Source organism: Schistocerca nitens, chromosome 7 (assembly GCF_023898315.1).
Source record: "Schistocerca nitens isolate TAMUIC-IGC-003100 chromosome 7, iqSchNite1.1, whole genome shotgun sequence".
Taxonomy (NCBI): Eukaryota; Metazoa; Arthropoda; class Insecta; order Orthoptera; family Acrididae; genus Schistocerca; species Schistocerca nitens.
In genome coordinates, this window is record NC_064620.1 from 221,502,998 (window position 1) to 221,575,086 (window position 72,089).

General features: G+C 41.1%; 1 protein-coding gene and 1 pseudogene across 1 annotated transcript; one reads left to right on the forward strand and one right to left on the reverse strand.

Annotated features, from left to right (window-relative positions):
* Positions 1–8,829: 8,829 nt before the first annotated feature.
* On the reverse strand, positions 8,830–25,743 carry LOC126195126 (prostaglandin reductase 1-like). The gene is made up of 3 exons (XM_049933620.1): positions 25,543–25,743; positions 13,746–14,102; positions 8,830–9,528 (listed from the first exon to the last, which is right to left on the reverse strand). The coding sequence occupies exons 1-3, from the start codon at positions 25,741–25,743 to the stop codon at positions 9,076–9,078; spliced, it is 1,011 nt and encodes a 336-aa protein (XP_049789577.1). The 3' UTR covers positions 8,830–9,075.
* LOC126196334 (5S ribosomal RNA) lies at positions 25,106–25,223 on the forward strand (annotated as a pseudogene).
* Positions 25,744–72,089: the final 46,346 nt, after the last annotated feature.

The window sequence follows — 72,089 nt, forward strand, 5'->3', positions numbered from 1 at the left end:
GTGGTTTTTATTCTTTGTGAGTGTTCCATCATTTCCAGTGGTTTTGTTTTTCAAGTATCTCGCTCTGTGTGATTTTTGTACTGTGACCGACTTTTAACTTGTGTTTAACTCCTGTGATTTTAGGTGCACAACGAATTGCCAGCTGTGTTCTTTTAACTGCATGTCGACATTTTAACTATTCCCTCTTTGCATATCCCTGTACTAGTGTATATCTTAAATCCCATTGTCTCCATTTGCTGTTCTTTTTGTCATCCTTTTATCACCGCTTTTCTGTAAGCATTCCCCTTTCATGTATGTTCTAAAACCGTTTGGCTGAAGAGCGGTGGACTGTGCCACTGCCACCAGCCCTCGCCATTACAGTAAAGAAAAGAAGAATAAACAACTGCTGCAGTGTGCTATCATTTGGTGACACTGAAGTAAATTTCTAGTTGAGTGGCAAGGGCTAGCTGTGCACATAATTAAACGTGCACATTGTTTATAAAATCCGTATGTTTTTGCCCCCCCCCAAAGCCAATTACAATGCTTGAGTCACGCATATGCAAGAGCTCCTTAAAATCTGCACAACTGAGGATGTGTTCACGACCCCAATGTCAAGTTTCCCGGAGTCTAGGGGAGCAGTAGCGCAGTAGATCCGAGTGCCTTATTTTTTCAGCTTGTAGTATCTGCGTTATGTTTAACAGCATTCAAAGAAAAATAACCACTAAAGTCGCAAGGTGCCGAAAGTTGGGTGTTCACATGCTGTTGTGCTCTAGCACAGCAGCTGCCACTGAATGACATGACAAGATCCGCACTAAACTAATTCAATGGCCGTTACTTTTCAGATCCTGAAGCAAAGCCGCGTATCTGAGTACTTTGATTGGGCTAAGACTGCAAAGTTCAGTGTTCTTTAAATGTTTGTTGTTTCGCATCTGCCGATTTATTCTGTTTCTTTGATACTTCTTATTGATTGCAATATTCACTTCGCGAACAGTACATAGCACAATGATAGCATCAATTTCGATAAACAGAGTATTGAATTCTTCTGAAAGTGCATACAACTTCTCCTTGTTAATCTTCAGCATTATTCTGTTGTGAAAAATCCGTTATAGTAAAACGCTAACAGGGCCAACAAGTCAGTATACAATCAATAGATAGGCAACCTTAAATTCATGTCAGCACGAACTGAATTTAAGTTTCAGTTGCTGCAGCATCATTGTTTAATGTTTGTTTGATTTGACAGCGGCCTGTTGACTATTCTTACTGAGGTTCGTTATTGTTTCTGTGGATGGCCATTGTTGCTGGCATTATGAATAATTGCTGGTGCATTTTATAAATTATATTTAAATATTTATTGATCTTTGTTGATTTCTGACGAAACATAATCTTAAAATCATGTCCAAGAACAGAAAAAAAATCTATCTTGTTCATTAAAAATCTAGAAGAAAATGGGGAGGAAAGGCGCTTAAACATGTTGCAGAAGGGAAAAGATACAATACATGGTAATCACACGAAAAGATGCAATAAACTGCTTCTTTTGCTTCATTTCATGTCCCCAAAGTCATGTATTGCCTGTCTGTGTAAAAACGGCTACATTTTTTAAAAGGTGCTGCACCTTAAAATCCTTTCTTTGCTCATGATATTCAGACTGTCTGATATAGATTTAAAAACAAGTAAAATATTATTATAAACACATAATCGACGATATAGTGTCTGTAATTGTAAGTAATCAGTTTACTGAGACAGCCAGCAATCTTTTAAAACATTAAAATATTAAAATTCCAAGTAACAGTATATATTACAATAAATTAATAAAAACTATACTGAAGTAAGAGTTCTTTAGTGGTGTCAGCGTACAGAATGAATCCCCGCAGCAGTGACACAGAAGCAGTGGAACGGAAGCGGTGCAGCTAAGAAAAGGTCGTGTAGATTTGTCTGTCATTTAAGCAATTGGGCTGTGTATAATGTTATAGATATAGCTTTCTTCACCTGATTTACAGCAGTTGCCCATATAAGGTAACTTCCAATAGTTCATGCAGATTAAAATACCGTACATTGTAATAAGACATGGCGGAGCAGTGAAGTAAAATTCTGAGTAGTGTCAGTATAATTATTTCAAGCGGATGAACACTAGAAATAAATACATAGACAGTCTTTCGTTTCTTCCAAAGTATAGCATTCCAAACAGGCAGCACTGCCTAGCTCATAGCCGCATTAGCTCTGGGTAGCTGCGCCTGATATGCCTCAAGCTCAAGGACATTGCCTTCTGGGTGCCAGAGTTTAGCGCGAATTTCAGTTAGCGACAGCGTGATCTCTGCTGGAAAGAACTGCACTCTGGGCCAGGTTTTGGTGTGGTACAGACACTGATTTGCCATTTCATCACGCTTTATTACTTACTTCACTGATGTGATTACAAGCTGTTGGCTTTAAACCGTGTCATCGTGAGTGTTTCGCCAACGTTACTTGCAGAATTATTTTAGAATCATATTTCTCACAGCGTAATTTATCATGTAACATTTTGTTTAAGTACTAATGGACAATGGTATTCCTTTGTGTTAGATTTGGAAGCAACGGCTCATGGAGGTAAAGATATCCAGTTGTGCCTCTCATATTCGTGAGCCCTGATGCAAATCAGACCTTCTCTCTGATAAACGTTCACAGGTAGTGTTGACCATGAAACATTTTTGCTACTGTGCTACAATTATGAATTTGTCGTTTTTATGTAGCATTTGTCGGCTGCCTGTCATGTTTCCAAACTACTTTAACATTTAATTGACTTTACAAGAAGTTTCAGAATTTGTCTTTTCACTTTATTAAAATTGCATTTTTGTGAACATCAAACAATGTTGCTTCACTTATTCACGACCAGTACTGGTTTCTTCGTGCCTCTTTGTCTCATTGAACGGATCTTTTGCTACAAGGAACGCACTGGCTTTATACTGACACGCACTCGGTTTTATCCTTGCAATATTTTCAAATCTCTTATATGTAATGCTGTTGCACTTCGTCACTGAATGCAGTTCCACTGGAAGCCACAGCTCACATCAGTCGTCTACGTAATTTTTTCAGTAATTGTAGGAGTCTAAAAATTTATTTTCTTGTATATTTAGGTTCAGATCGTACAAACTGCAAAGACATTGCAACTGCAAGGGTCTTCATCTATAAAATGAGAGTCACTACATGAAACATTAATTTTTATGCAGAAATTCACGCTAAGTTAAATGTGTCAGTTTCGTTCAAAAGCACACATATAAAAGCCACATTGCGCTTGTGAAAGTTCAATGATCTGTCGATAAAGCATTCCAAGTAAGATAGAATTATCAGAGGGTTACACCTAAAAATGGCCAAAAATCAGTTTCAAAGTTGTTCCCAAATTTCTATTGAGGACTATCGTAATGTTTAAAAGACAGAAGTTAGCTTTCAAATTGCTACCACTGAAGCAAATATATCTGTGTCTTGTGTTCTCTGTCAAGACCAACACGGCTTCCGAATCATTTCTGAAGAAGAACATGAGATTCACTTTCTGCTGTTGCAGTTCCTGTCGCCGAAACATATCATTCCGGTAGCCACATGAATGAAAGCCGGGCATGGGTCAGTGCCTTCGCTAACTGAATATGGCGATAAAGAGCATGAAAGATGCCACCTGTTAAATAGAGGAAGACGAGGGGGTGACCGGCAGTGACCTCACGTTGAGGAGTACTCACATCATGGCTACGTTTCCTGGCAGGTTACTAGGCGGCCACAAATTGAGCATTATATAACAGCAACTTGGCGTCTGTGATGTTCCAGCAATTTGTACGCCGTCTCCACCCCTGCAGTGGACGAACATTTGAGTACAGCCACAGAGGAAAGTTGCTAGCAGAACAACTTCTCGGGCTGTAGGTACGACTTTGTTGCCATTACAATGAGGACTGCGCCACACTGCCACTCTACGCCACATCACATCACGCCAACCATTATGTTAAGTATTTATTCTTGCAGTTGCTTAATATATCTTTATGAAAACAGCTGGCAGCGGCATGTAAAACAAACTAATGAGAATAGCGTTCTGCGGTTGAAGTGTAAGAAAACTAACTCTCAGACTAACGAAAAAGAAACGCAGAAAGTGTAGGTATTGAATCATTTGGTCATACTACAGAATAGACTATTATTTTTGGCGAGGAAAAGAAACTAAAAATTAATAAGCATTGTGTAGTACAGCTGTCAACTACTGTATATAGCATACAATTGAAGCAGCCATCGCCAGTTGACCCTTCACTTGCCTAAAAAAATCCGAGATGGTTGAGGTGGAAAACTGAAAAAGTCAAGATGACGGTGACAGATATTTTAAAAGTGCAAGATTGGGGTAGCAGGAAATTTAAAAATCTACGACAGTGGCAGGAAATTTAAAAACCCAGCCGGCCGCGGTGGCCGTGCGGTTCTAGGCGTTGCAGTCCGGAACCGCGGGACTGCTACGGTCGCAGGTTCGAATCCTGCCTCGGGCATGAATGTGTGTGATGTCCTTAGGTTAGTTAGGTTTAAGTAGGTCTAAGTTCTAGGGTACCGATGACCTAAGATGTTAAGTCCCATAGAGCTCAGAGCCATCTGAACCATTTTTTTTTAAAAATCCAACATGGCAGTGGCAGGAAATTTAAACCGTGGAAGACGGTGTTGGCAGGAATTAAAAAAAAAAAAGTCCAAGTTAGGGTAACTAGCCAAGCTGTGCTAGTGGCTATTATGGTACCATATTCAAAAGTATTAGAATTATCTGTATTAATCAAAATTTTTCGTGTCAAATACTGTATTTATTAACTCACATATGCAAGAAACAAAGCTTAAAAAAAGTATTCCCAGTATTACAATATTTTTCAAAATTCACTAAAAATTGTTTGTGGCAAATACTATACTGTTGAACGAGTAAATTTCATTTCGTACTCCCTCATCAGTAAACTTCATCTCTCTCTCTCTCTCTCTGTTTTATACTCTACATCAATAAATTTCATTTCTCTCTCTGTCTCTCTCCTCTCTCTCTGCCACTCACCCCCCCCCCTTTCCCTCTCACTCTATCTGTATATCTCTCTCTGTATTATATTTCAATAAAAACGTTTACGTAACATTTTATTTCTGTCCTTGTCGCTGGTTACTTGAATGAGGCTCATTAATATTATGCGCTACGGAGGGGAATGGGGGAAAAACAAAACGAAAAATTTTACGTACAAATTTTATTATAAAAGTCCAAAAAAAGTTAGATTTTACATTTTCATACATACACTAAAATCTATGACAAGCCACACTTACTGTTTTTACATTTTCAGATGGTAGTGACTCGAAGGTAAGGGAATCACATCAATTACATTTTCACGCATACATTAAAGTCACAAATCACATCACATTTTACAGGCAGTAAGGACCCCACGCTAAAGTATTCACACGTTTCGCGTCATTTACATTGTACGCATATTAAAATCAGTTGCAAAACGCACTATGCACGTCAGCAGGTGCTACCAACTCGTGAGCAGGACTTTTAGCCACTGATTTCATAGTAATTAGGCTTACATATTAGGGCGAATAAATCAGATCAAATCAATGACGTACGTGGAATAAAATAACCTTCTCCAGCAAAATTAGCAACGATCACAGAAACTTCAGTTATGAGCAACTCAGTTCGAACTCTTGCCACATAACATTATCAGCGCCACGTACAGAGGGAAACAAGTTGGTTCAGCATCACTAAACCTCTAAAAATACGCTTTTGTGTGGCATCACTAAACCTCTAAAAATACGCTTTTGTGTGGGGGTATCTAATGAGGTTGAGAAAATTGAATAGAAATCTACCTGACAAAACTTAGCAAGCTGCACTGGATTAAAGTCATCTACGGAAGGTATATCATGTGTGGCCTAAGGGAGAGCAACACGGCCGTGGTCGTTGTGTTTTACATTAATAACTAACAGGAAACTATTGATTGCAATATGAGGACTTTAACAGACGAACAATTGACTTGCTATTTCTGCAGTCAGATCTACTTTGATTTTGCGGTATAGAGCTGGGACATCAAGCAAAATATAATTATATCAGTGAACATAAACATTTACTTGTGAGAAGGGACTTTTGTTTTAATAGAGTTCCCAGTTTATGCTCTGATGGATTCTGGAAATTCTTTGAACCACACTGAGCAGATAATATGCGGACTATGGTGTGCTAATTTTCATAAGTGCTCTTTGCCTGAAATTACAATGGTTATTTCGTGTGCTATAGTTGTGTTTCATAGCATTCTGGTATGTCATCCTGGTGTGTGTATATATTCTTCATTCATATTAACTCCGCTTGTATGAAGAGATAATGTTTGGGCTCAACACTCAGCGTTACTGTTAAGTCGAAAATTACGAGCCCTGCCCACTATGAGATGGAATGCCTCCCAATGGGTTTGCGGACACGTTACACGGCATGGAAAGTATGTTAGCGGATTAGGGAAGAATGTGGAATTATTGTAGCATAGGCTTGCTCACAGTGTAAAGCAGGATAAGCCGCGATCTGTGGCAGATCTCGCGACAGAGTACAGTGCTGCCGCAGACTCAGAGGTTTCTGAGCACACTCTTCAATGCACATTCTTGAACTTGAGACTCAGCAGAAAACCACTCATACGAGTTCCTAGTTGAACCAACGATACTGTCGGTTACGATTGGGCTGGGCACGGAGTTATCGAGATTGAAATATGGATAAATGGAAAATTGTCGCCCTGATGGATGAATCACGTTTCTTGATACAAAAGGTCGATAGTCTTTTCTGCATACGCCTTCATCCAAGTGACCAGCTTCTCGAAATTTGCACTGTGCTATGCACTCAGGCCGGTGGGGGCAGTATTAAGTTATGGGGGACATTCACTTAGGCTTTAGTGGAACTGAGGTAGCAGTCAGAGACACCATGACAACTCTGGACCACTTTAACATTATTGCATGCCACCTACACCCCTTCATGATGATATCTTCCCCAACGTCGTGGCATCTTTCAGCAGGATAACTGTCTGTGATAGAAGACCCGCTACACTTGCTTGAGAAACACGATAGCCACCAATTTTTCCTGATATGAGCATGGTGGAACACATCTGCGGCGCCAAAGGGCGCCAGCTCCACATCCACAATCAATCGGTTAGTAATTGATGGAAATTTTGTGACCTGTTCGTATGCATCCGGTACGATACATCTCCAAAAACTCTCTATGGGCTTGTCAAATCCGTGCCACGCAGAAACGCAGGAATGTTGCGTTCTAAAGGTGGACCAGCGCTATTAAGTTGATGGTCACCGTGTTTTGGCTATCTATTCTAACAATGATGTTCTGCTCCAGTGCACATGGGCGGCACAAACCCACAGTCCACTCCATAACACGAGCCATTTGAAAATTTTTTGGTGCTTCACATTTGATGTTTGTTCTTTGGGCCGGTGAAGTATCGAAGTGTTCTGGCAGATGGCAGAGCCATAGTACAGCGTCAAAATAGTTTCTACATACGACTCACGTTACAAACAGCGTGCTGTTTTGAATTCTTCTGTGCAGAAAAAGAAACCGTGGTGAACATCCACAAACGTTTGTGTGCCGTGTATGGCGATGCTGCTGTTGACAGGAGTACAGTTGGGCGATGGGTAAAGAAAGTTACAGCCTCAGGAAATGCAGAAACCGAGCTCCATGCATGATCAGCCACGCTCGCGACGTCCTGTCACAGCCACTGCTCCGGACATGCTGAATCGTGCGAATACCATTATTCGTGCCGATCGCCGTATCACAATTCGACAATTGGCTCTACAGTTTTCGGTCAGCGTTGGAAGTGCGTCTGAAATGATCGAGACTATCTGATATTCAAAGAGGTGCTCACGATGGTTTCCACGAATGCCCGCAGCGGACCACAAGATTCAAAAAAAGGTCATTTCGTCTGAATTGTTAGAGTGTTTTGAGACAGACGGAGAGGCTTTTCTGTCACGGATCGTTGCGGGGGACGAAAGCTGGGTGCACCACTTTGCGCCGGAAACAAAAAGGCAGTCCATGCAGTGGCATCATCCTCATTCACCACAAAAGAATAAATTCAAGACAACTCCCTCTGCCGGAAAATTCGCGGTGACGGCCTTCTGGTACTGTAATGGCGTCATTCTCGTGGATGTGATGCCAAGAGGCTCAACCATCAGTTCAAAGGCATACGTGAAGACTCTGAGTAAACTCAAGAGCCCGTTCCGACGTGTTCGATCGGACAAGAATCCAGTAGAAATCTTGCTTCAACACAATAATGCAATCCCAAACACAAGTCTGAGAACCTAGGAACACATCGACAAATTGAGTTGGGCATCACTGCCTCATCCACTCTACAGGCCAGACCTGGCACTCTCGAACTTCCATCTCTTGGGACCGCTTAAAGATTCTCTATGGGGAACACACTTTGAAGACGACGAGAGTGTCAGTCAAGCGGTGAAAACATGGCTACGCCTGCAGGACAAGAGCTTTTACCAGCACGGAATATATTTTCTTCCACAATATCGGCGTACAGCCATAGAACGTAGAAAAAGAGGACATGGACAATACATGTTGATGTATATTGTCACCACACTCTGACTCTTAACAATAAATATGTTCTGAGAAAAAAATGTGGGGCACTACTTATTGAACGACCCTCGTATATCATCTTGTTTCCAAGATAGCCTTTAATTCACAATTCCGTAAATACTTTGAGATAAATAGACATGTCGTACATTGTTTGTAATGACTGGTAATGGCAAAGTACTTGTTCTGATGTATTAGATTTATCGTTTGTATTTTATTACAGGTTTCGTATTTAGTCAAAACATATGACATACCTTTCAAATTTTTTCACATGTTTTCAGTTAAATTAATGAGGCATTTACGCGTTGACAAATAAACTTTATTCATTTCACATACGACAGGAAACTGATAGTACAATTGTTACTATTTCTCTAAAACTGCAAATGATGATGTTTCGAAATTAAAGTATTAGAGACGTAACTTCTAGTGGAATTGTTGAGCTAAATCCTGCACTTTACATTTTATGTTCTCTTTATAAAAAGTTCAAGGAAACTGTCTCTGTATTTGCTCGGGTATCCTCATCTACAACAAGAGATTTTTCACAATTTGACAACAGCTTTTCCAAAATTTTCACCTCGCAGCATACCGATGAAGGCTTTTGGAGCGTTGTGGAAGCCGTGGGTCACCGTCTCCCTGTACTTGAGTTTCCCCTCTCTGATCCACTGCATCAGCTGGCTGATGCCCTCGTCCCAGCGGTCGTGCCATCTTGAATAAGCGCAGCCCTCAAGGCGGAGTTGATTGGCTAAAAATGAAAACGGCAGAGTGACCAGTTTCTGGATCTCTGATTCGTTGTACTGGGAGATTCCGCCAATAATAGCGATGCGGCCGCGGTAGCGCATGTTGCTGATGATTGCAGTGCTCATGTCTCCTCCCACGTTGTCGAAGTACACGTCGACGCCATCTGGAGCAGCCTGCTTGAGGGCGGTGGACACGTCTGTCGTCTTGTAGTTAAAAGCGTGATGAAAGCCCAGGTCATCTTTCAGCCATTTCACCTGAGAACAAGAGACTTAGGTTACATCTAAAACCAGATACTGGATCGACATATTTGCTCGGTTATTTAGTGTAAAGAATGAATTCTGTCTATAGTGTAAAAAAGGTCTGGATATTTCAATAAACGCATTAATCCGTTTCACTTCCAAGGAAACGCTAGTCGCAAAACTAGAAGAACATTCGATAGTTTCCGTGTTTTTTTTTTTTTTTTTTTTTTTTTTTTTGTGGCGGACCAACATATTTGATTGTTGTTTCATTCGAGTTGTGAAGTAGTAAAAGCTTTTATTGTCCACAGTAATAAATAGGTAGACATAGCACCTGGATTCTTTCTGACACAAACAAAGGTAAGACAAAAATACGTTCTAGAATTTTGTTTCGGTAAGTATTCAACAGATATGTCACCGCCCGTTCAGAAAGCTTTCTCATCGTTTTCAAGTGAACCATGTCATGCTCTTTCCCTGATGTTTCTATAGCATCTGCAGTATCGTACGAATTTAATCACAGATTATCCGGTGATACGTTTTGCACTTTCGCGATTTTTTCTCCTGTTGTTACAGTTTCTGGATGTTCTTCACTTAATCTGAAGTGTGTTAATATTTGGATTCAGCTGCACTTATTTTAGCAGTTAACAGTGTAGCCCTTCATTTGTGTGACGCACTGTTTGAAGTAGCTGACTGAATTGAGTGACTGGAGACAGTAACTTGCCTCCAGAGCATGACTCCATTTGCCACCAGGGGTGAGAGTGCAGATTTTAGGACACCCCAGTGAATCAGCCCACAATTCCTCACCATTCGATAGGGTGGGCAGAGTTTTGTGATGGCAGGATATACCCGAATACGTAAGAGACGCTCTCATAAGGCACCTAACGTAGCGCCGATATGTCGAAGAGCTGAGGAAGAAAAGCAACGCAAAGACAACACCAGCTCTATAAAAAATCAGAAGAAAGACAGTCTAGATGGCAATGGTTATTTTATTAAAATGACCGGTTTCGGCATAATCTTAGACCATCTTCAGACAGCACCATCAGCTGAAGTTGATGATGTCTAGAACAGCCAGTAGACCTCAGTTGGTGAGCAGTTTCAGCGACTAAGGTCTAATGGCTGTTCTAGACATCATGAACTTCAACTGATGGTGCGATCTGAAGATGGCCTAAGATTAGGCCGAAACCGGTAATTTTAATAAATCGCGATCTAGACTTTTTTTACTGATTTTATACAATTAATAAGCTCTTTTGTTTCCCAAAAATGTTACCAAAAATTTTGAACACCAGCTCTGCCGGCTACTAAGACTCATATCAACACTACGATAGTACCTTTGATTTGTTCTGTACAAAATGCTGGTGCATCTGGTTTTGTTAATACGATCGGAGAAATGCTGCCGATACGTGCACCGATCGCAATAGTCGCAGCAAAATCGATCTCTCAGTTGCGCACTGCACATATCCCAGGATTCCTGACGGCTAAACTGCGTTAGTGTATTGCATCATATTATTATTTTTTTCTTTTCTTTTACTATACATGAGCTAAATGTAAACTAAATGAGCGATAAACCTAAGACACCGCCAAAAGTAAATTAACGAGTGGTTTTGTGGCAAGGATAATGTTTGATACATCGTTAAATATCTGTATGAAACAAAGAAAAAGCTCTAATTTATTAAATCATGTATATTCACCCTTTTGATTCGGGGAGTGGTAGCGTACGCACGTACGCTTGGATCTGTCGTACCAGCATTGTTAATGATGTGTTTTTTTAACCGTTCATTAAAAGTATTATGAAAAGTTATTAGAAAAGGAATATTTATTCGCACGCTTGTAAGTTAAACTCCTATCTATTCATCATTTCACTTTCCGCCGAAATCCTGCATAAAGAAGTTCTTTGGAGACCAGAATAAATGACGCCGTATCCGAAGGAGCTTTCCTGCATCGACATTGTCACGCTCAAGACTAAACACGCTAGAACTAATGTGAAGACTCAGACTTGATAGACACCTATTGAACTTGGTTTCCTTCTACTAAAAATATTGTTCTTCGTGTGTTTAAGAGCTTATAGACAGATCGACAGTTTCAATGGTTGCAGTGATTATTCGGGATCGCACACTACTGGAAGCATCAGTACGTAATGCAAATTATGTTTATTGACCTTGAATGTAATGATATTCAAGGTCTTTTGATATTGGTATCAGTTAAAGTTCACCCAATATTGTGCACAGATTCATAAATTACCTTCAAAATGTTCTCAACTATTCTTTCTAACCTATTTTTCCAATTATTCAAGCAATTATTAATGCATTTCCACAGACCTATTCATTACATAACCTAGATACCTAACCCACAGATATATACGAGTATCCGCAACCCAGACATTAGGGTGCTGCTCCAAAGTACCTTACCCACAAGTATATATCCGCAACTCAGGCATTAAAGTGCTATTCCAAAATGCCCAAAAATGACTACACTGTAATACTGCTCATTACAGAATACTGATGTAACTTTGTGGTATGTGTCAAATCAATGCTAGAGAATACAGAAAAACAGCCGTTCCTACGAGAACGTCTGCACAAATAACTAAGAGAACTAACCCTTCATAGAAGAGCGGGAATCAAGCATACGTGGCAAGAGAACTGCATGTATCAGACCTTCCTAATTCAGCAGTCAAATGTAGATGGTAGCTTGTTTCGCTCTCGAAAATTAGTGTGAAAACATCACTTCAACCAGAAAGAACACCAGACACAAATTTCAATTACACTTTTACCACAAAGAATATGATGGTCGACTGTGGTCCTGAAAAGGACCTAGATGATGTTTCTGGTGTGAAAGGACCAGCCGCCAGAGAAACCTGACGCACAGGGTACGCCCTATTGCAAGTCTTATCTTGGTCGGAAATCATTGCAATCTTCGTGGAGGCTCCTTTCATGTACCCCTTTCATGTACCCCAACATCTCTTCAACATCTATACCAACGACCAGCCATTGATCCCAGGCACAAGGAGATTCTTATATGCAGATGACCTAGCCCTTGCTACGCAGAGCTCATGCTTTGAAAGAGTGGAAAGAAACCTGACAACAGCACTTAGAACACTGTCAAGCTACTACAATCGGAACCAACTCAGACCAAACCCTTCGAAGACACAAGTGTGTGCCTTTCATTTAAGGAACAGGGAATCTAATGGTGAGCTACATAGTGCATGGTCAGGTATCCAACTCCAGCATCATCACGCACCTAAATACTTGGGAGTCACTCTCGATAGAATTCTGACATTCAAAACTCACTGCAAGAACACCAAAATGAAAATCGCCGCTCGAAACAACCTAATTCGCAAAGTAGCGGGGACACAGTGGGGATGACATCCAAAAACTATTCGCTGTTCTGCAATGACACTATGCTTTTCTACTGCTGAATATGCTTCTCCAGTCTGGTACAGGTCATCTCATGCCAGACGAGTAGACATTGCTCTCAACGAAACCTGCAGGTTGATCACAGGTTGCTTAAGACCTACCCCAACTGATAACCTCTAGTGCCTGGCTGGAATAGCGCCACCATGGATACGCAGAACAGTGGCTGCCAACAAGGAGAGACTGAAAGTGGAACAGGACAGTGCCCATCCACTGCACGGACATAATACACCACTGCAACGGCTGAGATCGCGAAAGAGCTTCCTGAGAACATCCGAGAAACTCACCATTTTACCATAGAAGGCAAGTCTGGAGTTATGGAAGAAGTCGACGCCTCACCTGCAGACGCCAGAAGCTGAAGAACTACCACCTGGACACAACGAGAGCTGGCTGGTGTGGAAATCTTTAAACAGATGACTATCAGGAGTTGGACGATCCAGAAACAACCTGAAGAGATGGGGCTTCATAAGAGAAGATACGTCCTGTGATTGTGGACAAGAACAAACCACAAGCCACATGCTCCAGTGCCTTTTGTGCCCTACATCCTGCACGAAGATTAATCTCCTGCAAGACACTCCAAGCGCCTTGGAGGTTGCAAAGTACTGGGCACATGTAATATAAATACAATGTGTGTGTATGTATGTACATATTTATTGATGTGTATGGATAGTGTAAATTTGTATGTTTCTAATTCGAGAATAAAACCAGAAAGAATCTTTGTTAATCTATTGAAAAGACAATTGCAGGACTATCTGTGTGTTGTAATGAGAAATGTTACCTTCTCTATTGAACACGCACATTTTAAGTTGAAAGAAAGTTGCTGCATACCTTGGCGTCAGATCCGGCGAAGCCGATGACAGTGCATCCCTTGATGAGCGCTATCTGCCCCACTATGCTGCCCACAGCGCCCGCAGCGCCACTGACCACGACCACCTCTCCCGCCTTGGGCTTGAGGACATCCAGCAGCGGGAAGTAGCCGCTGATTCCAGGCATACCGAGCACTCCCAAGGACAGGGATACTGGCAGATCCCCCAGCTCTGGAGCCAGCATGGGCGGCGACATGTGGATGGGGAACTCTGCGTTGGGCCCCACGTCGGCCACGGTGCGGTCGCGCCATCCCCAGTAGCCCACCACGTGGCGACCCACCGGGAAACCAGCAGCCCGGCTCTCCACAATGCGCGCCACCTGTGGATAGGCTTGTGTGTTACACTACCTCATAGATACACTGACTCAAGTCAGTTGTATCAGTAACAATTTATTTGACTACTCTTGGAAATATACACTACTGGCCATTAAAATTGGTACACCACGAAGATGACTTGCTACAGACGCGAAATTTAACCGACACGAAGAAGATGCTGTGATATGCAGGTGATTAGCTTTTCAGAGCATTCATACAAGGTTGGCGCCGGTGGCGACACCTACAACGTGCTGACATGAGGAAAGTTGCCAACCGATTTCTCGTACACAAACAGCAGTTGACCGGCGTTGTCTGCTGAAACGTTGTTGTTATTACTCGTGTAAGGAGGAGAATTGCGTACCATCACGTTTCAGACTTGATAAAGGTCGGATTGTAGCCTATCGCGATTGCGGTTTATCGTATCGCGACATTGCTGCTCGCGTTGGTCGAGATCCAATGACTGTTAGCAGAATATGGAATCAGTGGGTTCAGGAGGGTAATACGGAACGCCAGGCTGGCTTCCAACGGCCTCGTATCACTAGCAGTCGAGATGACATGCATCTTATCCGCATGGATGTAACGTATCGTGCAGCCACGTCTCGATCCCTGAGTCAACACATGGGGACGTTTGCAAGACAACAACCATCTGCACGAACAGTTCGACGACGTTTGCAGCAGCATGGACTAACAGCTCGGAGACCATGGTTGCGGTTACCCTTGACGCTGCATCACAGGCAGGAGCGCCTGCAATCGTGTACTCAACGACGAACCTGGGTGCAGGAATGGCAAAACGTCATTTTGTCGGATGAATCCAGTTTCTGTTTACAGCATCATGACGGTCGCATCCGTGTTTGGCGACATCGCGGTGAACGCACATCGTCATCGCCATACTGGTGTATCACCTGGCGTGATGGTATGGGGTGCAATTGGTTAGACGTCTCGGTCACCTCTTGTTCGCATTGACGGCACTTTGAACAGTGGACGTTACATTTCAGATGTCTTACGACCCGTGGCTTTACCCTTCATTCGATCCCTGCGAAAGCCTACATTTCAGCAGGATAATGCACGATCGCATGTTTCAGGTCCCGTATGGGCATTTCTGGATACAGAAAATGTTCGACTGCTACCCTGGCCAGCACATTCTCCAGATCTCTCACCAATTGAAAACATCTGGTCAATGGTGGCCGAGCATCTGGCTCGTCACAATACGCCAGCCACTACTCTTGATGAACTGTGGTATCTTGTTGAAGCTGCATGGGCAGCTGTACCTGTACACGTCATCCGAGCTCTGTTTGACTCAATGCCCAGGCGTATCAAGGCCATTATTACGGCCAGAGGTGGTTGTTTTGGGTACTGATTTTTCAGGATGTATGCACCCAAATTGCGTGAAAATGTAATCACACGTCAGTTCTAGTATAATATATTTGTCCAATGAATACACGTTTATCATCTGCATCTTTGCTTGGTGTAGCAATTTTAATGGCCAGTAGTGTACAAGGAAATTACTCCACTCAGCACCTCTACTGTAACATCTGCCACTTGAATTGTGTGAGCATATCCATGACATTCCTTTTCTTGATAAGTGACTCTTTCGCGAAATGTGCTCTAGCTACAATTTCAAAGACTTAATCATAAACATAAGAGACCATATCCACAAATATTGGTCGAACCTTAAATCTCCTCCAACTTGTATCATGAGGCACATTTTAATTTTTTTCTGCAAATTCACAAACAAATCACCATAAAAGATCCAACATTCTCTGTCTTCTCTATGCCCAATTCTGACACCAGATGACATAATCAGATTCATTACCAAACTCTACATACAGTTTTTTATTTTTCTTCAGGCTTTATACCCTTATCCAGGGAAACATAAATCGTTCTATATCAAATAATACTAGATAATCAGGCCAGATTTTATCTCAACTCTGGAGTCACATACTCACACATCAGAAACACTTTGTAACTGTCTCGGTCCGGCACACGGTTATAATCTGCCACGAAGTCTCATATCAGCGAACAGTCCGCTGCAGAGTGAAAATCTCATTCTGCAAACACTTTGTAGCTCTTTATCATCTTTAGTTTAGGTTACCCACTTCCCTACCCAACTTCCCATAGCGCAAATGAGGCGAAAAGAGTCCAGTGTACTTTACTGCATCTTATGCTACCTAGAAATAACTAATTCCTGATCACCGCTGTTTGCATTCATAAAATCACCCATGGATTGATTTCAAACAGAATCCTCCTTGAAACTTGCTGTAGCAGTCAGCTGGTTCCCCTGTAATCTTCAACATAGTAACAACGGTCAACCAGCGGCCAGAAATCGCTTTGGTAATGGACATCTGGTAAAATTTTTTGATTGGTTTGAGTGAATTAAATTTCACATCTTAGATCATAAGAATACCATCTATTCGCAGCGTTTATTTGTGCTTAGTTTAGTACACACAGCACTTAGGAAGCATTACTTTCTGTTCACAGGTTTATATGTTACGGAAACATGGGTAGTCATAAAAATTCTCAGTGATGAACCATCAGTGCTATGTTCAATGTATAACGGTCTCAACTGTCACACTGTTCAGCTTTGGTTGTTCTGGCCAGTTTAAAAAATTTTCTTATCAGTGCATAGTGTAGGTCCAAATATTAGACAATGCCATACTTTGATTTCTTAGACGAAATTATCTGACGCTCACTAAGGGGATGGAAACCAACGTAGATCTGAGGCAGAATAAGTTTTGATGATATGCTGTTCAATGTGAAACACCTGTCTCGTTCACCGCGATTTGCTGCTAATTTATTTCCTGGATCATCAATCCTTATTGTTAAGAGGAGACAGTCTTGAACGACGAACCTCTTATACACAATACAGTGGTAAAAAACAGAAAACGAAATTTAGGATGTTCTCCTTCTATTTGATTATGATCGAGTAAATTTGGTTTTAAAAGCTACACTAAGAATAGCAGTGTTTCTTGTAACAAAATGATGTGGACTGTTTTTCAGACAGACCAGAGGTTGAACGATCGATCTGAGGTGTTGGGGGAAAATTTTTGCTTGTGGATGCTGCACTACCTAGGTTAAGAAAGTCACTCTATACGCAAACTTTCAAAAAGAACGGAATGAGTTATATTGTGTGCAAAAACGGGTGGTGAAGAATTTTCCTGAACCTTCCAGAACTAATTCTGGGCAGGTAACAATTTTAAGGACTAACGTGTAAATGCTCGTATGCAAGATTAAATGGATATCTCGAAAATTACGGCCCTAGGCATAGTTCTTAAAGTGGGGAATTTGAAAAAGAAATATCGCACTCTGGCTAACGCTCTCTGACTGGAGTAATATGGTGGAGATGATTTTGAGCTGATTGCTTCTTCCACGATATAAATTAAAAGTCTACAACGTAATGTGTAGGGGTCGAACAGAAACAGTGATGAAAATCAGTATTCAGATTTCTTCATAGACAAATATATGAGATCAGCATAGTAATGAATAATCAAACCCTGTGAACATTGCCTCTATCCAAATTTATACACTGAAGAGCCAAAGAAACTATTACACCCACCTGCTTCCGTGGAGGGCGCCGGCGAGCACGCGGAAGTGCCACGACACGACGTAGCATGGACTCGAAAAATGTGTGAAGTAGTACTAGAGAGAACTGACACTATGTATCCTGCAGGGCGTCTATAAATACGTAAGAGTACGAGAGGATAGAAACTCTTCTGAACAACACGTTGCAAGGCATCCCAGATACGCTCAAAAATGTTCATTTCTGGGGAGTTTGGTGGCCAGCGGAAGTGTTTAAACTCAGAAGAGTGTTCCTGGAGCCACTCTGTAGTCATTATGGGCGTGTGGGATATCGCATTATCCTGAATGAATTGCCCAAGTCCGTCGGAATGCACAATGGACATGAATGGATGCAGGTGATCAGACAGGATGCTTACGGAAGTGTCATCTGTCAGAGAAGTATGCAGTTGTATCAGGAGTCCCATATCACTTCAACTGCACACGTCCCACGTCATTACAGAGCCTCTACCAGCTTGAACAGTCCCCTGCTGACATACAGGGTCCATGGATTCATGAGGTTTTCTCCATATCCTTACACGTCCATCCGCTCGATACAATTTGAAGCGAGACACATCCGACCAGACAACAGGTTTCCAGTCATCAACAGTCCAGTGTCGGCGTTGACGGCCCATGTGAGACGTAAAGCTTGGTGTCCTATAGTTATCAATGGTTCACGAGTGGAAGTTTGGCTCCGAAAGCTCATATCGATGATGGTTCGCACGCTGACACTTGTTGATGGTCCAGCACTGAAATCTGCAGCAGTTTGGGGAAGGGTTGCACTTCTGTAACGAAGAACGATTATCTTCAATCGTCGTTGGTCCCGCTGTTGCAGGATGTTTTTCCGGCCACAGCGACGTCGGAAATTTGATGTTTCACCGGATTCCTGCTATTCAATGTACACTCGTGAAAAGGTCGTGCGGGAAAAAAATCACTTCATCGTTACTTCGGAGATTCTGTGTCCCATCGCTCGTGCGCCGACTATAACACCACGTTCAAACTCATTTAAATCTTGATAACCTGCCGTTGCAGCAGCGGTAACTAATCTCACAACTGCACCAGACTCTTGTTGCTTATGTAGGCGTTGCCGAAAGCGGCATCTTATTCTGCCTGTTTACATATCTCTGTATTTGAATACGGATGCCTATACCGGTTTCTTTGGGGCTTCAATGTATAATGATTAAATGGAAAGCAGCGACACACGCCTATCAATTAATACTTCGTGCCATCGTAAGAATTTACTCCCTCCCAACGTTCATTGATTAGTGACAACTATTAAATCACATAATGTTTGATGAGAACTGTTATTGGAAGTTGGTGATTAAAAATCCAGAAGACCGCACATTTTTTAAGCTCACATATTCATTACCACTGCAAAGAAGATGAGACAGGCGAGGGACCTAGATCTCTTGTTGGAGCTGCCAATTACACTAACTCTACATAAGGCTGAAATGTACCGAGCTGAGCAATGGAGACGTGCAGACACCTTTTGGGGTCCAGTCACCAACGGAAAAATTACGAAGCTCGGCGATCCAGCTTAGGATTCGCTCCAACAAAGAATCCCTAGAAAACTAACGCTTTTCCCAGCCTCCAATGAAATATAAAATCCTTCCCTACTACCAAAAAGTATTCATTTCAACGCTGCGATCAGACGACACTCTTCCTTACACCAACTGCAAGTTCTCCCGCCAATATCCATAGCCTCATAAGCAGTTTCGAGAAATTCAGAAAGAACCGGTATGAGGCTACAGCTGGTATCCAGTGTCCTGCGCTCTCTGAAAGCGGCAGAAACTATTCTTTTATCCTTCAAAATAAGTCAGAAAAAAGATAAAATGTTCCTGGTTGTTTGGCCGCGTCATATTTCGTTCTAAAGTAATCGACATTTCGACCCCTCTGCTGGGATCATCTTCAGGATGTCCGATAATCGACGTTTCGACTCCTCTGCTGGGATCTAGAGTAGTGTTCTAGCAGTAGTGGACACCAGAACATCCTGAAGAAGATCCCAGCAGAGGGGTCGAAACGTCGATTATTTTAGAAGGAAATATGACGCGGCCTAACAACCCAGAAGATTTTATCTTTAGTGACAACGACCACGAAAGCCTGCTGACTTACATAACTCAGAAAAACATGGAAAAGTCGCCCCTGACTACTACACGCGGTGCCGCATCTCCCAGCAGTCATTGTGCGAGGGCAATGCTTGCCACTTCCTGTTGGTTCGGGCTGACCTCACTTCCAAGAATCTTACGCCACCCAGACTGCGGCCTCGTACACCTGCCACCGATGTGCTCCTCCTAAGCGTTTCCTGTCGCTCCGTCTCGTAGCCTCAGCACTATTGCACATACTCCAGACACTCATAATTCATTAAAATAGCCTCTGAGATAAAAGGAAAGAGCTATAATTGCACACGGTACCTACTGATAGTCACCACGTTTTATGATATCAATAACATTTTTCATACCGCATTTCCCCGTTGTCAGGCTCATAAAGATAAATACACTGACGGAAAAACATCGCAACACCTAGAAGGAGTTGTCACATAAACCAATGTTGATAGACGTTTTTCTACATCTGAAAGATGATATCTATCCAAATTTCGCACCAGTCGCATAAGAGCGACTCTAGTAGAGCCACTATGACGATGGAAATTAAATGCATACTGTAAGACAGAGATTTAGGAACCAGATTTTAAATTGTAAGACATTTCCAGGAGCAGATGTGGACTCTGACCACAGTCTATTGGTTATGAACTGTAGATTAAAACTGAAGAAAAGGCAAAAAGGTGAGAATTTAAGGAGATGGGACCTGGATAAACTGAAAGAACCAGAGGTTGTAGAGAGTTTCAGGGAGAGCATAAGGGAACAATTGACAGGAATGGGGGAAAGAAATACAGTAGAAGAAGAATGGGTAGCTTTGAGGAATGAAATAGTGAAGGCAGTGGAGGATCAAGTAGGTCAAAAGACGAGGGCTAGTAGAAATCCCTCGGTAATAGAAGAGATACTGAATTTAATTGATGAAAGGAGAAAATACAAAAATGCAGTAAGTGAAGCAGGTAAAAAGGAATACAAACGTCTCAAAAATGATATCGACAGGAAGTGCAAAATGGCTAAGCAGGGATGGCTAGAGGACAAATGTAAGGATGTAGAGGCTTATCTCACGAGGGGTAAGATACTGCCTACAGGAAAATTAAAGAGACCTTTGGAGAAAAGAGAAGTACTTGCACGCATATCAAGAGCTCAGATGGAAACCCAGTTCTAAGGAAAGAAGGGAAAGCAGAAAGGTGGAAGGAGTATATAAAGGGTCTATACAAGGGCGGGGTTCTTGAGGACAATATCATGGACATGGAATGGGATGAAGATGATGTTGAAATGGGAGACACGATACTGTGTGAAGAGTTTGACAGTCGAAACAAGGCCCTGGGAATGGACAACATTCCTTTAGAACTACTGACAGCCTTGGGAGAGCCAGTCCTGACAAAACTCTACCATCTGGTGAGCAAGATGTATGAGACAGGCGAAATTCCCTCAGACTTCAAGAAGAATATAATAATTCCAATCCCAAAGAAAGCAGGTGTTGACAGATGTGAAAATTACCGAACTATCAGTTTCATAAGTCACAGCTGCAAAATACTAACGCGAATTCGTTACAGACGAATGGAAGAACTGGTAGAAGCCGACCTCGGGGAAGATCAGTTTGGATTCCGTCGAAATGTTGGAACACGTGAGGCAATACTGACCCTACGACTTATCTTAGAAGAAAGATTAAGGAAAGACAAACCTACTTTTCTAGCATTTGTAGACTTAGAGAAAGCTTTTGACAATGTTAACTGGAATACTCTCTTTCAAATTCTGAAGGTGCCAGGGGTAAAATACAGGGAGCGAAAGGCTATTTACAATTTGTACAGAAACCAGGTGACAGTTATAAGAGTTGAGGGACATGAAAGGGAAGCAGTGGTTGGGAAGGGAGTGAGACAGGGTTGTAGCCTATCCCCGATGCTATTCAATCTGTATATTGAGCAAGCAATAAAGGAAACAAAAGAAAAGTTCAGAGTAGGTAATAAAATCCATGGAGAAGAACTAAAAACTTTGACGTTCGCCGATAACATTGTAATTCTGTCAGAGACAGCAAAGGACTTGGAAGAGCAGTTGAACGGAATGGACAGTGTCTTGAAAGGAGGGTGTAAGATGAACATCAACAAAAGCAAAACAAGGATACTGGAATTTAGTCGAATTAAGTCGGGTGATTCTGAGGGAATTAGATTAGGAAATGAGACACTTAAAGTAGTAATGGAGTTTTGCTGTTTGGGGAGCAAAATAACTAATGATGGTTGAAGTAGAGAGGATATAAAATGTAGACTGACAATGGCAAGGAATGCGTTTCTTAAGAAGAGAAATTTGTTAACATCGAGTATAGATTGAAGTGTCAGGAAGTCGTTTCTGAAAGTATTTGTATGGAGTGTAGCCATGTATGGAAGTGAAACATGGACGACAAATAGTTTAGACAAGAAGAGAATAGAAGCTTTCGAAATGTGGTGCTACAGATGAACGCTGAACATTAGATGGGTAGATCACATAACTACTGAGGAGGTATTGAATAGAATTGGGGAGAAGAGGAGTTCGTGGCACAACTTGACCAGAAGAAGGGATCGGTTGGTAGGACATGTTCTGAGGCATCAAGGGATCACCAATTTAGTACTGGAGGGTAGCCTGGAGGGTAAAAATCGTAGTGGGAGACCAAGAGATGAATACACTAAGCAAAGGATGTAGGCTGCAATAGGTACTGGGAGATGAAGAAGCTTCCACAGGATAGAGTAGCATGGAGAGCTGCATCGAACCAGTCTCAGGACTGAAGACCACAACAACAACAATTGTAATGGTCGTGAGCTTTGTTACCTCTTACACTGATGTTACTCAAGAATACGTTTAAGGTGACAAAGACCACTTTATCAACACCTCACTGACTTTTAACGAGCGGGTGAAAAGGTTATGGTAAGCAGGATGTCCCTTCTGTGATATTGCAGAAAGACTTGACAGCATTGCAGTCACTGTACATGATTGCTGGAAGCTGTGGTCACGAGTAGGTGCGGTCGCAAGAAGACCGGGCTCTGGATGGACACGAAGCCCTACCGAGAGGGACGAACATCGTGTTCGGCATACGGCAACTTAATGCATCTGCAGCAGCAATTTGAGCAGCAGTTGGCACCACAGTAACACAACGAACCGTTACAAATCGGTTACTTCAAGGGCAACTTCGAGCCAGATGCCCTGTAGTGTGCGTTCCAATGACCGCAAACCACCGCCATTTGCGAACTTAGTGGCGTCAAGTAAGACCTCACTGGAGGACAGGGCGAAGGTGTGTTGCGTTTCCTGATGAAAGCTGGTTCTCCCTCGGTGCCAGTGATGGCTGTGTGGTGGTTATAGACAGCCCAGTTCTGGGTGTGAAACCAATCTGTCTGCGAGCTAGACATACTGGATCTACACCTAGAGTTGTGGTCTGATGTGCGATTTCGTATGATAGGCGGAACACCGTCATTGCTATCCCACGCACCTTGACTGCAAATTTGTACGTAAGTCTGGTGATTCGACCTGTTGCGCTGCCATTCATGAACAGAGCTCCAGTAGGTGTTTTCCAACGGGATAACGGTTGCCCATGTACTGCTGTCATAATCCAACATATTCTACAGAGTGTCGATATATTGTCTTTGTTCGAGCACCAGATCTGTCGCCAAGAGGGCATATATGGGATATCATCGGATGAGAACTCCAGCGTCATCCAAACCACCTCTGTACTGATAGACAAAGTGCAACAGGTGTGGAACTCCATCCCAAAAATTGACATCTGTTATCTGTACAACACAACGCATGCACGTTTGCATGCCTGCATTCAACTTTCTGACGGTCACACCGGTTTTTAAATCACCAGCATTTCGCGTTTGCCATGGCTTATTTCGCGCTTTTAACCTGCAATTTTGCAATGTTCATCACTTAATTAAGTATACTACCTAGACAAATGTATTTCTGGAGTTTAATTACTCTACATTAATTATATTCTGATGTTGCTATGAGTTTTCTGCCAGTACGTATTGTAATTGTTAATGCATCCGGCGCGCAAAATACTTGCCGCGTTTCATTCTGACCAAACAAACAGCTAAGTCAAATGCGAAACTAGACATCATTAGATTTCAAAGACTTCTCAGAGATGATGGATCAGATTTTCTTCTACAGCAAGGACGAAGAGTAGTTCATCTGAGAAGATTAGTGAACACCTTGTGACAAAAAAATGAAACTAGAATGAAACAGTTGAAACACAAATTTATCCATCTTAGCCAGTTACAAATGCAACACATACATCAAGACAGAGTGCTTCGAAGCTAGATTCATCATCAACAGTGCAACGTTGCAGACGTTTTGTGTTTGAGTAAAGTTACTAAATTTTTTGACGCTGAGGCCATCTTTGAACTGGAACTCGTAGAAGATTCCAACTTGGTAATTAAGTTTCAAGAACTCAAACGTGTAGTATGATGTTAATTTCATAGTGGAATCATTACTGCTGAATACAGTTTGAATTGTCCCAATATTCTTGTACTGTGATGGTAGACTAAATATCGATGCGTTTTCGTTTTGGAGAATGAACTCAATTACTCTTTTTCTGCCCAATTGATTGGCTCGCTTGGTGTCTTATAACAGCGATATCACAAGGATAAAAGAGACATGTAAAACGAAGTATCCTTCTGAGAACCCACTAAATAAACATTCAAGGCTGTCGGGTCAGCACTACTGTATTTCATGTCTATCGTCACATATACGTCAAGTTAGGGTCAGAAAGTGCCACTGCGTATATTAACAAAAGTTCTCTGGCTTAAATGTACTTTTCAAGGACTGTTAGTACTGTTTAAAGCAGCAGGAAGAATGCTGGGCGTATGATCAAAGCAAATTATTGGTTTGTAGCCGCCCTTTTAATAGCAGAAAATTGGTTTCTATAATACGAATTGTTCATAAAATATTAGTGTTTTGAATTCACACAGTGGACGTTGCATATGGAAACGAAAAGTCCCTGCAAGGAAGAGAGACCCCTACAAATACTAGTAAACGATAAGTTTACGATTGAAACCACCATATTACAAAGAAGGCAAAGGGAGCAACGAGACCTTTATTAATGCCTTAATAATATATTAAATTTATTTTTGTTTTTAACGAGTATAGCCAGCGGGGTACCGGTAAAAACACAGTTCCCAGCTGTTAATGTCAGAAATGAGTATCATTTACGGACAATTATTCATAGATGGATGGTGCAATCACCAGTGTAATCACCAGGCAGCAGTAGGACGGCGTTCATCGATGGTTGAGGAAAGCTAGTGCCTTCACAGACTTAAACGACTGTGGATAATTTGTATATTAGGAAAAGATGGAGCCACTACAAAAATGCCACCAGAATTTTCGTATCTCCTCATGAAAAGTTAGGCAACGGCCTTGCCGCAGGGGTTACACCGGTTCCCGTGAGATCACCGAAGTTAAGCGCTGTCGGGCGTGGCCGGCACTTAGATGGGTGACCATCCAGGCCGCCATGCGCTGTTGCCATTTTTCGGGGTGCACTCAGCCTATTGATGCCAATTGAGGAGCTACTCGACCGAATGGTAGCGGCTTCAGTCAAATAAAACCGGGAGAGCGGTGTGCTGACCACACGCCCCACGTATCCGCATTCTCAACTGAGGATGAGACGGCGGTCGGATGGTCCCGATGGACCACTTGTGGCCTGAAGACGGAACTCTCTCTCTCTCTCTCTCTGCTCTCATGAAAAGTTGGTGACGTCATTAAGTGGCGTCACCGTGGTTGCATGTGGATGCAGTTCACCTCACTGGGTCAGCTTAGGATCGAAAGCAAATCAGAAATACTTCACCTGGGCTGCTACCATGGTGTCTCCCACTTTGTGTGTTGCCCTGTGCCCCCTCTGGAAGGGGTCGACGCTGAAGTAAACAGCCTCGGCCAGGATCTGTCCATCCTTGACAGGCGGCAGGTCCTCCTCCTCGACTCGGAAGTCCTCAGGTCGAGGCTCTCCCTGGAAGTCTCTGGCGAGTACGATTTTGCGTGCCTTCACCATGGTCGCCGTTGTTGACCTGGTGGCTTGTACGCAGCCGCTCTTATAGCACTACCGCCGAGGGCTTATCGAGTTGTTATCGGTATCTCTGTGGCGTATGTCTCTCTGATAAACAGAGTCTCATGTGCCTCATGACTAAGCAATACGGGGCATTACTGGCAAATCTACATCATAAAATCGTTGCACCGTAGTAGAGTTGTTATCAGTGTCTATGTAGTTAACTTCACTTTTACTGTCCTGTACATTCTGATAAACTAACGCTTATTGTGTCCAGTCGATAGTTGAACGTCAAGTAAGACAACTTCACATTAAGAAATACTATTGTACTGTTAAGCTCTTATTTTGATGAGTTCTTGTCTGTAGAAAAAGAAAATGGGATTAGTCCAACAACTGTTCAATTGATTTACCTGAGTTTTTATGATAAATGAGTGTCCTTTCTCGTGTCTCCTTTCGTTTTCTAAACTTCTTTCATCACCGTCAAAGGACTTAAAAGGTCAGCAGCAATCATGCCCGGGTTCCCGGGTTCGATTCCCGGCGGGGTCAGGGGCTTTCTCTGCCTCGTGATGACTGGGTGTTGTGTGCTGTCCTTAGGTTAGTTAGGTTTAAGTAGTTCTAAGTTCTAGGGGACTGATGACCATAGATGTTAAGTCCCGTAGTGCTCAGAGCCATTTGAACCAACCAATCCTGCAAGCACTGGCACTCAAGCGGAAGAGTAGATAGAGAGAGAGCAATATGGAACACCTCCACACGTAGAAGTTGGAAGATTTTAGTGACTGTAAGAGACAAAAAGTCATCAGTCTGCTCGTACATCAACTGACAGTGCTAATCAAAACAAGAAACTACCAAATGTCAAGGTGTTAAGTTCCTCAAACAGCGACTATTCCGAAGAAGTACCTTCATCACTGAAGTAACTACCTTAATATAAAAGGATGCTACCTAACAGATTTGTCAAGATAACTGCTTGAGCGGTTGATGGGAAAAGTTGATTATGATGATCTTCTTGCTTCACTTGTACACTCTAAGACAAAAAAGACACACCACGAAGGAATTGTCCGAACGTGACGGAAATCCGTAGGTGTGATGTATGTGCACAGACAAACAAAAGATTACAGTTTCAGAAAAATGACCGGTATCTCTGTGGCTTATGTCACTCAGACAAGGAGAGTGTCGTGTGCAACATGACTAAAAAATATACAGAACATTACTAGCATATTTTGCACCATAGAATAGCTGGACCGTAGTAGATTTGTTACCAATGTCTCTGAGATTAACGTCACTTTTACTGTAATGTACATCTCTTCTTTTTGTATCAATAAATGACTTTGGTTCGCGTTTCTGCAATTACTTCGTTTGATATAAATATTTGACATTTGTACTGTCGCTAACTTCTATCATAAAAAATCACAAATTGCAACTTTGATTCCCCAGCATTGAATGTATGCCCATTTGTTACGATCCAGTCACACCATAAGGCCACCTCTTCATAATCTGGCATATTCATGAGTCAAAGGGACAACATGTACAGTCAAAAGAGCACAGTTTGTCCAAGCAGAAAATGCGACGCATGCCAAAGGCATAAAGTTAGACCTGCACATGGGTATTGTTGGACCATAGGAAGGTCGTACAGACTGTTTCAAGGTAGTCAAGCGCTGTTTAATCTGGCCAAAACCACTCCTGGTGAAGGTGTGTGACTTACGTCCGTTACCTACACATTCTTTCCTGGATTGATTGTAGATGTAAACATACAGCAACGTCGACAATTTGAATTGCTCTGAATCCTGCTGAGAGTATTCAGATTTAGGATACCTGCTTACCAACTTTCAGCAAATGTACTTATACACTTCCATCCTTTTCTCAGTTTGGATGTCTCAGAGAACTGGACGGAGACACCGATTATCCTATTTGGAATGCAAAACACCATCATAGATGACAAGAATGCAACAACCACAGAGACGACCTGTGCACAAAATGTACCACTAAGAGGATAATTTTTTTAATACCACTCTCAATAACGATTCTGAAGTATCTGCCTTTGTACAACAGGTCCGTCCACAAATCTGCTGGTTTAGACCTACAGTACCCAAAAACATGAAACCGACCATATTTCTTTCAAGAGCTGCGATCAAGTAAGCACATCTGTGTGTCTCATAGTGGAAACATGAAGTCATTGAAACCAATGCACGACAGCCATTCGAAGTCATCACACACAGAAGAAATTTGATATTGACATGCACAAGTTTCCCACCACTATCTCAAACCATACGTTAAATCGATTCTTTAGTCTAATGAAACCGCATAACTAGGAGCAGTGTCGGGTCGGCTGACAGTGATCCAGTGGTAACACGATGCGGATATCTTTTCCATTTTAACCTTGAATAAAACTGAAACTTTTGGGGTGGTAGTGTCGCTTAGTTTACAGGCATTTGCTTGCATTAAGCCTCTGTGATTATCGAACTTCTTCAGTAATAAATGAAATATGTTAGTGCTAGTTAACAGTATTTGTATACTGGAATATCTGTGAACATTATAAGTGGAGTTAACGTCTACGTGCCTGTTAAGTTACATCAAAGCGTTTGTTTGTAACTCACTACAGTTCCCTCCTCAAAGTGCATTATGTTGCCTTCAAATGTTATGCAGTATTTTTCAATGAAATTTTTAAATCATCTTTGTGTTGGTGTTTAAATCCAATCCACATCACGTTATAAGGGAACATGTTGATTTCAAATCTGATGTATGTGCCGAAATGTCAGTGAATCTGACAGACCCTTCCAATTTCGCCTTGAGGCTATTTTCGGATTAGAATAAGCGGAATCAGGATCTGATCCAATAAATTTTTATATTTAGTGTTTAATCACACATGTGATTAGTTAAACCACTACAGTAATGGAAGAAATTTGATTGCATAAGACTAAAACACGATATTTTATAATATCTGTGGTGTTCTATTCTTATCCGCTGCCAGTGGAGGAAGGCACATAAAAATGGTTCAAATGGCTCTGAGCTCTATGGGACTTAACATCTGAGGTCATCAGTCCCCAAGAACTTAGAACTACTTAAACCTAACCAATCTAAGGACATCACACACATCCATGCCCGAGGCAGGATTCGAACCTGCGACCGTAGCGGTCACGCGGTTCCTGACTGAAGCGCCTAGAACCGCTTGGCCACCGCGGCCAGCGGAGGTGCATAAAAATCGGTTACTCCATAATCGTAGTTATCGTAGTTGCAGAGTTATTTAGAATCTATTGTCTTTTATAATACCAGTCGTTTGGGAATGGAAACTGACAATCGCATGTGACATATACATTGCAAACTACAAGCAAAGACATAAGGAGTTCTAAAAAGTTATCAGTATTAAATGAAAAAAAACCTGTAAAACATTTCACGAGTTTGGAATCATGTACATAAGGAAGTTATAAAGAACCTTCACATCCCTGTTTCAGCTGAGTGGACGATTATACCACCCAGAGACTATAGAGCCAGTGAATTTAAACGAATTAAACTATTGAGCAAACGAATGTGAGGTAGCGTTAGAACTTAAGATGTGCGCAGCTGTCTCCATAGCGAATGGAGGAACTCGGCTTCTTAAGCGTTTACGTACTGTACACTTCTTCATACTGATACCAAATTTAATTTAGTGGGTTAGTCCTGACTGGAGTAGCTGTTAATATCTGAGGAAAAACTATTTAAATACGTGAAATAATTTAGATGTTACTGCTAGCTTTTATAACGAAACTAGCGGAGTACCCATTGTGGCCCAGGCGTATATTTATTTCAATCTACTATTAGTCCGGCTCTTCCTTCCCCTTCTCGCTCTCCATCTCCTACTCTTTCCTCTCTATCCTTCTTCTCCTCTCCCCCTCTCTCTGTCCATCTCCTCCTCTTTTCTTTCTCTCTTCACCTCCTTCTCTTCTCTCTCTCTCTGTTCATCTCCTTCTCTTCCCTTTCTCTGTCCATTTTCTCCTCTCTCTCACTGTCCTTCTTCTCCTCTTCCCTTTCTCTGTTCCTTTCCTTCTCTTGTCTTGCTGACCATTTACTTCTCCAGCTCTCTCTGTCTATCTCTACTTCCCCTCCTCCCCCCATCTGTGTTCATTTCCTCCTTTCCGTTTCTGTCTGTCCATCTCCTCCTACCCTCTTCTCTCTTCACGTTGTCATCCCTACCCCAAAAGGAAGTTGCTGTTTATTGCCCCCACAGTAATTCATTCGAGACAGTAAGAAATATGTGTACCAAGTTTGGTTGAAAACGATCTAGCAATTAGGAAGAACATTTTACCCATGCTTTGCGCACCCCATGCATATGTCTAGTGTTGTAGAAAACAGTGTAAAAAGTGACGTTATAAAACATAAACAAACAGGATCAGAGGTGTCGCTTACCATCATTGTTAGTACTACAGATCTTGCCCCCCTGTAGATACAGAGACTAACCTGGGGAAGTGCCATCCCACAAAAAAAGCACAAACACAGATTCAAGCGTAGCAGCCTCCACCGAAGAAGATCCCATGACCGACGAGCTGTCCTCTACGCTGGGAACACAACTTTAGAAGATCTCTACGCATCTCTCCAGCTTCCAGATCTGACTTCCAACACGACAACGTATAATTTTATTCATGGCAGCCCTTGTGTGGAACGTGTATTTAAAGAAGAGGCTACTATCCATCAACGAGAAGTGTGAACCAGGTGAGATGTGAAAATCATAGTGAGAACAATGAACTGTAATGATTATCATGAAACGCCTGGATCAGTAGTGTATGAACTGTGAACAAGATAAAAAGCGACACTGTGTGACCTGTGAAATTGTATCCCGTTTGAACGTTTATAAGTTTCTTTGAACTGTTAGGCAACAAAATCGATAAATGCCATAATTAATCCGCGTCGCGTAGTTGAAAGTGAAAACTCGAAAACGTAAAACAAAGTGTCAAGTTATAAGTGTGTGTCCGGTCCAGATGGATTACGCTTTATTTCACCGCTATGAGAAACAACGTTTCAGAGAGCAGTTGGCAGAGCATCGTACAGCAGGCGAGGCGGACTTGGAAGCAACACCTGTCACCTCCACCAGCTGCAGTCCAGAGTCACCAGAGTCAGAGAGCGGCGGCCGGCAGGGAAATGCCTCTGCGGTCGACTACTGCAGCCGAAGACACCCAACACAACAAAGACAATACGGCGAGCAGCAACATTGCACCGGTGAAGAGGATAGCGTGTACGCAAATAACTTTACAGCTAGCGAGAGGAAGCTAGTATTAACAACTATAGGAATTTTTGAGAACATTGTTCAACTGTTTTTTAATCATTTTCTTACTAACAAAATGTCGGGAGAAAGCGAAATGTGGTATAATCTTAGAAGTAGAGAGGCAGTGCAGCCTCAGGGTAATGAAATTGAAGAGGCAAGACAATTACTGGGGGTGCCAGATGAAATAGTAATATAAGTAAAGAGGAGAGTGTACAAAATCGAATGGATGATAGCTATTTACCAGCGTCATCTCATGTAGAAATTGAAGTTTTTCAAGAAAACACAATTTCAGATATTAGCAATAGTTAAATTATGGAGGTGGATTCTGATGTAGATAACATGAATGTTGAAACTTCCTGGCAGATTAAAACTGTGTGCCCGACCGAGACAGGAGAGCTTCTGTAAAGTTTGGAAGGTAGGAGACGAGGTACTGGCGGAAGTAAAGCTGTGAGTACCGGGCGTGAGTCGTGCTTCGGTAGCTCAGTTGGTAGAGCACTTGCCCGCGAAAGGCAAAGGTCCCGAGCTCGTGTCTCGGTCGGGCACACAGTTTTAATCTGCCAGGAAGTTTCATATCAGCGCACACTCCGCTGCAGAGTGAAAATCTCATTCTGGAAACATGAATGTAGATAATAAGTTAAATAAGGTGAATGGTGATGTCAGAAGTGATGACTCTGATACCACCATTGCTAAGGAATTAACAAACAGAACAAGTAGGTTAAGACATGGGAACAGCATCAGCTGATACATTTCCTGCACAATATAATAATGAAAGTGTGGTTGAAACGTTAATGGAGTTAGTATCTGGGCAAAAAGAAAGAATAAAGGATTGAAATGAATTAAAGAAAGGGCAAAAATTACTTGCCGATAAAACAGAAGCAACAAACGAGGAGACAGCAAAAATTAATAGTAAGCTTAAACATTTAGAGACCTGTGATTCCAATGAAACTAGAATAGGGAATTGTGAAAAAAGAATTGAGCTTAAGGGTAAAGGGATCAAAAATTAGATAAGTGTAAGCAAGAGATTAATCATAAGATTGATGATGAAGTAGCGAAAATAAATGATCTCACGCGAGCTCAAAATACTTTTATATTGTCAGTTAGGTATGAAGTCATTAAATTAAGTAATGATGAGTGTAAAATAAACAAAACTTGCAAAGGTACCCTTGAAAGGCAAAACGAACAGCTTGTAGACTAAAAGGACGAAAATGCAGTCTTTAGCTGCAAATTATCACGAACAGAATATGTTTGTAATGGTAATACAAATACGATTCAGAGTCGTTTGAGAGAAACTGAACAGAAGATAGAAACATACCCAACTAAGTGAGATGAATAAAAACATAGGTAATGTGGAAGTTGCATTAAAACAGAAACTCGAAACGTGGATTGAAAGGGAAAAAGGTGGATTTAAAGGGAAAAACGTGGATTAATGAAGTAGTCAGTAATACCAGTGCTTACAAATTTCATTACTTTTCTAGCAAAGGTAGTATACATTCTGTTGCTTTCATTCGTCAGTTTGAGGGCATCATACCTGACAACATGACAGATTTGCAGAAAATCGAATTTCTAGCCAGTAGTTTTGAAGGTGACGCAATATCATGAGGAACAGGAGCCAGTGATACATGTAAAACATACCAAGAATTTGTTAAAGCATTCTTAAATCAGTACTGGTCCAAAAGTACACAAAACAATATAAAAACAGAAATATTTTGAAGCTAGGGGCTTTGAAAACAGTGGCTGCGACAATTATAAGTTTTTTTTTAGCCCTTCTGGGAAAAGAACTGGTATTTAACTGATTCTTTACGTGAATCTGACTTAGTAGAAATGATAGTTCGTTAATTTTCCAGTGTGTGTACAGGAGAAACTAACTCATGTCAACACGAGTGAGGTTAACAACCTTCTGTGTATATTAGAACAGCTGGACAGGCTTTCAGGCAGCAAGAAGGTGCCTGGCGTAAAAACAGGTGGTGTACTGTCCGCCGCATCCACCGTGACTCATACAGGAATAGCATATCGAGAAACCTCAGGAGGCAATAACACTCTTTGCATTGCCAGGTAGCTGATGCCTACCAGGTACCCGAGTTAACTAACAGTTTACTTCCTTTCTCTCCACACTGTTAGTTCTACCCTCTTCAGCATTCTGAACTAAAATCTGTCAACTATCCTTCTTCTCTATTTAAAAAAAAGACAAAAAGTGATCAATTTAAATAAAAGACGTAACTGAATAGTTAAGCAGCCGATCATTAGACTACACTTATGTATCACAAAAGATAACAATCAGCATAAAATTTGCGAAACAAGTACAGAACCTAGGCTACAAGACTTAAAATCATCATCCATACAGGCAGCAGAACACCCTATAAACTACAAACAGAAATTTTTTATACTTGTTATGAAACACACAGAAATTACATATGCATGTATACAGAGGAAACAATCTTTTATCTTTCTTTATTTAGCTAGCTTGCAGCTGATGCAGAGGAAGAGAACAGCGCCAAACCAAGTAAGTGGACACAATCAGAAAAAAAAACATTGTTCAGTGGTACTGATACGATTAGATTAAACTTTATTAGCAATAATTGGCAGATGGTCTGCGAGTGATTACAAGCAGAGATGAGATTCCGCTGCAACACATATATTTTTACGCTAGGATGAGTCCAACCACAGTTAAAATGATGATGAAAGAGTTTTGCATCGACCATAGAACCCGACCACTCGTACATAAATGATAATGAAAGAGTTTTGGAACGACCACAGAAGTCGACTACTCGAATATGGTGATAGGGAATAGGAAAGTAACAGGCGACGTGAGAGTCGGCAACACATTTACGGATTAGTAGGCGAGGTATTTCCGCAGAAGCATTATTATTAATTTATCACGACGCAGATATGTTATCCACACACGTAATGAACACAAAGCAAGAATCTCACATAGGACTAAGACAATAATAAGTACTGAGACACAAATGCGTAAAGCTCATAACAAATGTTTGTTATGTTCATAGTGTTTACATGTTTGAGCAGCAAAGTCAATAATAAGCTATAAGTGAACTAAATCAACAGGATTTGTTTCGCTATTTTTCTCTGTTATCACGATCGAGGAAACCTTCTGTTCTCTCAAAAGACCTGTGAATCTTGTTTGAATGCCTAGTTAAGTTATTGAATGAAATGAAAATAAAACCAGAAGTACAAAATCAGTGCTATGCTCTCATCATTACCATTTTTCAGTATGTAGACGTAAGATAGCGATTCATCGAGATTCTATATTAACTTGAATGAAAGTAAGTACTGACTGGGATGAGTCACACCTGATGCGTAACGGCAAAATATTAACAGGTGGTGCGAGAGTGCACTGACACCTATGAGTCAAGGATGGGAACACTAGCCACACAAGGAGAAAATTCAAATGAATGCCCTGTTGTCACCATAGCAGTAACAAATACTTCGTAAATATTACTGGACGAGGGTTGTTCGGAAAAAGTAACGAAGGCTCGGTAGCGAAATGGAAACCACAGTGAAAATGAAAAATGAAAACCGATTTTTTTTTTTTTTTTTTTTTTTGCACATTATCTACACCTTTCAGGTGCTTCTCTACATAGTTGCCGCTCCGACTTAGATATTCGTCAGAGCGTTATAGCAATTTCCAACACCATCGTCATAGCACGTAGCTTGCACCCAAGTGTTGTGGGTGATCGAATACTTCCCGTCGAAAAGGCTGCAGGAGCTTCCACACTGTCCCTGCAGAGTGTGGCTGAGTATTGCCATGTAGAAGGCAATGCAACATTGTGTAATTGTACAACTTTGTAACATCTGTGTATGAATTATGTGGTTGTTGTTGTTGTTGTGGTCTTCAGTCCTGAGACTGGTTCGATGCAGCTCTCCATGCTACTCTATCCTGTGGAAGCTTCTTCATCTCCCAGTACCTATTGCAGCCTACATCCTTTGCTTAGTGTATTCATCTCTTGGTCTCCCACTACGATTTTTACCCTCCAGGCTACCCTCCAGTACTAAATTGGTGATCCCTTGATGCCTCAGAACATGTCCTACCAACCGATCCCTTCTTCTGGTCAAGTTGTGCCACGAACTCCTCTTCTCCCCAATTCTATTCAATACCTCCTCAGTAGTTATGTGATCTACCCATCTAATGTTCAGCGTTCATCTGTAGCACCACATTTCGAAAGCTTCTATTCTCTTCTTGTCTAAACTATTTGTCGTCCATGTTTCACTTCCATACATGGCTACACTCCATACAAATACTTTCAGAAACGACTTCCTGACACTTCAATCTATACTCGATGTTAACAAATTTCTCTTCTTGAGAAACGCATTCCTTGCCATTGTCAGTCTACATTTTATATCCTCTCTACTTCGACCATCATCAGTTATTTTACTTCCTAAATAGCAAAACTCCTTTACTACTTTAAGTGTCTCATTTCCTAATCTAATTCCCTCAGCATCACCCGACTTAATTTGACTACATTCCATTATCCTCGTTTTGCTTTTGTTGATGTTCATCTTATACCCTCCTTTCAAGACACTGTCCATTCCGTTCAACTGCTCTTCCAAGTCCTTTGCTGTCTCTGACAGAATTACAATGTTATCGGCGAACGTCAAAGTTCTTACTTCTTCTCCATGAATTTAAATACCTACTCCGAATTTTTCTTTTGTTTCCTTTACTGCTTGCTCAATATACAGATTGAATAACATCGGGGAGAGGCTACAACCCTGTCTCACTCCTTTCCCAACCACTGCTTCCCTTTCATGCCCCTCGACTCTTATAACTGCCATCTTGTTTCTGTACAAATTGTAAATGGCCTTTAGCTCCCTGTATTTTACCCCTGCCACCTTCAGAATTTGAAAGAGAGTATTCCAGTTAACCTTGTCAAAAGCTTTCTCTAAGTCTACAAATGCTAGAAACGTAGGATTGCCTTTTCTTAATCTTTCTTCTAAGATAAGTCGTAAGGTCAGTATTGCCTCACGTGTTCCAACAATTTCTACGGAATCCAAACTGATCTTCCCCGAGGTCGGCTTCTACCAGTTTTTCCATTCGTCTGTAAAGAATTCGCGATAGTATTTTGCAGCTGTGACTTATTAAAATGATAGTTCGGTAATTTTCACATCTGTCAACACCTGCTTTCTTTGGGATTGGAATTATTATATTCTTCTTGAAGTCTGGGGGTATTTCGCCTGTCTCATACATCGTGCTCACCAGATGGTAGAGTTTTGTCATGACTGGCTCTCCCGAGACCATCAGTAGTTCTAATGTAATGTTGTCTACTCCCGGGGCCTTGTTTCGACTCAGGTCTTTCAGTGCTCTGTCGAACTCTTCACGCAGTATCTTATCTCCCATTTCGTCTTCATCTACATCCTCTTCCATTTCCATAATATTGTCCTAAAGTACATCGCCCTTGTATAAACCCTCTATATACTCCTTCCACCTTTCTGCCTTCCCTTCTTTGCTTAGAACTGGGTTGCCATCTGAGCTCTTGATATTCATACAAGTGGTTCTCTTCTCTCCAAAGGTCTCTTTAATTTTCCTGTAAGCAGTATCTATCTTACCCCTAGTGAGACAAGCCACTACATCCTTACATTTGTCCTCTAGCCATCCATGCTTAGCCATTTTGCACTTCCTGTCGATATCATTTTTGAGACGTTTGTATTCCTTTTTGCCTGCTTCATTTACTGCATTTTTATATTTTCTCCTTTCATCAATTAAATTCAATATTTCTTCTGTTACCCAAGGATTTCTATTAACCCTCGTCTTTTTACCTACTTGATCGTCTGCTGCCTTCACTACTTCATCCCTTAGAGCTACCCATTCTTCTTCTACTGTATTTCTTTCCCCTATTCCTGTCAATTGTTCCCTTATGCTCTCTCTGAAACTCTCTACAACCTCAGGTTCTTTCAGTTTATCCAGGTCCGATCTCCTTAAATTCCTACCTTTTTGGAGTTTCTTCAGTTTCAATCTGCAGTTCTTAACCAATAGATTGTGGTCAGAATCCACATCTGCCCCAGGAAATGTCTTACAATTTAAAACCTGGTTCCTAAATCTCTGTCTTACCATTATATAATCTATCTGGTACCTTTTAGTATCTCCAGGATTCTTCCAGGTATACAACCTTCTTTTATGATTTTTGAACCAAGTGTTAGCTATGATTAAGTTATGCTCTGTGCAAAATTCTACAAGGCGGTTTCCTCTTTCATTCCTTCCCCCCAATCCATATTCACCTACTATGTTTCCTTCTCTCCCTTTTCCTACTGACGATTTCCAGTCACCCATGACTATTAAATTTTCGTCTCCCTTCACTACCTGTATTATTTCTTTTATCTCGTCATACATTTCATCTATTCTTCATCATCTGCAGAGCTAGTTGGCATATAAACTTGTACTACTGTAGTAGGCATGGGCTTTGTGTCTATGTTGACGACAATAATGCGTTCACTATGCTGTTTGTAGTAGCTAACCCGCACTCCTATTTTTTTATTCATTATTAAACCTACGCCTGCATTACCCCTATTTGATTTTGTATTTATAACCCTGTAATCACCTGACCAAAAGTCTTGTTCCTCCTGCCACCGAACTTCACTAATTCCCACTATATCTAACTTTAACCTATCCATTTCCCTTTTCAAATTTTCTAACCTACCTGCCCGATTAAGGGATCTGACATTCCACGCTCCGATCCGTAGAACGCCAGTTTTCTTTCTCCTGATAACGACGTCCTCCTGAGTTGTCCCCGCCCGGAGATCCGAATGGGGGACTATTTTACCTCCGGAATATTTTACCCAAGAGGTCGCCATCATCATTTAATCATACAGTAAAGCTGCATGTCCTCGGGAAAAATTACGGCTGTAGTTTCCCCTTGCTTTCAGCCGTTCGCAGTACCAGCACAGCAAGGCCGTTTTGGTTAATGTTACAAGGCCAGATCAGTCAATCATCCAGACTGTTGCCCCTGCAACCTGTGGTTGCACTTACGGTACGGCCATCTGTATCGCTGAGGCACGCAAGCCTCCCCACCAACGGCAAGGTCCATGGTTCGGGGGGGGGGGGGGGGGGGGAATTATGTGGTAGTAAACAATATATATGGAAGGCCTAGTGCTGGCATTGTGCCGTTTTTAGTGAAAAAAACAGCAAAACGTGAGTGTTATGAGGTACAAGTGCATGGTACTGCATTGAGATTAGATGGAAAACGTGTGTTGTTTAAAAACGGATGGCATTGCATCGACAATATATATTGTTTAGTTCCAAACGTATATAAACATCAATAAGTGTAGTGTGTGTTTATGAGGAGATTTAATGGCTCAGGTGCCAATGTTTGCTGCTGAATAACAAGGCTACAGAAAACTTAAAAGGACAGCTATGTGCTGAAAATCATAAATGATATTTTGTAGTAAGGAGATCATGATGAATTTGTGCTTAGTTTAGGTTTTTTGATAGAATTAAGATGAGAAAGTATATGTTTAGCATCAATAAGTCTATGGTTTTGGTTAAATGGGATGATATTTTAGGACCATCAATTTCCTAGTTTTTTTTTTTATATAGAATTTCCATGAATGAGAGAGTAGGGGAACTACTGAGAGATTGGAAACTTCAATTTTTGTTTAAATATGGGGCAAAATTTCCTCATTCCCCAACTTGTTAGTTGTCTTCGAGAACACGCCAATTTTGGAAATAAAAGCAGGCAGGGGATCAGTGGTATTCCTGGCTGTGGCCGCCAGTATTTTATCTTTCTAGATGCTCACCTTGATGCAGCTTGGTACACGTGAAGTAGCATATGGTACAAAAGTGGAGTGAGGTACAAGCAGCAGATGGTACAGTATGTACCATTCCCGTGAGAGAGTCCACCAATTGTACTGAACTTGCATCTGATTGGTCGGCACAATCGAGTGTTAGGCACCAAAACGCCTAACTTTTCTTATTAATTATTTATACACTTTTCATTGCATTTAACCCAGTTTTGAGTATGACAATCTGTTATGCTTACCCTACGAGTCTACCGTTTCAGTTTATGTAATTTCACTAGTTTTGAGAAGTATAAGAGTAATAATATTACAGCCGAAGTGCTTCGGACACCTTTGGGTCGTTTTGGCCAGTCTGGGAGACGAAGTACTTCGGCTGCGCTAGTCACTCTGTTTTTAGGAGTTCTTGAGAGCCGGACGTGTATCTCTGTTTCGGACGGACATGTTGTACTCGATATCGGAAGTTGTCAGAAAAGTTACCGTTCTATTAAGAAAGTTATGTCGAGTGTTGTAGAAGACAGAGTAATAAGTGATATTTTAAAATATAAAGGAACAGGATACATTAATGAGAGGTGTCGCCTACCAACATTGTCAGTACTATAGATCTTGGCCACTGTAGATACAGAGACTAACCTGGGCAAGTGGCATCCCACAAGAAAAGCACAAACTCAGATTCAAGTTCGAGATGACAGCATACCAGCCTCCATCGAAGAAGATCCCACGACAGAGGAGCCATCTTCTGCACTGGGGACACAATTTTAGTAGGCGACAGGTTGGTGGAAAGAATGGTTAGGGACTCTTATTCAGTCTCTACAGATCTCTCCAGCTTCCGGATCTGGCTTCCAACTGGTCAACGTATAATTTTGTAACGTATTTAATATCCCAGCTTCTATTATTCAATGGTAGTGACTGTCTCAGTAACGAGTTCACACCCAAAAGCAGCCAGAAGATATATTTAGCTCGACGGGATATTTTAAGTGTCCTAAACAGTCACTGACCCAGGACATTTCGTCGCTCAGTAGGCTTCTTGCAAAGAAGTGCTGGCCATAATGTGTCGTAAAGTGTAAGAGGCACGCCACTCAGAATTTATATACGATATGAAAGGTTCAAACGGATTTGCATGTCTTTTAAATTGTTCACCAAGTCAACTGAATTAAGGGTACCATGACTAGGTTTTAACTTGGTTTTGATCTTTATCAGGTCATTTACCTCTCTGGATAGTTTGTAACATGGGAATGAGAATGAAGACACCGTAGTAGGGATTGGGATACTGGGATATCGCCTTTACGGAGTTTAGGCGGGCCACAAAATCTGGGAGTTATAGGATCCGTGTTAGTGAGGAAGTAGGTAAAATATTGTGGTATTATGCTTTTACACAGTTTCCTAACAGTTATAATTTTATCATTATAGGATTTTATTGCTCTTTCTGTATCTGTTAGCAGTTGGTGGCATTGAGGAAGTCTTCCACTTTGTTAACATAGTCATATACGTTCATTAAGACAACAGCATTTCGTTTACCTGATCGGATGCTATAACATCATTGTCAATCATTTTCATCTTGAAATTGTTTAATACTTATTATTCTTTAGCTGGTGGGACACCAGAAACAGGTTAAATGTTTCCATTTCGTCGGCTACCTAGAACGTGCATTACGTGAGGATATCTCCACGAAATATCTAATGGTCCATCTCATTTTTCGTCTCTGGAGATGGAGATACTCTGTACGTGCACTAGTTTAATATCTTTGATGCAACGAAATTTCACTGCGCCACGTACTTATCTTTCCACCCGATAATGGCTAACAGCCGAAAACTGGTTGTTTATTAAGTAATAAATGTTGTAGAGCATTACACCAGTGTTGTGTGTGTTTCATTTATAACGTGCAGTTTACGTGCTTTTCAACGTCAAATATGAAATGGAATGACGAAACCGTTAATCTTCTTACACCTCACTAACTGTTCTGCATGTAAATGATTTTGTATAGAATAACTGGAATTTAGTGAAGTAGGGACAGTGAAACGACGGAAATGGTGACGTGAGCTTTTTGTTTGTTTAGCAGCGTAATCTGACCTCTAGCAGTATCTACAGGACACCTGTGGGAGTGTGAATTGTGCCCTTATCTGTGCTGCGTCACAGTGACTGTCATGCGTGGCCGACAAGGAACGTACGGTCAGCTCGTGTGCAGCCACCCATATTTGGGAATCATTTTTCTCTTACACAATGACCTGCAACAAGGTTTCCATACAACAGTTCACATCTGACTTATAGCACGGCAAGAAAGTCATTTCATAGTATTAAAATCAGGAAGCAGAGCATTACACAATTTTGAAATACATTTTGTCCTTCTTACATATCGTCACTGTTTTATTTACTTTTACGCAGAAAGTACTTTCCTTGCTCGGTAATACGCCAGCTATTTTCCTGATCTACATTAATGCTTTGCATTCAGCTGCCTAAAACTATTCAGTTTGTTGTTTAACGAGCGTAAAAATTGGTTTTGCTCAAGATTTTACAATATGGACAACCATCAGCTGTATAATGGAATGACGACAACCTAATCAACCGCGACAGTGGCTATCACCTCAGCACAGCCTGGGAGCCTGCAATCAGGAAAATCAGAGAAGAACGTTCCGTCCCACCAAGGGCCGCGGACGGAGCAGACAGAGACGGACGCCGGGACTCGAACCCCGCGCACGCGTCCTCCCCACGACCCGCCGATCCGGGCGCATCGGGAGATACCGCGGGCGCGTGATTGACCGGCCGCGGGAAGCGGAGAGAGGTCCAGCAGAGATATAAGCCCGCGACCGACGATATCCCGACTGACTCAGTATGGCATAGGGGGCTACACTACAAGTTGTACACGCAAGGGTTCCCCGGGAGCATAGTTAAGCTGATCAAAAGCTATCTCACGATTAGAACTTTCTCCGTCAAAGTAGAAACTGCCACCTCCACCAAAAGGCGTATTCGTGATGGGGTGCCACAGGGATCGGTCCTGGAGCCCGTTTTGTACAGTCTGCACACTGCAGACACTCCAACGGCCCCCTTGGTACGCACTACACAGTACGCAGACGTCACAGCCTTCTATACGAGAAATGCGAATAAGGACCTGGTCATCCATAGGCTACAAAGGGTTTTAGATGACACGGAAACTTGGGCCCGTCACTGGCGTATCACCATCAACTCTGAAAAGACACAGGCTATGCTGATTACCCGCAGGCTCGGAAGGCGCGAACCTCCTCAACGTCCCCCCTCCATCTTCACCTAAATGCAACCCAACTCCCCTGGCGCAGAACCGCTAAGTACCTTCGCGCAACCTTGGACTCTCGTCTTACGTGGAAACACCACATAGACGAGGTCCACAAGCAGGTCTGTGCCAGAATGTCCATCCTATACCCAATTCTGAACTCAACCAGCTCCCTTCCCTGCCCAGTAGCAGTAAATGTGTACCAGGTCCTGATCCGGCCAGTCATGGAATATGCGTGCCATGTCTGGAGATACGTGGCGAAGCAGCACCTGGACAAACTCCAGAGGCTGCAGAACCGCGCCCTCAGGAGGGCATTGCATTTACCTCTTGGATTCCCCACAGATGATCTGCACGCCGCAGCTGAAATCCCACTACTGAGAGAGAGTTTCCAAGATCTGGCAAGGGCCTTCTATGAAGATTCTTCCAGATCAGGAAACGCCCTCATACACTCCGTAGGTCGGTATGACATGTGCCGCGACATGTACAAGCGCCCCATGACGATCTTCGATGATTAAGTCGAAGAGAAAATCCCAATACCCTATCCCTTAATCCTGTTCCGTGCTATATACTGTAACATCAATCATCTCGCCAACCTCAGGAAAGTACCAGACACAAACACAACAATCATCACATTTCACAGACTCCAAAAAACTACAGAAATAATCACACACACACCTACACAGGGGAGTAAAAGCCGAAAGGCTACAAACTCCCACTCACACTTCACCAAAGAGGGGAAAGTAAAAGATGAGAGCAGCAGCGATATCCCGACACTTCACCTGAAGATGATGGAGACGCATTCCATCGAAACGTTGCTACGAGACGACGATGCTACTCGGCTGACAACCTGTGAAAACTTCATATATGAAATTCGCCGAGAAAGCCTGCACTCGCATATGACAATGATAGTTTGTGCCGGACAGGGATTTTAACTCGAATTTTCCACTTGTCGTGATATATCGCAATATTCCGGTCCGCCACAAATTTTCATAGTTGTCATTCCATTGTATAGTTGATGGTTGTACATATTCGCATCTGCGTATAAATTTCTTGTATTTCATAACAGCTGTAGTTGTGCTCGCGACCGATACGGTCGCAGGTTCGAATCCTGCCTCGGGCATGGATGTGTGTGATGTCCTTAGGTTAGTTAGGTTTAAGTATTTCTAAGTTCTAGGGGACTGATGACCTCAGCAGTTAAGTCCCATAGTGCTCAGAGCCATTTGAACCATTTGTAGTTGCGCAGCGCCTGTACCTTCGGACATGCGTGGGTGTCCTAAGGAACATTCAATAATATTTCTGAGTAACACAGGCACTGAAATATCGTATTCACAATGAAAGATCGATAAACTGTACAAATCTTTTAAGTTGCAACCTGACACTCAGCTATGGTTTAGGTAAGTGTGTGGCACTCTACAACACATTTTTTCTGTACATTTACACAAGAGTAGAAGGCTGTTAGTGACAAACTACGGCTCTAAACATGACGGTCAGTTAATCTGGACTTCAACTTCTACACTTACAGGGGTTGGAGAAAATAATGGAAACATTGTAAGAAATCCATGCTGAACATAAAAGCAGATTCCAGCCAAACATTCAGGTTGCGCTGTTGTATTTGACCACGACTGGCACATACCAAGTGTACCGGTATGAAATGAGCGTTTTTTTGTGAAAATGAAACACTAATTTTGAATTGAAAAGTAAAAACATTTTATTCGAAGTACTGACCATTGCTTTCTATACATTTTGACACCTTTCTGGCAATTTGTGGACTCCACGCCAATATAAATGTTCGTCTTTTGAAGCAAACCAATCAGACACGCAATTTTCGACTTCTTCGTAGGAATCCAAGTGTTCCTCAGCCAATGCGTGTCCAATTGATGAAAACAAATGGTAGTCGGAAGGGGCCAAGTCTGATGAATACAGCGGGTGGGGTAGCAGCTCCCAGCCAAGTGTTTTGATTATATCCTGAACCAGTTTTGCTTTGTGTGCAGGTGCATTGTCGTGTAAAAAAATTACTTTGCCATGTCTTCTGGCCAATTCTGGTCTTTTTTCGATCAATGCATAGTTCAAATTGATCATTTGTTGTCAGTAGCGATTAGTATTCACAGTTTCACCGGGTTTTACAAGCTCATGATACACCACGCCTTTCTGATCCCCCCACCAAACACAGAGCATTGTTTTCTTGTCGAATCGATCTGGTTTTGCAGTCGATGTTGATGGTTGTCCCGGATTAACCCATGATTTTTCCCGTTTAGGATTCTTGAAATAAATCCATTTTTCATCGCCAGTAACAATTCGATGCAAAATTGATTTTCTTTCATGTCTTTGAAGCAAAATTTGACAAATTGTTTTTCGGTTTTCCATCTGTCTTAGTACCATATTAGTGCCGAGGTTTATATGACCATTTGAACTGATCAGGTGCATTCCATGGTACATTGCTTGTTCCCCAAAAGAGACGCTCTGTTCCAAGACGAAGGGCTTTTGTTGACAGAGCTCGCATCGTCCAGGACTTGTTTTGTGAGCACCAGGATGAACTGTCCCCTCTCCCCTTCCTACCACAGTTACCCGATCTCAGTATTACGAGGCCTGTTTTTTAAGTAAGTACCGTTTCGAAATTTTAAAAAGACATAGTAAGATATCTCAATAATTTTATTTTTACATGAAAGCCTGTACCTTAATCTACTTTTCTACATAATTTCCGTCAATATTAAGCCACTTGTCATAACATTGTACCAGTTTTTGAATACCTTCCTCGTAGAAGTCTGCCGCCTGACTTGTTAACCACTGCATCACCACTGTTTTGACTTCGTCATCGTCTTGAAGACGCTGACCGCCTAGGTGTTTCTTCAAGTGCAGGAACAGATGGTAGTCACTGGGCCCAAGATCGAGGCTGTACAGAGGATGATCTAGAGTTTCCCATCGAAAAGATGTGATGAGATCTTTGGTCTGATTCGCCACATGCGGACGGGCATTGTCGTGCAGCAAAACGATGCCCTTGCTCAACTTGCAAGTCTTTTGTTCTGAATTGAACGGCGCAGATTGTGCAATGTCTTATAGTAAGCTTCTGCATTGATTGTCTCATTACGAGGCAGAAATTCGACAAGCAATTCTCCTTTACTGTCCCAAAAACTGTGCACATCATTTTCCGGGCAGAAATTGTTTGCTTAAACTTCACTTTTCTGGGTGAATCTGAATGCCGCCATTCCATGGACTGTTTCTTTGATTCTCGTGTGACGTAGGCCACCCATGTTTCATCGCCCATAACAATTTGGTTTAAGAAATCATCACCGTCGTTGTGGTACCGCTCAAGGAAAGTCAATGCACCGTCTAAACGTTTGGTTTTGTGCACATCCGTCAACATTTTTGGTACCCAACGTGTGCACAATTTTCGGTAATTCAAATGCTCGGTCACAATGCCATACAAAACACTATGAGAAACATTAGAAAAGTTATCCCGCAAGGAGGAAATCGTAAAGCGTCTGTTTTCTGTCACCTTATTGTCCACTTCCTGCACCAAACTTTCGTTAACTACCAAAGGACGCCCACTCCGTTGTGGATCATGTACATTTCTGCGGCCATCTTTAAATGCTCTCACCTACTTTCGTACCATTCCATCACTCATAATGTTTTCTCCGTAAACTGCACAGATGTCAAGATGAATATCGATCGCTTTTAGGCCTTTAGCACTAAGAAATCTTATAACAGCCCGTACTTCACAGTCGGCAGGACTCACGATTATCGGAGGCATCCTAAACACTCAGTACCCAACGTAAACAAGGAAGAATCAGACTGTAATGGCGTCAGTGTGCAGACAACAGATGTAGGTACCCAGTGTGCATGCGCAGAACGCCGACCGCAGCACTGCGGCCGCGGTGTGGCAAAACGGTACTTACTTAAAAAACACGCCTCGTATTTAGCATTAGTGGTCTAATTTGGGGCGAAGGCCACTTAATCCCTATCCACCTCTATCTTCGCTCCCTTGCCATTGCCATTATTTAGCATGCAGAATGATAAACAACTTCCATGGAAACCATAGAGGACCTACATGTATGAATTCCGAGACGAATGGAAGCTGTTTTGAAGTCCAACGGTTTTCACATACCGTTTTAGGCTTGGTAATGTGTATGTGATGTTTCATATTTTCTCCATCCGCTTAACCAATGTATTGGGGTACTACAAAATTTGGTGTAGCGTGAAAATAAGTGGAAATAGTGTCATCCATTTCTGTCTTGTTACTTGTGCGTATTTTAACACTGAACTGTGCAGGTAAAGTTTAGTTAGCCTAAATATGATGTCTACAAATTTATGTTCTTGAAAAATTCCACATAATCTTGCGCCGTAATTGTTCAGCTCATGCTTCTCAAAAGTGGATTTGTGAGAGTAATAAATATTCGTCACAATTTTATGAATGCTATACAGACATCCTTTGACAAAGTGAAGATGTATGCGGCTGGAGTATGGAGAACGAGTAAAATGCTATTCTAAATTTGGGAGGCAACTAACCTCATCAGGACAAAACCAGTGTCTACTTTTCCAAATATCCTGAAAGTTATTCATGTCAACGATAATCATATGTAAGAAGCTTTAATATAACTCGCAACATGAGTGTGCCAAATGTCCAACATACACGAGATCAAAACATTGTTCAAGCTTTTCACACACGCGAACCTAGGTTTGAGAATATGTGTCACCCAGCAGTCCCTAGAAGAAAACCAAATTCTCTGTTGAGAGGGTACTGAATTAAGCGTACAGTTGGTGTAAGGGTAATTAATTAGTAGCGCAGATAAATCTGTAAACAGAGCTTTAGTAAAACAGTGACTGTAGCAGTCTCGAACGCGATTGTTGCGTATGCAAAACGAACAGTTCACTCGTGACATTTGCACTTATCGGTACGCGGCTTTAAACCGCCGCATTTTTGACTGACATGCTAGAACTAGTAATGCAGTTAATACAAAAACAACAGTTTATTTAAGAGAAGAAATGATAAATTAAATTCAGTTTCGACGACATTGGGGAGGAAAGGCAATTTATTGTTTCCTATTGAATAAAATTGACCTGCTCTTACATTGAAATAGTCTTTCATTTGTGTGTTTCTATGTTTTTCTATAAAATCATAGATGCATAGTAGGAAAAAAGAAAAACAGGTCTAAACAGAACAGGTTTTGTTACCTGGTCAGTCTGAAATACTATAAGAACAATAAATGAAAAGCACCCATTTGCTTTTGTTCTACAATATCACTTTTATTTTTGTTAACCGATTTTCGGCTTACAAGGCCATCTTCAGACATTTTCTGAGTATTGTTACCAAAGAAGTTTAAATATTTGCAAACAACATTGGAAGAGAAGTAACACATCTAGACTGATGCAGAAACATACAGTAAGTAACATCTTCGACAGAGTGGTGGTAATCCAACGAGAAAGTAAAAAATTGAACAGTAAATAAATAAAAATAGAGTAGGCAGGAAAAACTTTAACACAAAATAAGAACAGCATGCATACATAACAGGTTTTATTAATAAACAAAACTAATAAAATAAATTTAGTATTTGACAAGGTTACATCAGGAGGTATAAAACATGGAGAGTGATACAAAAACCAATTAAAAGAGGAAACAGTTATCGTTGTAGCTACAGGGTACATAACGAACTTACGCAATATCAATAAGAAAAATACAAATAAATAAATGCAGGAAAATAGAGGTGTTTGAGGTAACATACAGTGAATGCAATCTTTGCGAGTGTGGTGATACTTCATTTTAACACTAACACTATATTCAAAACAGTGGCTATGTAACAGATTGCATTATAAATGAACAAAATAAAATATGAACAACATTTGATAAGACAACTACAGTAATACAAGTACCAGTTAAAAGAAAGCCTTAACTATTGAAACTACAGTCTATATGGAATACATAGACAACTTCGATAAAATAAAAGGACGTAATGAATACAGGAAAATGGGAATACGTAGGAACAGATAGTGCAGGAAGTAACGAATAACAGAGATGATTATATAAAGTTTAGGAGAGGGGAAGTGTTGAGCTGTGTCTGATCATTTAGGATTAGACCTGGAATGTGAGCAAGATGTTTGTTGATTTCCAGGGCTTCCAGCAGGTTGAGTTTATGGCCTTTGTTTGCTAAGTGAAGTACTGACTGGTAGTTGTGACCCTCACTCAGTACATGCTCAGCAAATGCAGAGTCAGAATTCTGCAACCTCTAGCTGCATTCATGTTCAGCCAGCCTAGTTACTATGTCTCTGCCTGACTGACCGATGTAAAATTTGTCACAATCACAACATGTGATTTTGTATACACCACTCTTGGCTAATAACTGGATCTTATCTTCGCTATTAAAAGCACACTGGGCTGTGGTGTTCTTAACATATTAGGAAAGCCTATATTTGCAGGCTTTCAGTGCTTGGGCAACAATCTGTGATACCTCAGCTAGAAATAGTAGTGTATACCATTTCTTGCAGACAGTGGATGGGGAAGCAGGTGGGCATAGAGGAGGGGTATAATTTTCCGTTTTTGCTTCCTGTGCAGGATGTGGTCAATAAGAACTGGGCTGTAGCCATTGGCTGTGGCAATAAATTTTTTGTATCTAACTCTGCTTTAAAATCACCTCTGGACCAGGGAACAGATATGAAACTGTGTACCACTGAGTGGAAAGTGCATGTTTATGGGTTATTGGGTGTTGTGAGCAAGAAGGTATTACTGTGACTTTAGTTATAGTTTTTCTATAAATTTTGAAATAAGATGTTTGTGAGCTGATGTCAGTGATGAGATCTAAGAAGTTTATGGGTTTGTGGCGAATCTCCATTGTGAACTGAATATTTTTATGTTGACTGTTTAGATTTTTAAAAAATGTGTTGAGCTGTTTTGTAGTACCAGTCCACATACACAGGACATCATCTACATATCTAAATCAGTATTTGATATTTGCGCTCAAAGGATCTGTTTTTAGAAAATTTTGTTCAATACGGTCCATAAATATTTCAGCAAGCAGTGGATTAAGAGGGGAACCCACAGCAAAGCCATCTAATTGTTTATAAAGAGTCCCTTGGAACTGGAAATAGTTCTGTGCCAAGCATGTCTGTGTGGCCAGTCTCAAGTCTTTCAATTCCACAGGATTGACATTAGACTTTTGCATCAGATTTGTCAGAATATCAATGAATTCGAGTACTGGTATGTTGGAAAACAAACTGCAGACATCAAAGGATACTAATTTATCACTGTGTGAGAGATATATACCCTTTAACTTATTTACTAGGTCCACGAAGTTTGAAATACCATGTTTCGCTTTGAATGTAGTCTTTCTCTTAATTAGGACATCCAGTTTACTAGCTAATTTGTAAGATGGAGCAGTGAATTATGATACAACTGACGAATAGGAACATCTTGTTTATGCAGTTTAGGAAGCCCATACATTCTAGGAGGCACTGGGTTCATATTAGTTAACAGTTTTACTTCAAACTCAGAGAATACGCTTTTTGCAGGAATTGTTTACATATTTAACATCCTCTTTGAACAATTTTGTAGGGTCTTTAGGAAGGACTTGGAAGCCTGTGATATTCAGGGAATCATTGACTTTATCCGCATAATCACATTTGTTCAAAAGTACAATACTGTTGCCTTTATCAGATTTTGTGACAATGATATCTTGGTGCTGTAATTTCTGTTTTAAGGACTTGAAGGTGTGAAAGTCAATAGACCGTGGAATGTTACACACGAATTTGGTTTCATTCTTTAGTGCATTTTGCAGTGGTGTCTTTCATTAGAGCGTATTCAATATCTACTTTCATAACATGCCGTTGTTTTTCTGATGGCTGGGTGGGGAGGAGCATATTGAAAACCTTTCTCAAGCACTTTCTGTTCATTTGCATACAGAACCAAGATGGATAGGTTAATTACGAGTTGGGAAAACTTTTGTTTACAATTTGAGGTTAGAGGTGCACTCACTTTCCCAATTGTAGATAATTTCCTGTTCTGCCGCAAAAATATGTCATCAATAAGATCACTTACACTTTGACGAACATCTCGATCGAACTCACAGGGGTGTAACTTCGATGTGATTGCCATATGTACCACTTTTAGATGTGTACATACGTTGCCACGAATGCGATACCATTTCTTCATTTCCTCCTTTATCAAAGTGTATCTTGCGACGTCAGTGGCTTTATTTGCAGCGGCAAATGTTCCTCTTGACTTTATGGAGACGTATTTTGGCGTAATTTTGGGTTGCAAACACTGTTTCTTAAACCAAATTTGTTGTGTAAATGTCTGAAGATGGCCTTGTAAGCCGAAAACGGGTTAACAAAAATAAAAGCAAAGCAAACTAGTGCTGTTTACTTATTGTAATGTTGTTCTACCAAGAACCGACGGAAGATTCTGTTAACTATAAGAACATAGTGTACACACCTCCTAAATAATTTTTTTCTGTATCGAAGATATAATTCCATTCGTTGATATGTTTCACATTTAGAGCATAACGTCTAACATTGCCATAGCTACAGTCCAAACAAATACAGTAATTCCAACCAACAAGTAGGGCGTCGAGTTAGTACTTGTTTGGGGGTGCACAATAAATTGGACTGAATGCGGAGACTTGCATTATACCGAAGAAATAATAGGCAACGAGACGTATTTGCCAAAGGGAATCATTAAATGTAAATAAAAACGACACGAAGAAGTCCGTTCCCAAAACGTACGCCAAAACATCGGCGACGGAGGCATTAAAACTGATAAAATCTATTAATAAATGTTCTCAATGTCCACTTGCTCAGAAGGATAAAGGCATCTTTTTACGGTAATACTTATCTTGAAGTGCTATGTCGTTCTTTATGAGATTTTGTCACATCTTTTGCAAATAAGTCACAATTTTGAATTTGATCTGTTTGTTGATACTGTAACAGTTATTTATTTCCACACGACAGTTAACGTCATTTTGCCTATGTACCAAAATTCTTTTCTTTTTACAGATACATTTAGTCGATAATGACATGACAGTAAGATACAGCACTAATTAAAAGAAAGAAGAAAACACTAAACGTCCAAATACTTGTTGCATTTCTGAGATTCCCAGCTGGTTGAAATTTTATTATGTCTTACGAAAAGTCTCACTTGTATATGTACTATAAATACTATAGCATCCAGAAACTGCAACACACGTTCTTGTTAACACAGCCTCCTAAGTCTATCCTAGGCTCAGACATGGAAGCGTTTGAATAAATTTTACGCTTACTGCACACGATGTCAGAGCATAGGTAGATAAGCAAGAAAAGGGTTACATAAGGCTCTACAGTAACACACAATCTATATGACTATACTTATTGTGATATAGTGAAAAGATTTTATCCCCAACATACGTCGTGTCTCTCCTAAAACTCCTCAGGTGCATTTTATCTGGTGTTTCAACAGGTATTTGCAATTTCGTTTTTGCATTTTGTAACTGGAGTCAGTCCAATCAAATTGTGCTCATCACGTCTTTCAAGAAACGTCCAGTGTCACCGGGAAGCGTCAGTTTGTTTCCCATCATAAACGAAATGATTTTTAAGCCCCAATTTCATGGGCCCATCCTATAGAACAGTCCAAGATTAGGCTATTGCAGTATTTATTTTATCGATATGTTTTAACAGGGACAGTAAAACCCGACGCATACCGTACTGACTGGCACCGCCTAGCATGCACAGCACTACAGAGCCACTGCTGGATTGCCGTTTATTGTTGCTGTTTTGCTGTTAGTGTTAATACATATGGATAAAACGAATATGAGACTAGACTGATTTGGGAGCGCTCTACCAAATGCGAACGAAAAATTTAGGTACAAAAGTAATTTTGATTGTAATGGGAAACCAACCGACGCTTTCTGCAGCCACCGGACGTCGCATGAAAGTCGTGACGAGCAGAAATTGTTTGGGTTGACTCCAGCCACAGGATGCAACAACGAAATTGCAGACAGCTGCTGAAACACGAGAGAAAATTACTCTTAGATGAGCTACTAGTTGATGACTCATTACATTGAAATATTTCATGGTTCTTCAAAAGGCGAATCATGACCGTTGAATTTTGGTTTTCGAAACTAATTTACCGAGAACAAATACGATGATTTACTAAAGATTTCGAGGAACGCCCTTGAACTATTCTCATGCCCATGATTTCCTATTCGCAGTCAGATTAGTACAACGACAATGCAAACGAATGTTACAGCCCACATGACATGACAACATTTTTCTTCGTTGTATAACATTACAGGCCTACCAAATCGTACGCTTGGTATTCTCTAGAGTCAGACTTTCGTTTCAGGCTCATCGTAGTGGCGCATTCCACAAGAGTGTAAGTCTGTATTTACTCTAAGTGTTTTAGAGCGTCATGAATTCGTGATGTCAGGAGCATGTTTACATTTTCGAGAATCTCATGAAGCAGGCTTTACGAGAAATACATCGAGAAGGTCTGACACACGACACACTGCCCAGACCGATCGTTTATCTTTTTTTTTTAATGAACTTTTACCATCATCTTTCGAACTCACCTAGTAAAATCTACATTGTAAACTAGAAACGGCTTTACACTTGATATGGTGTCTTGTGTCTTGACGTTTAATACGGAGGGCAAGACCAATTACATGGACACCTCACTCCCGTGATCTCATGCATCTTGATTTTACTTATTTATTTATTTTTCGTTTTTGCATATCAAAATCCTGACGTCCCCGCCGAAGGTACACTTCCCACCAGGATAATTGGCAGCGTTTGATAAGGTTCGTGGGATAAACGTTTTATTGGTACGGTGCGACAGAATTTTCTATGAAGGTATTATGCCTGTGCTGAGTCTGGTACTCCCCATTTTGGACTCTTTCTGTATGCACAAATGTGTTGAGTAGATGGTATATTATCTTTCCTGAATTTAGGGTGTGAGTGCATTGAGTGTACTTGTTGTTCCTGATATTCCAAAGTTTTTAATGGCCCAGGATTACTTCCAAAACCATGAGATCCCATAGTAAAGTTTTTGTGTTTCGATTCCTCTATCATATCCTCCAATTTGTGTGCAGCTTTTGAACCACGCTGCATATCAGTATGTCGCATTATTCGTTATTTCATCACCGAAAACCAAGTCTGTGATTCCGACCCAACTTATTATGCACGCTGAGACAAGTGTTGACTGACCTTCGTATTTTATGGTTGGAATTCACATACATATTTGAGCTAGAATCCAGGATGTGATTGTTGCCAAGTTAAAATTTTAAGGAAAATCAGAGAACTGAATTATATCTTCCACGTAGAAAACAAATATTATTTCCATTAAGACCTGTATAAGCTATGTTCTTATAGTATTTCTTAATTACTGCATAACAAAACCTGCTCTGTTCAGTCCTCGGTTTCTGTTCGTCGCCTAAGAGTCTATGATTTTAAATACAAGTATTATGTCGTTGTTGTTGTCTTCAGTCCGAAGACTGCTTTGATGCAGCTCTCCATACTACTCTACGCTGTGCTAGCCTCTTCATCTCCGAACAACTACAGCGACCTACCTCCTTCTGAACCTGCTTACTCTATTCATCTCTTAGTCTCCCTCTACAACCAGTACCCTATACACTTCCCTCCAATATTAAATGGTGAACTCTTGATGTCTCGGAATCTTTCCTATCACCCGATCCCTTCTTTTAGTCAAGACACCAATTAGTTAGACACAAATTTCCTATCTCCCAAATTCTATACGTAACTCTTCATTAGTAACGTTGTGTACCCTTCTAATCTTCAGCATTCTTCTGTAGCACCAAATTTCAAAAGCTTCTATTTTCTTCTTGCCTAAACTGTTTATCATCCATATATCACTTCTATACATAGCTACACTCCAGACAAATACCTTCAGAACTTACGTCTATATTCGATGTTATCCAGAGAAATCCTTCAGAACGAGAAAGCATGTATGGGGTTCTTCAAGCTTCAATTTTAAGTCATTTAATGTTCCTCATATATATAAACGATCTTCCATCCTGTATACAACAAGCAGAATTACTTCTTTTTGCAGATGAAACTAACACTGTAATCAATCCAAGCATGCACACAGAAACAGACGAAATTGTAAACAAAGTTCTTAAAAGTATCATTCACTGGTTTTCTGCGAATGACTCACCCTCAACTTAAAAAATACCTGACATATTCAGTTCTGCACATGTAAAGGCACTATGTCAACGATAAGTGTAACACGTGGTGAGGAAACAATAAACAGGGTGGGCACTTAAAAATTCTTAGGGGGTCATATTGATGAGAAATTAAACTGGAAAACAACTCATTTTGGAACGCCTAAAACTTCTTACTTCAGCCACATTTGCGCTTAGAATCATTGCAAATCTTGGGAAGAGGTAAATCAGTAAGCCGACACATTTTGCATTTTTTTTTTCAAAACTGTCATGTGGAATAACATTCTGGGTAACTCATTTTTATGAAAGGAAGTTTTCATTGTGCAAAAAATACTGTGAGAATAATATGTTGTGCTCACCCATGATCATAATGTAGACATCTATTTAAGGAGTTGGGCATTATGACTATTGCTTCACAGTACGTTTATTCCCTGAATATGAAGTTTGCTGTAAATAATCCACTACAGTTCAAGAGGAACAATGAGGTATTTAATTACAATGCCAGAAGGAAAAATGACGTTCATTACTCCACTTTAAGGTTGTCTTCAGCAGAAAAAAGGGTGCACAATGCTGCAACACATATCTTTAATCAACCACTGATGTAAAATCTCTGACAAACAGCAAAGTAAATTTTGATAACGAACTGGGAAAGTTTTCTACTTGACAAGTCCTTCTATGCTGTAGAAGAATTTCTATTATTGTGATGTGTAAAAGGTGGTGGGTAGAAATTACTAACTCACATTTCCTTTTTGTAAAAAAATTAGAAATGTTCAGAATGTAACCGTCTCTACAAATTAATTTGCGATGTGAATTGCACTCGTTGCACATCATTACGATCTGCCGTGCCAAATGATCCATGGAACATGTTGCTAATTAACTAACTCTTTTTTTGTATGGCATGTGCATAGATTTACATCCAGCAAGTGGGTTTCTGCATAGCATTCAAAGACTCTGATAAATATTTCTTACCATCACAAATTAAGTTTTGATGAGCATAAACTGGACAATTACACTACAAGATTATTCTGGGTTTTTCGACAGGTCTCCACGACATGTAATTGGTTGGCTCTGGATTGTAAACCTATAGACAACATATTCAAGATAACTAAATTTTACTTGTACAGCATGTGCTGAAATGCGCACAGCCAGCAAGATGAAAAGAGGTTACGTTTTTTCCAGTTATTTTCAAGTAACACCAAATCTTTTACTTGCCTCTGTACATCGAGCTGCATTGATAACTGTATTGGGAGAAGAAGTTAAAGCCCAAATTAAGTGATAGAAACTGAAACCAACGTGTAATAAGGAAGTTAAAAGAAGAGAGGCAGCTTTACAGCAGGAAACCCTTCGACTGTCACCTTTAAAGCCGTAGTTTGCCGCTAACAGTCTTCAGCTCTTGAGTAAGCATATCAAGAAATACGTTGCAGAGTGCCACCCACTTATTTGAACTTTAGTTGAATTTTGCAGCCTAGAAATATGTGCAGCACAAAATCGATTTTTACAGTTACAGGCAACTGAGCTCGATCTATTAATCTATGTTAGGAAAAGAGTTGGCTTACTACCAAACAAGAGAAGGGAGACATTTGTGAAATGTGTAAGTTTTGTTTATTGATTTTCTCACTGTTAAGTGACTTTCCTACCATGTTATACGTCAGTTGAGTTTTATTGAAACGGTGTTGTACATCACCGTGTAACGGGAAAGTGGTTTTCTAATATGGATGGCTGCACACGCGTCGGAGGTGCGCCCCACATCGTTCACGCGTGATAATCACAGTTTCACAGTGACGGGGCACCAGATAACGGCACCATTAAGGTTCCCACAGATATTCTCCACATACCGCAATAGGCCAGATTACGCTGCAGAAACAAACAAACCGATGACGTCAACCCTCCCATCGCTTTTCTGTCCGTGCTTCACTAAACTAAAGTTCTTTTACGCAGAATAATTTACATGCAGAACAAATAATCAGATGCAAGAAAATTAATTGGTCGCATGTTACATTTATTAGGAGAAGATTTTGCTATTTAAGGTTGAAAATCAAATATAGTGCATGTTGTTCCACTACTTTTGTTTTTATAGTGAACAAGTTTTCCGCTCCTTAGGCCATCATCAAATGACAACAAAGTTATGTCGTCACGAGGCACTGGTGCGTAATAAACCAAAGCTTCAGCTGTGGATATTACCTTACAACGTAATCTTCAGTTTTGAAGTCGGCAGTCAGCGTCAAACCGAGTGCTCATCACTCACATTACGTATCACAAATGCGCAACAGTTAGCAGCTTACAAGAGGAGGGTATACATTGATTGTCATCAAGTTTTGCAAGGATGTTCTATATTGAAAATAAAAAGACACGTGCTTCGGCTTTTAGCTGGAAACTCACTAGTTTAAAAAAAATCAAAAACCTCTGAAAGTAGTCTAAAAAAAGTCTAAAAGCAAACATTTTTTATCAGTGTGATGTGGGGTCGAAAGTTAACAATGTTCGACGTACTAACGGTTTTGTTTTTTCATACTGTAGCTTGGGTACCTGTCTTTCAGTGTGGCCAACGTAGCGAGGTCGGCAGACGAACTGTGTCCGCTTCCGCAACGTAATGCTTATTGTCATTTAGAGGGCATGGGTTCGAGTCTCGGCTGGGTCGGGAATTTTCTCCTATCGGGATCGGGGCGTTTTGTTTGTCCTCACCATCATGTAGCCTACACGTTAGCTCAGCGCTTTCTGTAAACGGGCAGGCTGCCCCCTGTAAAGAAAAACTAAGTGAAGTGTTCAACGATCATCTTGAATGGGTGTCATGTGAATACCACCCAGAGCAAACGCCGACAACAATGACGAACAAAGTGAAGAAAAGAAAAGAAGAAAAGTAGTCAAACAGACTAACAAAATGCTCGTCCATGTTCGACTGTCTGTCGCGGCTTTTTTTCTTCTTTCAAATTGTTTTCGGTGTATCTCATAATATTCTGAAATGGGAATACCTTTATTTCGTTTTCTTGAAGTAAAGCATCGAGAGGTGCCATCAAAAATCTAATATGTATAATGTATGGGCAGTTATTTTCATCATTCCACATGATGCGCTAGATAGTACTTTCGTAGCTGATGATGTTCAACCAACCTGCACTGTGAAAGTCATACTACCGAAATGTACCTCTCTTTGTCAACCATGTGATGTTTACTTTTTCTGGCAGGTAAAGAATTTCATCGCATGACTTCCAGCACATGCGACATCACAGCATAGCAATACAGGGCGGATGCTACCAAAATTCATGCGTTGGTCCATAACCATTTGTCCGCAACAGTCTTTCAAGCTTTGCTTTTATACTTGTACGTCTGGTATTCGTCCAGACTGATACCTGATGGCTCTGTTTTTAACAACATGAACTACATACGTTTTCCAAGAACAAGAGAACGGATCAATGTGGCGAGATTTATTTCGTGTGTTGCGCACGATGCGAAAATATTTATGTTTCGCGTATTTCTGTAATAAGTTTCACCCTACTGATTGAGAGAACACTAACGAATAGACTATCACTTAGGATTACACAATAATGGTCTTTACGCGTGTTTTTGTGCCATGAATCACGATGAAAATAAAAATTCAATACATTATAATACATACTTATTTCAGCATTAATTACACCTCCCGACGTTTTCGTTGAAAAAAGGCAAAAAGTATTCCGACTACCAGAATATTATCAGATAGACTAAAAAAATCGAATGAAACAATGCCACGGCTAAGATTCGAACACAGACCTGCGGTGTGTAGTCTAATGATTTGACTATGTGAGTGCCGACCTCGGTCTGCTAAACACATTGAATGACGGGTAGCCAAGACAACTCGAACGTTATTAACTTCGGATCCCATATCATACTAATATAAAATGTTTGTTCTTAGACGATCTTTCGACATATAGCTTTGAAAATGCAATTTTCCTTCGTCAACTTTGACGTCGATTTTCTTCAAAAACTAGGGAGTGCCTAGTGAAAAGCTGGAACACGTGTCTCTTTATTTTCAATATGGAACATCCTTGCAAAACTAGATCAAAATCGGTTACGAACATGTGAGACCCTCACCTTCCTTATCGTGGTACAACTGTATGGGAAAGAGGATGAGATTGCATAAAACAGTAAAATAAATAGTTGTCATTGTATGGTTGGTTGGTTTGGGGAAGGAGACCAGACAGCGAGGTCATCGGTCTCATCGGATTATGGAAGGACGGGGAAGGAAGTCGGCCGTGCCCTTTGAAAGGAACCATCCCGGCATTTGCCTGGAGCGATTTAGGGAAATCACGGAAAACCTAAATCAGGATGGCCGGACGCGGGATTGAACCGTCGTCCTCCCGAATGCGAGTCCAGTGTCTAACCACTGCGCCACCTCGCTCGGTCATTGTATGAAATACACAATTAAATACAAATTGCACAAGAGCTCTAAATGCTAGTAGATAATGACACTGAATTATTATTGTGTTTTTGAACTAGGAAGGTGTAGATTTTATACGCTATGTAGAATGATGGTAACCTAATGGCAATCTAAGTATATAAGACTTCTAAATTACTGTTGACAGAACGAATGCTACGAAAACAGTGGAGAATGGACACACGTAGTATGAAAATTAACACGCTATATGGATCTAGGATAAGAGTAGTGCAGAAATTACAGCAGAGGAAAAAGAGCAGGGGCCAAAGTTCGTGTGTTGGAATTGAGATACCAAAAACAAATTTTGTAGCTTTATTCAACTAAGAGAAGACAAAACTTTAACAGGTCACCCCTAGAGCGGTTGAGTCTCAACCTCGAGTTAACAAACAGGTCAAAAGACTTCCAGTAATTACAAAAATGTCTTGTAACAGGAACAAATGAAAACGCCAAGAACTGTACATTCAAGCGCCACAACAGTTGTGTAATACCACGTATAAACAAATAGTTTATGAAAATTACAAATAAATGACACATTTTTGGAAATAAATAACAATACCTCCCGTTTAGGAAGAACATGTCTTCTTCCAGGTTTAAATCGCTTGCTCGTTGTTGGCTGTTATTTTTAGCGTACTTATTGCCACTTTTCGCTGTTTTATCACTATTTTCAGAGAGAGTTTTCGGAAACCTAGTGTTTACTAACACCTTTTCTCTACCTTGGTCCTACAATTCCGGTTTTCAAGACTGGAGTTTATAACGTTGATGACTTTGTTTTTATGTTCATTTGTCAGTGTTATAAGGAACGTTTCTGTGTCCATAGCTTCGTCCCTACTGTTAGAGAAGTAGTCAGAATTTAAAGCTATAAATATATTTAGCTGTCTAGCGTAAACTTGTTTAACAAACCGAATCTACACTCCTGGAAATGGAAAAAAGAACACATTGACACCGGTGTGTCAGACCCACCATACCTGCTCCGGACACTGCGAGAGGGCTGTACAAGCAATGATCACACGCACGGGACAGCGGACACACCAGGAACCGCGGTGTTGGCCGTCGAATGGCGCTAGCTGCGCAGCATTTGTGCACCGCCGCCGTCAGTGTCAGCCAGTTTGCCGTGGCATACGGAGCTCCATCGCAGTCTTTAACACTGGTAGCATGCCGCGACAGCGTGGACGTGAACCGTATGTGCAGTTGACGGACTTTGAGCGAGGGCGTATAGTGGGCATGCGGGAGGCCGGGTGGACGTACCGCCGAATTGCTCAACACGTGGGGCGTGAGGTCTCCACAGTACATCGATGTTGTCGCCAGTGGTCGGCGGAAGGTGCACGTGCCCGTCGACCTGGGACCGGACCGCAGTGACGCACGGATGCACGCCAAGACCGTAGGATCCTACGCAGTGCCGTAGGGGACCGCACCGCCACTTCCCAGCAAATTAGGGACACTGTTGCTCCTGGGGTATCGGCGAGGACCATTCGCAACCGTCTCCATGAAGCTGGGCTACGGTCCTGCACACCGTTAGGCCGTCTTCCGCTCACGCCCCAACATCGTGCAGCCCGCCTCCAGTGGTGTCGCGACAGGCGTGAATGGAGGGACGAATGGAGACGTGTCGTCTTCAGCGATGAGAGTCGCTTCTGCCTTGGTGCCAATTATGGTCGTATGCGTGTTTGGCGCCGTGCAGGTGAGCGCCACAATCAGGACTGCATACGACCGAGGCACACAGGGCCAACACCCGGCATCATGGTGTGGGGAGCGATCTCCTACACTGGCCGTACACCACTGGTGATCGTCGAGGGGACACTGAATAGTGCACGGTACATCCAAACCGTCATCGAACCCATCGTTCTACCATTCCTAGACCGGCAAGGGAACTTGCTGTTCCAACAGGACAATGCACGTCCGCATGTATCCCGTGCCACCCAACGTGCTCTAGAAGGTGTAAGTCAACTACCCTGGCCAGCAAGATCTCCGGATCTGTCCCCCATTGAGCATGTTTGGGACTGGATGAAGCGTCGTCTCACGCGGTCTGCACGTCCAGCACGAACGCTGGTCCAACTGAGGCGCCAGGTGGAAATGGCATGGCAAGCCGTTCCACAGGACTACATCCAGCATCTCTACGATCGTCTCCATGGGAGAAAGCAGCCTGCATTGCTGCGAAAGGTGGATATACACTGTACTAGTGCCGACATTGTGCATGCTCTGTTGCCTGTGTCTATGTGCCTGTGGTTCTGTCAGTGTGATCATGTGATGTATCTGACCCCAGGAATGTGTCAATAAGGTTTCCCCTTCCTGGGACAATGAATTCACGGTGTTCTTATTTCAATTTCCAGGAGTGCAGTAACGAGTGAAGTGCGTGTGGTCACAGCTCGGACGTTGCGGTGTTACCAATGAACACTTCGTCCGCATCGTCTAGCTGTTAGTTGAGAACAATATGTATTATTGCACGTGGGAGTGAGGGGGCTACGATCTGTTTATCGTCAGCTTTTAATGTGATATTTCACGACGACACACTGAAAAACTTGATAGTATATGGACGACTATCTTGAAATCATTCAGATGCGATGCATTTTCTCTAATCACAACTGTACTTATTTTCTGGAAAGTCATCGTGCGTTTCTGTCGACGGCGATGTGACAATAAGTGCAACAATATCATGGTTACGTAGTTAACACGTTTACGTGGAAAGTAAAGAGATTCTGTATTGTCTCTAAGGATGACTTCCGCAGTAGCGGATGAAATGTTAAGTGCTTAATTTCTATAAAACCTGTGTTCATGCGGATGTATTCGCACTGGCGGTATCGTTGCATCAATTTACATCTCAAATCGTCTTTTCTAGGAGCACAACAATAATTTTCATTTTTAAGACCACAAAATAATTTTCGCTTTGGTATAATTTTCTGTCAATATCGTCTTCGTTGCATCTTACGCAGAACAACATCTTTCACCCTTGGCTTACGTACACGCATTTAGAGTGACACAAGCTTTATATTTCTCATGTATTATACTATCAGCTACACACGTTATACATAAGCGACAATCGACTTTGGACATTTCGCAGAACTTGTAATTTGAAATAGTTGGTTCTGTGCGGTTTCATTATCGCCTTTACGTGGAATCCGATTTCTTTGCTTTCGCAATTTTTGCTACAATAAAGACCGGAGTTCACAATTAGTCACAATACACACTCGGAATTCAGCAGTTTGAAAGCTTTCCCAGATCTCATTTAACTTTATTCTGTGGTGTAGCTTATACGTTATGAGCACTCGGCACCATTTTAAACGTACGTATCCCCATGAACTTAGAATGCCACCTTGACCATCATTCAGTAGCTCTACATACGTCTGGTAGATTTAATAGGCAAAAAGAATACCTGTGGGCCTACTGGAGGTGACAAAAGAAATTTCTATGACTTTGGAGGGATTAGTGGTTCAAGTATTACATCCAGTTTGGCACGGCTTTTATAGACTTGGATTCAAATAAGCCGGAAGAATTAGATAATATTTCTCCATAATTTCTAAAATTTTTACAGATAGGGGCAATCGAATGTGCAGAATGTTGGTACGGGGGATATGTTATCCACACAATATCGAAGACGGTAGAGGTAGATCTTGCTAGGTCTCTTCCAAGTAAATTTTCTGTGTGTGAATACTTATTTAAATTATTGTACTTGTGAGCATGTGCTTTGTAGGAAATCTAAAACTTGCTTCTTAAAACCATAATGAGGCACACACAAAAGCTCTTAAATCCAATATCTGAGGTGAATGAGAGAGAGAGAGAGAGAGAGAGAGAGAGTGAGTGAGACGAAGTCAGAGAGAGAGAGAGAGAGAGAGAGAGAGAGAGAGAGAGAGGGAGGGAGAGAGAGAGAGAGAGAGAGAGAGACTGGATTTAGTTCTTCACAAGGAGCTGTCATGACGTCGAAAACCTGAAGCCGACCTCCGCCATCTTAGTTGCCCCGAAACATTACCCTCAGATGTTTCGATTCTTTTGAGACATGAAACTTTAGTTTACACAGTAAACTAAAGAAAAAACTGTTTTTCACGAAATTTCGTGTCCTATAAATCATTTTCATATTAGTACATTCACAGCGTAGTTGTGAATGTCAGCAATGTTGTGCGGAGCGGGCGGCGCGAAGCAATTGTTGCGTAGCGTCGTCTGGAATGCGGCGTGCCAACGACCGCTGGGGTCGACGACCTGCTCGCCGTAACAGCGACGGCGTGCTGGGGTGACGCCCGCACAATCGCGAACCGCGCCGAACCATTCACCAATGTCGGCGTGTTGCAGTGGTTTCCCGCGACCGGCTGGCTGGCGGCACGGCACTCGTCTCTGCTTCTCCGCATGGCTCCCCGTCACAATGCATGAAACAAATATTCCACAACGGTGTACTGTCTTTAGGGATACAGATTATTAGCTGTGGAGGAAAATGCAACTTGGTTAAAAGCGTCTATTGTTCAGTAAGCCGTCGTTTCACTGGTATGCACAGGATGTTTTGGCGTGATAACAGGTTTCTTGTGGCTTCACAAATCAATCGCATTGTGACACTGGTATTCAGGGTTCGTCACACATACGTTGTACTACACACTTTTATTTGTTCTCACGGTCGATACGCTGCCAGAGCGTCTCTCAACACGCGAAAATGTTTCGGTTCACACACACTAAATGTTTCCGTCGAGCGATGTTTGAATCGACTCCGAACGGATCACTAACTACCGTTTTTACGCACAGTAAATTTATTGTTCGTTGAGCACTGCACTATGACAGTTAGTCACTCAACACTTGACTTATACCGACGTATATATTGGTGCAGATACAAGTCATTTTCTGTCCCTACTACACACAATATTACGTCCTTTCCTAGATTGTTTATGCACACAGTTTATTTTTAATGCATATCAACTGTTCTTAGCATAATCACTCTCATCTACATTGAGTCCATTGTGTTTACCATGTCATTACACACTTTTAATACTATTACTAGGCATATATAGCTTTTTTGTAATTATTTAAAGGTGTGTGATTTTTGGTACATAGCTTTCTTTTCCTTTTTTCAGTGTAGCTTGCCAGGTTATCACCCATCTAGCAAACAGATTTTACCATGTGCATGACAGCTGGACTTGGGCATATTGCTCAATAAATACTTCATTTAATACTAGTATTATTTTTTTTAATGATCTGTCCTACAGGACTACAGTGTAGTTTCCGCGTTGACTGACTTGACTCGCGTATCGCGTAATTAATACTCAAGGACATGTACCAAGTACACGGGCTTCAATTGAAGCATCTATACATACAAAGCGTAGGTCACACGGAACGGGTTTGTTTTTGATTAAATTCTGCTCCAGTGTCGTGCTCAGATAACTATTGGCAGTAAACGTTACATCACATAATCGTTTCGTGCTACAAAGTCAATTTTTGTCCAGTAGAGACTCTCTCTCAGGGTTCCTTAATTCTAACACAATTACATCTGTTATATTACTATCTGAGATTGCATCATTAATTGTACTTACTTACTACAAATGAAAAATGATTGAAGAAATTAATCATTATTTTATCAACAAAAGGATTAATCATTGCTTGATGAGCATATAGTATTTTAATGACACTAATTGTCTGTAAACAAAGTCTTCCATTTGCATGCTATTGCTCAGTTTACTGATTCTACTTTCATGCTATGCTTACTTATTTATGTTTTACTTCCTCAAAATTTTAACTACACACAAATTCTTTCTTAAAACTAACATACTTATACTCTAAAACACAACTGAAATCGTCTTATAACTACTACTATTTACATCAGACATGTCACTGAATAAATAGTTTTACTATTCCATTCTAACATCTTTCAAATCTCTTTAACCACTACTTCCCTCCTCAACCAAGGGATGGAGTAAGATGCGCGACAGTATGTTTTGTGGGGCATGACCTCTATGTGATAGTGGTACCCCTTGACTATTCCTGGTCGGTCGGTAAATACCATGGTATATTCCGATAGCAGCTGCGTCAACTGTTGCTTTTGTATGTTGCTTAAACTTTCAGATTCCTGTACTTTGGTTTGAAATGCATCAACATTTGTTTCAAAATTTCTATCTTCTATATTCGGATAATAGAGATCCGTCACAGGTGAATAATCATCGAGGTGTAGTACCCAGGGGTTCCGACATTTGATATTAATTCGGTTGCAACATGGCACAAGTACCTCCTTCGATTTCATCATAGACAACTCAATCCTCCTACCTTTATTAACTATGCTTAGTTTTCCCGAGGAGAGGTCGATCACTGCGTCCCTCTCACGGAGAAAATCTACTCCCAGAATGCAGGCCACCTTTAACCCTTTAACAATGAGGAACGAGCTCACTATGGCTTCGCCCTCCTTATAAATCTCCACCTGCACCTGGTACTTAACTAATTGACTCTGTGCACTTATAGCTCCAGACACCTTGCAATTATTAACCGGGAAAGTCGGTATGCTACGTCATTTCCCCAGTGCTTTAAACAATTCTGTACTCATTACACTCACTGAGGCACCTGTGTCGATGATTATATTCACGGCAACATCATTGATTTTGGCTTCTATTATGGCTTGCACATTCTCGTTGCTATCTTTCTTACATTCATGCGGTTCGGTCAGTAGATCTTTATCCATACTGATATCGTCGTTGTATCGCAGCACATGTACTCCAGGGATATTATTGTCATTCGTGTTGCTCTCACTCCACCCCTCGGCCAGCGATGGAGAGCATATCGAGGCCGATTCTAGTTTGTTGAATGGCTTGCTTGCGAGGTACTTGGACGGCTATTGTCCGCGACCTCTACTATGTTTACGTTTTGATTTGTAGGCCGCCACGACTGCGCAATAGGCGCGTTTTGCAGTGGTGGTCTGTTGTTGTCGTACCGGTCATTACCCTGCCGCTCTGGGCTTGGTCGCTGATTCTGATTCCAAATGCGATTACTGTCACTGTAATTGCTATGTCACTGACCTCGCGCATTTTTCCAGCGGTTGGTCCCTGGCAGTCCGGAATCGTACCGGTCGTCACATCGACGCTTTTTATTATGGGACGGCTGCCCATACCCGTTCTGACTTCTCCCATTATTACAATTTTGCGAGTGCTCTTGCCGCTTGTTACCACCCCCACCATTTCCATGGTTGTGGTTTTGTGCACTATTATTTCTGTCATGTTTACACCCTGATCCATTATTCCGCGAGTAATCAACGCTGCTTTTGCGTCTTCCTGGATTAAATCTATTGAATCTAGAACAGACAGGAAATGTTCCATGTCGCTCTCTGGTACGTGTATTAATTTCTCTTTGATATGAATGGGTAAATGTGATTTCAGGAGTCTTATTATGTCTCTTGGTGAGATAGGCTCATCCCAGTACCGCGTTTTGTTTATATACTTCTCGAAATACCGTCTCAGATTCCCAAGACGGGGTGAGTACGGTTCGGGATTGTATACTTCTTTTCTTAGCCGCTCTTGTATACAAGGCGACCAGTATTTCGACAAAAACGCCCTTTCGAATTGTTCATACGTCATGCAGCTGTCTGCTACTTCCGTAGCCCACAACGCTGCATCACCCTGAATGTATGACATTATGTATTGAATTTTCTGTGCTTCGTTCCACACACTAGGCAAGATATTTTTAAAGCTTTTTATGAATACTACTGGGTGTACTGACTTCCGTTCAGTAGTAAACGTTTGAAACTGCCTATTTTTAATCAAACTTTCTTCAACCAATATTTTTGGACTATACTGGTTTGCTCCTGGGACATTGGCTGTGTGCTCCAAACCGAAGCTACATCTCTTCGCATTATCGCCTAAAGATTCACCATTGTTGCGTCACGTATAAGTTTGTGCGTTGCCAAAAACATTGGCTGTTAGCGGCATAGTTTCATGTTCAAGATGTTTGTAGCTCTGGGCTAAACCCTTTTCCAAGTCGGATATCCGTTTGTTAATATTCACTTGCCACTGCGGAATATCCTCACTGAGTATTTGTTTGATGGCTTGCACGTCGTTCTGTACCTGACTATTTACTGCGGTACTGAACGATTCGGAATCTCTATCTGCCATGGCTGCTTGTACCTTAGAATTAATATTTTTGTCGATCTCACTCTCCTTTGCTTCTAGCCATGAGTTGAACTCGGTTTCAATTTTAGTCGCTTGTTCGTTCCACTTCTGCTCTACAAGCTGTGTGGAATCTATTTCTAGTTTTTCTAATCGATTGGCTAAGACACCTATCTCGTCTACAATGTTAGTGTTTGCTACTTGCAGGTTGTTGACCTGTACAGTCAACTCCTGCACGGCCTTAGGTATCGACTCATAATTCTGTTTCATACAGGCAATCTCTTTTTTCATAGTTTCTAACGATTGCACAAGTTGCTGGTCCCGCTCAGCTTGCTGGCGATCCCGCTCAGCCTGCTGGACAAGAAACTTTTCTGCTAACTGGCGATCTCGCTCAGCTTGCTGGCGATCTCGCTCAGCTTGCTGTGCGAGAAAGATCTCAATTTTTTCGTCCTTTTCAGCTTGTTGTTGCGCAAATTTTGCCTGGTAATCCAGCACGCGCTCTAATATCGCCTGAAGTGAATACCCACCAGGCAGATTACCACTCTCTGGTTCCTGCTTTTCTGGGGGTGGTGCAATTTCTTTATCTACCTCTCCTTGAGCACTGGTGGGCGGTGGCACCACTTCCTGTGCCCCTGCCCCCACATTTTCGCGTGGTATATCCTCAAAGAGAGTACTTGTACTGCTTAATGCACCCGTTTCTACATTTCCTGCACTAACTAATGGCTGTTCCTCAGTATCCATATTGCTCGGACGTTGACTACGCAATTTAACCATATTCATAAATTACCTACTCGAACACAAGATCTGACAGTTTTACCCCTTGTACACAAAATATGTTAATTTATCTACAGTACACTGCACACTAAAAATTACTATCTACACTCAACTTTGCCCTGTTATAAACACTAATATCAAACTACGCACACCACAAGCGATATGAGATCACTTCACGGGAGTTAAGCTTCTACAAACAGGACAACTACACTGTAGTCTTACCTTTAGTTTATCTGATTTCGGGGTTCGGCCGCCCCCGGATTATGTAGTCGTTACAGTTTCTCAGTACTATCAGGATCGTTTCCTCTGACTCGCTTCCAGTGGTGCGTTTTTTCATGAAAGAGTTTTTGCACATTCATTAATACATGGCATTAATCATGATACACATACATACATTTATCACTAAATACATACATGTATATAACAATAGACAATGAAAGAAAATACATAAAACAGTTCTTATTTCCGTGGCCACTGCAAATTCGGGCCCCGCGTTTTTGGGCGACAGTTTCACTTCGCGTGTCTTATTATTTGTTTAGTTTTATTATTATTATTATTATTTGCGTAACAACGCATATACGAAAAGAGCCGCGAAATACCTTTTAGTGATGCTGTGCTATGCCTTTCTTTAGATCATTAATTTTCAACAAAACAAAATGTATTATGTTCCAATTGTTCTGTATCTGGCTTTCTATTAAGCAGTTATAGTACGCAATGATTGTTCAACATCATAATTCTGCAGTGGATTTTTGTTAATAGTAAAACAACAATAAGTACCACCGCTAACACGAGAACATGAGACTATTATCGGAGAAAAATGATGTTTTTACTATAAGGTTGCCAGACCAGAACTACGCACAGCAAGATTTCTTTTATATGATGAAAATTAAATTATCTTTTTGCACTATTATTAATATATTATCAGCAGCCCGCGTCAACCTGTAAAACACATAAAATCTGCTGCTCTGCTCTGCAACTTCGAAAGCTGAAAGAAATAATTTTTTACTTCACTATTACCTGACCGCTTCTTTGCGGTATGATAGATTTCATTTACTGCAATTTAAATGAACCGCGGCAGCGGCTGCCTCGTTCGTAGCGCCGCTCTGCACCACGAATAATATTTAAACAACTGAAAATGTCTTAAAGGGATGGGATAAAACACCAGGCAAGCTTGACAGAAATTATAATGCAAGGTTTCACTAAATAACTCTATTCAAAACATTTAAATATCTTAATTATTACACACCTTTTTAACATCTCGCTTAATGGCGTCCCTCTTACAAACTTGACAAAAGAATGCTACGCTAGCATACAATATCACGTCACAGGCTATCCTTCTCACGTAATTCCAAGAAGAAGACAGAGAAATTAATGTTCGTTCTGTATTATTTATACTAGTCACATATTCTCATCTTTGTTTGATATTTATCGTCTGTGGCGGTTTCAGTACTCGCCGACACAGATATTATCTCAAATAAATAATAAAAAAAAGTACATAATTTTATACAATAACAAAATATGATACACGTTTTCTCTTTATTACATAATATGTCTTTTGCTAAGAGACGTTACATGCTCACACGGAAAGATGTAAGTGTTCATTTCTCCTGTCGTTTATCCGAGAGTGGAACGGAAGAGGAACAGCTTGAACGAAGTTCAATGAATCCTCTGCCATGTACTTACTTGTGAATTTGAGAGTAATCATGCAGAAGTAGGTGTAGTTCATTTTAATTCGTTACCTGGTGTTTCTGCTTATTCAAAGTTTGTATCTAAGTTATCTGAGTTACTTCTTTCTCGTTGTTTATCTGTAACTCAAGTTTTGAATAGTTGGCTCTAAATTTGTGACACACTGGACATGTATTAGTTTTGGGATACTCAAAACTTACGTTTTAGTTAGCCACAAAAAGCAGTCGATATTTTTCTTTTGACACCGGATTTGGACGATTATTCAGTGGTTATAACTCGTGTAACTTTCGAAAATAAGTTCTTCTGCTAAACACGAGTACAGCTGTTTGCTACGATGAATGCTGTAACGTGATTACTGGCGTCTCAGGGACGGTTTATCTCGACGCACTTTCGGGAAGCTTCCTCGTTTAAGTTTTCTTAGCCTAGCGTTATGTTTTCCAGTGGTCTCCACATGATCTCTCCCTGTAGTATTCAGTGCTTTTTAAACCTAATAAGACATATGTTGGAGATGTCATGCAATTCCAAGACATACCTGACCATTCTGTATGTGTCAATCTCTGTTAATGAGAAACTTACAGACATAGGAAAAGTCATGGCATCCAGCTTCATCTGGGAGCTCTTCTTCAATTACAGAACTTACACTGAAAATTCCAATCAGGTGAGTTTTGTGTACTATAGGAATTTCTTCATTAATCTATTCCCTTCTATAAATGGAACGTCCTGAAAACGTCTCAATCGTATTCACTTACAATCGCAACCTGCAACGAAATTCATGTCCCGTAACCTTTTTGAAGAATCAGAAATACAGCCTGACGCTTTGCTTTTCCTTGAACTCGTGTTCTGCACAGGACTGGAATGTTTATTTTCATTCTTCAACATTTCTGATGCCTTCATTTCATTTAAGAAATACCTTTAAGCACGATCTAGGTAACAGTGACACGTGAATGTTAGAGCTCAATTTACGGAGAAAAACACATTTCCATCACGCTTTAAATGCACAATGTGGTGCAACTGTGTTACTAATTGATGTAACAGTTCTACTTCGTTTACAGTGTGTGAGTGACGAATATATTACTGTAAAGCAAGTAACGCTAAGTTACAGCATTATAAAATGAAACGTAAAAGGAGAAGATTAAAGCTTTAAGTAGAAAATAGATTTTGATCGTGCGTCCTCAACACCGAATGGATATTTTTAAATACAACAAAACTCTATACTTTAGCTCAAAGTGTTGAGCACCTGGTTCGTTTTTACGAAAAAAAACCTTACTACGTTATAGTACTTCCATTCCTTTATAAGATGAGTTATGAACTAAATAATAATATGAAATAACTACATATCCGGCATGTATGCATAGTATTTGTGTTATGATCACTTATATTCGAGATTGTATCTGACAAGCACACTGCACCGAAATTGATCTCTTGTGTAATGGATGATTGAATAAATGAAATCAGTCGTTGTGAGGCTTCCCAGTATCATCATTGGTCTATCACAAAGCTTAACGTAGGCTTGCATAATTCGAAAACTTCAAAATGAACTTCAAAAGTAAAAAGAAGAAGGTTATTCCTAAAAAACTGATGCAGAGAGGTCCTGGCAAAAAATATTCTGGGAAAAGAATATGAATCAAATAGCCTGCTGTTAAAAAGGTACAATAACGTAGTGTGAAAACCAGTTGTGAAACTACATGCTCTTAATTAAATCTTTATTAAAATGTCTGTAAATCATGTGTTTAAGAAACATGTACATTTTACATAGGTACGGATAACATTACTGAAAATGAGTTTCATGTTTGTTCAAGCAAAATATCCACTTTACAGGTAGGTATTCACAGTGCGGTCTTTTTCACTAACTGATAAATGAGCTGTTAGTTTCAGTGCTCATTAACACCATCAGAACAGCCCACTGGTGACATTTATTGAATCGTACATTACTGAAATCATCATCATCATAAGTCGCGGCGCTCAGTGCTGAGCGTCGTGACCCTATTAACCAAGCGTCTCCATCCCAGACGGTTGCCAGCTTCTCTTAGTGCCTACTGAAGAGCTGGAACGGAGATCTTCTTTATTTGATCAATCCATCTGCTCGCTGTTCTTCCTCTTGGTCTCGTGCCCTTGATCTTTCCTTGCAAGATTATTTTCTCTAGAATTTCTCCACATCTTCTCACAATATGGCCAAAGAACTGCAGAATTTTTTCGGTGATTCGAAAAGAAAGGCGTCTGGAGATATAGAGTTGTTCAATAATGGACACATTTGTTCTTCTTTCGGTCCATTTTATGAGTAGCATCCTACGTGTGCAACAAAGCTCAAACGCATCAATGTGCTGTTTGTCTCTGGCCTTGAGTGTCCATGTTTCACAATCATAAAAAAAGACAGAAAACACGAGTGTTTCAACTAGCCGGATCTCCGTGCTATCTGTTATTACTCTGCTCTACCAGATCTTGGTGAGTTTCTTCATAGCCACTCGCCCTAGCGTGCTTCGTCTTCTTATCTCATCTTCACAACTTCCCGTGCTGCAGATGGCTGAGACAAGACAGATGAAGGAATGCACAACTTTCAGTTTCTTTAATCGACCTGTGAGCTGTATCTGTTCTTCTCGATCAATTATCATGAGTTTGGACTTGCTGAGGGTGATGTCTAATTCATATGCTAGACTAATGTCCTTTATTCTTGCTACTAGCTCAGCAAGTTTATCTTCGCTGTTGGCTAAAAGCACAGTGTCATCAGCAAAACGGGGGTTCTTGATAGTTCTCCCACCAATTGAGATACCTTTGGTCCAACCATCAAGAACTTTCCTAATGATATGTTCTGCATAGATGTTATACAGTTGTCGGGATAGGACACAACCCTGTCTCATACTTTTTGATACTCTGAAGGAAGTGATTATTGTACAGACTTTTTATCAATGTTGTCAAGTGGGGTGGGACACTGAGCTCTGCAAGCGCCTGGCACAACTTTTCCCAGATAATACAGTCAAAGGCTTTCCTATAGTCAAGGAAGCAGATGAAAACAGAAAAACTGAACTCTCAGGATTTTTATATTCTTTGTCTTATGTTGAGGATCGCGAGTTCCTTTCCCTTCAACAAAACC

Coding starts and splice junctions, on each gene's coding strand:
- LOC126195126 (XM_049933620.1), bottom strand. CDS start 25,743: ATGGTGAAGGCACGCAAAATCGTACTCGCCAGAGACTTCCAGGGAGAG. Junction 14,103..25,542: donor ACACCATGGTAGCAGCCCAG/GTGAAGTATTTC, acceptor GCCTATCCACAG/GTGGCGCGCATTGTGGAGAG. Junction 9,529..13,745: donor TCGCCGGATCTGACGCCAAG/GTATGCAGCAAC, acceptor TCTTGTTCTCAG/GTGAAATGGCTGAAAGATGA.